General features: G+C 41.7%; 2 protein-coding genes across 8 annotated transcripts; one reads left to right on the top strand and one right to left on the bottom strand.

Annotated features, from left to right (window-relative positions):
- Positions 1–12,531: 12,531 nt before the first annotated feature.
- On the top strand, positions 12,532–27,306 carry MKS1 (MKS transition zone complex subunit 1). Of its 7 annotated transcripts, XM_072646826.1 has the most exons (19): positions 12,612–12,695; positions 13,936–14,045; positions 14,160–14,234; positions 16,595–16,665; positions 18,474–18,629; positions 19,959–20,056; positions 20,814–20,942; positions 21,235–21,339; positions 21,969–22,077; positions 22,319–22,375; positions 23,253–23,295; positions 23,808–23,870; positions 24,688–24,758; positions 25,230–25,299; positions 25,563–25,670; positions 26,132–26,265; positions 26,741–26,823; positions 26,922–27,019; positions 27,109–27,306. In XM_072646826.1, the coding sequence occupies exons 6-19, from the start codon at positions 19,971–19,973 to the stop codon at positions 27,189–27,191; spliced, it is 1,239 nt and encodes a 412-aa protein (XP_072502927.1). In that variant the 5' UTR covers positions 12,612–12,695; positions 13,936–14,045; positions 14,160–14,234; positions 16,595–16,665; positions 18,474–18,629; positions 19,959–19,970; the 3' UTR covers positions 27,192–27,306. The 7 variants fall into 7 exon arrangements, with proteins under 7 accessions (XP_072502923.1, XP_072502925.1, XP_072502924.1 ...); XM_072646822.1 differs by lacking the exon at positions 14,160–14,234 and having other exon boundaries at positions 12,532–12,695; XM_072646825.1 differs by lacking the exon at positions 14,160–14,234 and having other exon boundaries at positions 12,584–12,695; positions 18,336–18,629.
- Positions 27,307–28,216: 910 nt separating this feature from the next.
- EPX (eosinophil peroxidase) lies at positions 28,217–42,540 on the bottom strand. The gene is made up of 14 exons (XM_072646821.1): positions 42,492–42,540; positions 42,154–42,234; positions 41,852–41,945; positions 41,086–41,261; positions 40,581–40,704; positions 39,842–39,971; positions 37,565–37,771; positions 34,558–34,873; positions 33,117–33,277; positions 31,160–31,415; positions 30,644–30,814; positions 29,075–29,312; positions 28,611–28,823; positions 28,217–28,302 (listed from the first exon to the last, which is right to left on the bottom strand). Exons 2-13 carry the CDS (start codon positions 42,230–42,232, stop codon positions 28,622–28,624), a joined length of 2,154 nt encoding a protein of 717 aa, XP_072502922.1. The 5' UTR covers positions 42,233–42,234; positions 42,492–42,540; the 3' UTR covers positions 28,217–28,302; positions 28,611–28,621.
- Positions 42,541–71,523: the final 28,983 nt, after the last annotated feature.

Genomic DNA, 71,523 nt, shown 5'->3' with positions numbered 1-71,523 from the left:
ATGTAATGTGTGTGTGTGTGTTTTATCTCTACCAAAAGGCTTGGTTTTGGAGCAAATGGAAATCAGACTTGAACTATGATTTGCCATCCAGGATGCATTTGCTTCTGACCTTGGGAAGAATTCTGTGGGTAAGGAAGGCAGAAACCAAGTTTGTGAAGTAAGGTATTGAGAAAGAGGTAAGTAAGTGCTTTATATGGACAAGATTGGGAAAGGAAAAAGGAAAACATGTATTAATGAAATATTTCTTAAACACAGAGGAGAATAGAAGGAATTTTTGAAGGGAATGCAGACAAGCAAAGCAATGTTGGTACTAATGTTTAAAACTTAATATATACTTTAGAAAAACAAACTGTATAGAAAGAGATTCAGAGGTTCTTATACAACCTTCTCCTTTTGTTCTTTGCATAAAGAAATGTCCATGCTTGTTGATGTTTGTCAAGTTTATCATTTTTTTAAGTAAAAAATGAGGACAGGCATGTTTTCAGTGCCTGAGTGGGATGTGCAATGTGCCTGAGATGTGCCCAACCCACAGGATCCAACTCACCAACTTCCATCTGTTCCCAAAAGAATCTAAGAAGATTCTTTGAGCTGTGATAGCATACCTCAGAAACCATCTTGAAGTGTTGTCGGTCAATAGCATTATGGGAGGGAGAGGGTGTCTATAACTCACTCCAGTTAATCACAGAAAGCACAGACATCTCAGCTGAATCAACAAATCAAAAGTGAACTGAGGATGAATTAGTCCTTAATCAATTTCAAAAGATCACAAGAACTGCATAAAAGCTAAAGCTGCCACATAAAATCAGTCACTATCACTGGGACTGGAATTCTTTTTTTTACTTCTTTTTTCCCCTTTAAATTAATTTAATTTTAATTTTCAACACTCACTTTCATAAACTTTTGAATTTAAAATTTATTCTGCCTCCCTCCCATTCCCCTTCCCCAAGATGGAGTGTAATCTGGTACAGGCTCTACATATACATTCTTACTAAACATTTCACATTAGTCATGATGTAAAGAATTAGAATGAATGGGAGAAATCACAAGAAAGAAAAAACAAAACAACAAAAAAAGAAAGAACAAATAGTATGCTTCGATGTGCATTCAGACTCCATAGTTCTTTCTCTGGATGTGGATGACATTTTCCATCATAAGTCTTCTGGAATTGTCTTGGATCCCTGCATTGCTGAGAAGAGCTAAGTCTGTGTTATAGTTAGTCATCATACAATGTGACTGTTACTGTGTACAGTATTGTCTTATTTCTACTCATTTCACTGAGCATCTGTTCATATAAGTCTTTCCAGGTTTTTCTGACCTCTGTCTGCTCATCATTTTTTATGTCATCATCATGATGTCATGATCCTCTTTGAGCACAAAGGACAAATATCAACAGTAGAACAATAGTACTCCATTACATTCACGTATCACAACTTATTCAGCCATTCCCCAAATGATGGACATACCCTCGTTTTCTGATACTTGGCTACCACAAAAAGAGGTAAATATAAATATTTTTGTACATGTGGGTCCTTTTCCCATTTTTATGATCTCTTTGGGATACAGACCTAGAGGTGATATTGTTGGGTCAAAGGAACAGAATTCTTGAAAGGAGAATTGAGTATGGATTTTGAGTGACAGCCGTGGCTTTAGCCCAAAGCTCTACCTGTAGTGTTTTGGATCTACCTTTACAGACCAGCACGTGGAGCTGGATTAAGAAGGAGTCTAGGAAAAAAAAAAAGGAGTCTAGAATCCATGAGCCTATCAGCTACCTATCAGCTACCACAAACGATATCCATTTCCATTTTTCCATTTAACCTCTGAGGTCCAGAGCTGAAGCAATGGAGATATACAGAGATATACAGAGATAAACACAAACCTCCCCCCTCATTCTTCTTTCTTTTCCATGATATGGGAAAACATCTGGCCTATTATTGGACTATCCCCCAGATACTTCAAAGAAGTGGAGTGATTGACAGTTTCTTTGGAGTTTTACCTTATCTCAGTGAACTGTGAGATCACAGAAAGGTCTGTATTGCCTTTGTCACAGAAGGTCAGAAGAAACTAGGAAATTTCCTAGATACAAGGTAGGAACAGAGACCAGAAAGCTAGGCAAGGAGGAAACCTTCACTGTTCGTTTGTGAAGGAACATGGGAAAGTTTCCCTCCCTGGCTATTTAATTAACAAAGTGACAATATGCTTTTTGGTAAGCTTACAGAAAACAGAACTCAAGCTGAGTCTGGGTCGCACTACCAGTACAATGCCTCATATTACCTGGGATACCTGCTCAATGTGTCCTCAACTTACACCAAGCCTATCATATGTTGGGATTCATAGGGACTATTGTGAGTTAAATTCTTTTGTTTGTTCACTTGCTTTATTTTACTTTGAGCAGGTTTGCTTCAATGACGTATTGGAGTCATATGGGGGAAAGGATGCTCATTGTGGATTGTGTGTGTGCGCGTGTGTGTGTGTGTATGCTATTTTGGAGTAGAAGAGTATTTCTTTTCCAGATAAATTATTTTGCTGTTTTAATAAAAAAATTATTCCTGATTCTAATTTATAATTTTTTCTCCATTGGAATTGCTTTCTCTCACCCAGTTTCTTTTTTACATTTTTTTCATCATGAATTTTAATTTTTTTTCACCATGGAAATTTCCTCATTCATAATCTACATGCTATATTTCATAGGATGCAAAAGCCTTGAACTTACAAGTACTCTAGATTACTAATGTGCTAAACTATGCATTAACGATAAGGCTGTTACTCCTTTGCCCGTGGCGCAGACATACTGGATATTGCTTTCTTGTTCATATCCTAATTGTTTGCATATGTTGTGCAGCTATTGTTTGTGTGCATGATTTTGTGTTGCTTTGCAGCAATATTTATTTGCATATATATTTCATTGTTTTTATCTGTTACATGCTGTTACATTTGACTATTTGCTTTTTATTACTTATTTTAAAATTAAAATAATGATAGAAGAAAATAGAGGCTGAAATTTTAAGAAAGGTTCATATTGCAAAGAGAATAAAGCTATAAAGAAGTCTCTTAATCCTATCAGTAGGCCATAGGTGTAAAAATAATGTCACTGTAGGATCAATGAAAAGGGCTATAGAAGACTTGATGATATATAATGATTATTAACAAGATCTGACTGGGGTCTACCATTTAGTCGTTTTTTGTACATACATTACCAGACGTAATTCATGAAAATCATAGAGTTAGAGCTAAAAGGCACATTGTATGTCATCAAGTCCAACTCCCTCATTTTACAGGTTAGGAAACTGAGGCCTAGAGAAGTTAAATGACTAAGGTCATAAAACCAGTAAATATCAGAGATAGAATTTGAATTCAAATCTCCCAACTCCAAGATGAGCATTCTATCCACCATGCCAAGCTTCCTCCCAGATGTTGCCTACTGACAAAAGTCTTATATCACCAACCATTCCACCTTGCATACAGTAGACATTTAATAAATGTTTGTGGAATGGACAAAAAAAAAAAGAAAGTCTTATATAGTAGTTTCCAAAATAAGTACTGTAGCCAGGACCATAATTTGTTTGGTTTCATTATGCATTATTTGTTATAAGAGTTTTGTTTTTCTTCCACTGCCCCCATCCCATGGGGAATGGAAAGAATGGAGGTGGAAGAGAGAGAAAATTGAAAATTTTGTTCATTTTTAAAAGGTCATCAGGTTAGTATGGACTTCCATAAGGTTGAATATGCTTTGAGGTAACAGGTGGTTTTTGCATGTAATCAGAGGACCTGACTCCCAAAGAATATAAGGTCTTTGAGGACAAGGACTTCTGTTTTTGTCTTTGTATCTAGCTCAAAGCAGGGGTCTAATAAACATTTCTTGAATTGAAAAACAAAAAGCAAACCAAACAGTGTGTTATTAGCCAATCCAAGGTTGAGAAGAAGAGTTGCATCCTACTCTCCCAGGAATAGCTAATTGTGAGACTTGTCTCCAATCTAATACACAACTTATCCTCCAAACACTCCTCAACTATACCTCTTTCCTCTTCTGGGCAAACTCTCAACCTCCCTCCTTCCAGGCTGAGCATTGACCCTTCTGAGTAGTTATAACCTAATGGCCAGCACAGCAACCACAAAAGCATTACAAAGGTGCTATTTGTGAAAATCCCATTCCTTCACATGGCTATCTACCTCCTCTCCTCCCCTCCCAGGTCACCTTAGGAGTGAAGCAGGTAGAGGATGGGTTCTGCAGTCTGAGGGCAGTGACCTGTGAGTAAGGGCCTTGCTTTTCCTTTTTTTATTTTTGGCAGGACAGATTGAGTTACACAGGGTAAGTAGGCATGGTTGAGTCATGATTTTTGTTAATATCTCCTTACATTATCTTTCCCCCAAAACTCCAAATGTCCTTGTTACATGTAGGGTAGCACTATCCTTCTGGTCACCCAGGCTCACAATCTCATTATCTACTCCTCCACTCTCCTTCATGCTATCTATTCCAAATTCTATAGTTTCTACCTCTATAATATCTCTCAAATGTCTCCCCTTCTATCTAATCCCATAGACACCACCTCTGTTTGACACATGAAATCCTTCATCACCTGCTCCCTTCCTACCTTTCTGATCTCCTTATACATTACCTCTCTCTACCTTCACACCACATAACCCAGCCATACTGACCTTCCTGCTATTTCTCAGACAAGACCTTCCATCTTCTGGCTCTTTTGCTTTGCACTGGGCTGTCCGCCATGCTTGGAATGTTCTCCCTTCCACCTCTGCCTCCTGGCTTCTCTGGTTTCCTTTGAGATTGAGCTCAAATTCTACCTTCTGCAAGAAGCCTTTCTCAGTCCCCCACTACCGCCAGTCCCTTCCCTCTGAGGCCACTTTCCATTTACACTGTATATACCTTGTATGCATATACTTATTTATATTTTGTCTGTCTTATTAGAATGAGAGCTCCTTGAAGGCAATAATTGTGTTTTTCCCTTTCTTTGTATCATGTTTAGTGCACCACCTGGCACATAGTAGACACTTAATAAATGACTGTTGACAGACTGAGGGCATAAAGTTACCTCTGTCAAAAGTCTCAAGCTACCTCTGTAAACTCTGGGCTGTCATGGCGGATGGTATACTGCTCAGTCAGCCTCACCAGAAAGAATGGACAGGCTTAAATCTATCAGAGACTCAGGTTTTAATATCACGAGGGAGAATGATGGGGCCTGAGGAAAGGCAGCATGTACCTGTTCTTGCTAGATAAACACAAGTAGATCTGTCCGTGCTTTAGTGACTACAAAGTCCATAATTTGTGAACAGACCTGTCAGAGAGCACCAAGGGCCCCAAATTCAGGTTATCACAACAGTATATCCACTTTAGTTCTGGGATCCTAAATAGTAATGAAGTTAAACTTACTGAAAAGAAAAGTAGCTAGCAGAACAGACACCAATTGCTCAGCATAGTAGCTGACACGTAGTAGATGCTTAATAGATGTGTGTTGACTTACTGGCTGAATGAATGAATGGGATGTTGTCTGCTCCAGAGGAAGTCCCTATTCTCATGATTTGTATAGATGATGATGTTCTCCCTCAAGACAATACCTCCAAATTGCCATACCTGAAAGGTGGCTTTGACCTGGAGTCATTCCTTCTCCCATCTCAAATAGTTCTTCAACCCATCCATCAATTTGGAGGGCAAGCACACTCAGGGCCAAAGAAAAGAAGAAGACAGTGTGACCCTAAGGGGACAATAAGTGCTGGATAAGTCAGTCTCCCTGGTGAATTATTTCTGTGAAATTGGGTAAGTCAAAGTAGGGGCCCAGAGGAACTGGTTCTTCTAGCTATTAAAGAAATGTGTTGGTTCTAGGATTCAGTAGAAAAATGTAGAATATACCATTAGGACAGAAAGCCTATCAATTAAGCACTGGTAGTACTCAAAGGCACAAGTCCTTTGTGGAAGGGGAGTGGGGGACCTACCAACTATACCATGACTTCTGAAATGTGGATCCATAAAGACTCCCACTGGTCTATTATGTGCCACTAGAGAAGTATGGGGATTTCTGGGACACTCAATTCCTGTGGGGCAAAACTAAGTCCATTAAGGTAAAAAAACAATATGTAATGACCAAGGGACTGAGAATTCAAAGCTGAAGGTCAGAAATGAGTAGTCCATGGGACAGGAGATGAAGAATGATCCCAATACTAGGAGGAAGCTGAAATGTGTTCCTTGGTGGTTGGCTGGACAGACTGTGTGAGAACTCTTTACAGTAGACTCTCTGAAGGTGGGTTGAAAGAATGCTGTCTTCCTCAACCCAGGGCTTTGAAAATACATTATTGGATAACTGTAAACAGATCAGTGGCCAAGTCTACATGGACTAATTTATCAAGGATAGATGTAACCTAACTCCAAAAAGTGACCTATAAGGGCAGGGATAGCCTATTTCAAATTCTTATTTGGTGTCCAGATAGAACAGGAATCTATCTTGGTCCCTTGCCCTGGAGAGACAGCAAATCTACTGGTTAACAACCTCAGCTCTGGGTGTCTCCAGTCACCTTGAGCACCCAAAGAGACCTCTCTGCATTAACAAATAGAGGGCTATTATGTTTCTCTCTCTTTTTTTTTTAAGAACTGGTCACTTTTATTGATATCTTTTTGATCTGACTCACTTGCATTTTTGAATATATCATTCCCTTCTTTCTCTACCTTATAAGGTTTTTCCCTCGACCAATGTTATCAGCAGTGACAGTGTATATAATGTTCCATCCCAAGAGTCCTTTACCCATGTTAGGAAAAAGGGAGATGGATTTTCTCATCTCTTTTGTAGGGTCATGAATGACTAAAGAAAATTGAAAAACAATCTTAGTTACCTATTTGAATCTATTTTTTCTATAATTATTGCTTTTAAATTTTGTCGGGGAACAGAGAGAGGACCTGACTCTGAAAGACTGTAAGGTCCTTGAGGACACGGATGGCCATGTTTTGTCTCTGTGTCTAGCCCATAGCAGGGTCTTAGTAAACATTTCTTAAATTGCTGAACAAAAAATGAAGTGTAGGCTTTGCAAAAAAAAAAAAAAAAAAGCAAAGTGTGTGATCAACCAATCCAAAGATGAATTGCATCCTACCGTCCCAGGAATAGCTAATTGTACGGCTTGTTTCCAATCTAATACCCTGAAACACTCCCCAACTATGCCCCCTTCCTCTGCTGGCCAAACTCTCAACATCTCCCATTCCAGGTTGAGCGTCAGCCCCTCTGAGTAGTTATAACCTAATGGCTACCAGAGCATCTACTAAGGTACTATTTGTGAAGATCTCATCTCTTCACATATCTGCCTCCTCTCCTCCCAGATCATCTTAAGTATGAAGCAAGTACCCCTAGGAGGGTGAATTTCAGAGCTAAAGGGGTTCTCAGATAAAGTCATTTTTCATGAGATGAGGTGGCCCATCTGGACAATAATGAAGGTCACTTTGGCAGAGTGGAATCTCAGGAGTGGAATTCCATGAACAGCTTGCACTGGCCAGGAATCTTGGGAGGTCCTCTGTTTAGCTTCCCTTTCACCTCAGTCCAAAGAATCTGGAGGACTTACTGGACTTCAAGGCAGCAGACTCTGATTCAGCCAGAAATGTTCCACCTTTCTGGCAGCAAATGTACCTGAAAAAGTAATTAGTTTTTTGAAGGTCTTCTTCAGCTGTTGTTGCATCCTTGAAGTCTCTGAAGGCACTGCTAGAGGACCTTCAATATGACCAAAGGGAAAGTGTGGTGTTTGGAGGGTCCAAGAGATTGATTCAGTATATTGCCCATTTGCACACATCTAGTGTGCATCAGAGGCATTGCTTGCACCTGGTCTCCCTCAGTCTAAGGCCAGCCCTCTAATGACTTCAGCAAGCTTTTCCCCTTCTTAATTCACTTAACATGGGGTCTAATGGTGTTTAAAAAGAATATGATGGTACTTAAAAAATTGTTTTAATGTGTATTTTTTCCATTGTTACTAAAGCTGTTCATTTCCCCAAAAATATTCCTCTCTATCAAGCTGAATGGTTATTTTTCAGGAAGGAGTATGTTCTAGTCCACCGAAATACTAACACTGAATAATATTTTGCTGGCCTTTAATAAATCAGAGCTTCCAGACTTGGTAGCTCAATCACCAAGAACTAGCTTGGACACTGAAAAAAAAAAAAAGAACACAATCTCATGAATATTTCACTTCCTCTAAAGTCTTCCTGGTAACTTCCTTGTTTTTTCTTTCTTGCATGGTGAATAAATACACAACATTGCTCAGTGAGTTTCTTGTTAAATTTTCCAAGAATTTATTCCCCTGTCTTGGTTGCATGTCATTGCCTTGCTCTGGCCTTCTTGGGAAGAATACCTCATTTGTTCAAGGAGTCAAATGCACGGAGATTGAGAATTTCAAAATTGTTCCAACTGTTTTAGTGACAGGAATAAGCTGTAAGATTTAAAACCGCAGGGCAGTCTGTATCCCCTACTAATCCTTTTGAGACAAGTTAATCAGCTCTTATTTGGAGAACTAGAATGTTCTGGACAAAAAGGATCCCAGGACCAGGTAGATAAAAACCTTTCATTCAAAGAGCTGAATAGGCCTTTGGGCAAACCACCTTTGGCACCCCTACTATTTGCGCTTTGTTTGCATTAGGATATAAGAATTAGAGCTGGAAAAAAGTGTAGAGGCCCTCTAGTCCAGTCTCTGTATTTTTCATAACTGAGGAAATTAGGGTCCAGGGAAGTTAATTGATTTACCCAATGAAATATAGGTAGCAGAGCTGGAGTTTGAACCTGAGGTTCTCCGCTTCTAGATTGAGTATTCACTTCACTCTTCTACATTGTTTCCTTCCCGTTGGGTTTTGCCCAAGTTCGTCACTCATTACAAAATGTTTCAGCCATATTAGTGTTCACTGGTAACAGCAGGTAAAACGGAAAGAGAAATGCATTTGGATTTTGTAGGCCTAAATTCTAGCCCTGGAGCTACCTCTCTCAATTACAATATATCTTGGGAAGAGTACTGGATTGGAATCCGAGGGCCTGGGTTGAAATTCAGACCCCTCATTTTATGGGGATTTCCATACTGATCAGTTAACCTCTGCTTTGTTCTTTAATCACAGGTTACATTCCTGTAACTTTCCCCTATTATTATTCTCCTTTCATTACTCACCCTAATTACTTAGTACTTGTTTTGTGTGTAGCTTGTATTGACTCACCTGCTTATAGCCCCTTTCCATATCGCGGTCAAGATTTTCAAGGTAATCATGAAAAGAACTGGGAAAGAAGGAGATCAGTACCAAGTTCAAACTGATTGATAATCATTATCATTAAAATAATCATTAAATAATCTAAATATGCAATAATTATTAAAAATGACTTGGTACTGGTTAAAAAGTAGAAAGGTAGATCAGCAAAACAGATTAGGTAAGTAACATACAGAAATAAACTTACACGTAGCATAGCATTTGATAAGCCTGAAGGTTGCAGGTACTGGGGGAAGGCCTCACAAAAACTGTACAGCAACTTGGCAGAAATTTGTTTTAGATCAACATCTCATATTATATACCAAGATAAGCTCCAAATGAATACATGAACTAGATGTGAAAGATCACATCATAAACAAATTAGAAGAGCTAAGAAGAAATTACCTTTTGGATTGATGGATAGAAGAAGAGTTCATCACCAAATAAAAGACAGAATGGATCATACAAGATAAAATAGGCAATTTTGGTTGTAGAAAATTTAAAAGTTTTCGTGCAAGCAAAGTGAATGTAACAAAAATTATAAGGAAAATAGGTAACTGGGAATAGATCTTTGCAACAAGTTTCTCTGATAAAGGTCTCATATCCAAGATGTATAAGGAACACATTCAAATTTATTTGAATAAGAACCATTCTACAATAGATAAAATGATAAGAATGGAGAGTCGAAATCTATGTTATCAACAATCATATGAAAAAATGCTCTAAATCACTAATAATTACAGAAATGCAAATCAAAGCAACCTGGAAGCTCCAACTCATCTATCAGACTGACAAAAATGATAAAAATAGAAAATGATGTTGGAAAAGCTGTAGGAAAATAATATAATGCTAGCATTTACATAGTACTCACTATGTCAGGCACTCTGCTAAGTTCTTTACACTCTGCTAAACTCATTTGAGACTCACAACAACACGGTAAATAGGCGCTATTATCACTATTTTACAGATGAGGGAACTGAGACTGAGACTGACTTGCTCAGGGTCACATAGATAATAAGTATCTGAGGCAGTCTATCCCCCTGTGCCACTTAGTTGCCCCCAACAGGCACACTAAATGAGCTGTTGTTACAGCTATGAATTGCTGCAGCTTTTCTGAAAAACAATATGGAATTATTCCAGAAAGTTTTCAAACTCTGCATACCTTTTGATCCAGCTATACCACTACTAGGACTACACCCCAAAGAAATCAAAGAATGTGATAAAGGATCTGTACGTAGAAAAATATTTATAGTAACTCTTTTCGTGCTAGCCAAATATTGGAAATTAAGGGGATATCTTATTGAGGAATGGCTTAACAAATTATGGTATGTGAATGTAATAGAATAATATTATGCCACCATAATGAATTTTTCAGATGAAGTTGGGAAAACATCTATGAACTGATATAGAGGGAATTGAGTAGAAACAAAAGAACAAATTATTGTTCTCAATGATAATAGCATTGGAGAAAAAAAAGAACTTTGAAAAACTTGAGAATTCTGATCATGCATTGAGAAACCACAATTCCAAAAGAATGAAAACAAAACACAGCATTCACCTCCTGACAGAAAGGTAATGAACATAAATGCAGAAAGAGGTACACATTTTAAGACAGCTAACATGAGAATTTCTTTTGCTGAATTAAGCAGTTGCGTACAAAGGGATTCATTTTGGGGGGTTTAAAATTTTTTTTTTCTCATTTGGGAGTCAGTGGGAGCCACAGATTAATAAAAAAAAAGTTTCTTAATTGAAAAAAAAAATTTTAAAGATGAAAAACAAATAAAAAAGAAAGTGAATGCTGTGGGTGAATAATGACCAAGCTTGCTCCCTAGAATCTCCCTCCCTTCTTTTCAGAGGTTGATGGGACAATGGGTATGAAGGTACATATCTCAGGCTCTGTTGGTGGTTTGGTTATTTTTGCTGAACATTTTCCCCTTTTTTTATTGTTATGAAATGTTGACCTGAAAACTTGGTTAAAGAAAAGGCAACAGGCTAAATGCATACATTTTATGATTTAATTAATTAATTGATCAATCCCCTATTAAAGAAAATGGTAACATAATGCATTATGGAGCCAGAAAAATGTTCTGGCTACCCAGTACAGAAATCTTCTGACTTATATACATTTTGCCATGAGAAAGGAACTCTCTTAGTTGAACAAATCATAAATTCAGTAAGACAAGACAATTAATAGGGCAATGTCAGTTGAGCCTTGTGATTCCAGGCTGGGTAAACATATGCCTCAGTGACATAGGACAAGAAAGGAAATCCCACCACTAGTGAGTGGCAGGCTTCCTGTCCTAACCAGATATTCGAAATAGCTGACACAGGAAAGGGTAAACAAAGTTCAAATAGAAATTACGACCTAAGATGTCTGTATTTTCTTTACCATTAACATGCCATAACACAGTATATGTCTACAAATATTAAGATATGGAAAATGTCCCATTATTCAAGATAGTGTCTTAGGTTAAAGGTCTCCCAAAGAATGTTAAGTCAGCCTTGGCTGGCTTTTGTTGACATAGGAAGAGGCATTCTTTGAGTTTGCTTCAGAGAGAGCAAAGAGATTATTCCAAAATTTTATATTAAACATTATCAGAAATCAAGGTGACATAAAAATGAAATACAATTTTTAAAAAGAAAGTAAGCTCCTTGTGGGCAGAGTTCTTTATTTTTATTTTTCTGTATTTGTATCCACATCAAGATTAGCACAGCGCCAGTAGTGGCACCTAGTAATGTAGTGCTTAAAGCCCTTCACCCACATTATCTCATTTCATTCTCACAGCCACCCTAGGAAGCGGGTGTTTTTGTTATCTCCCTTTTTATAGATGAGAAAACGGAGGCAGCCAGAGGCTGAATGACTTGTCCAGGGTCACACAGCGGGTGAGGCAGCATTTGCACTCAGGTCTATCCCGACTCCAGGTCCGGTGACCTCGCTGCTTCATATTAGCTTAATAAATGTTTATTGATTGATCGCCTATAGCCGGTGGGTCCTAGGAAAAATCACTTGACCCCTGTCATTGTAATCCCTCGACTCCCTAAAATAACAGGGTTGGGTTGGATGCTCTAGCTGAGGGATTCTAAACTTTTTCATGTCCTGGACCCCTGGAGCAGCCTGGGGAAGCCAATGGACCCAGACGCTGCTCCCCAGAACCGTGAACTGCTCAGTTTTCCTTTGAGGTTAAACAAATCTGGGTCCCCTGAAATCTATCCGGGGCCTTTAGGGACAATCCCATTCTAGGCTCCGGATCGCACTCCCCAGCCGGCCCTCGGCACGCCCACCCAGAGCCAGGATTACGTCATCGTCCCGCCCTGCCCCGCGCCCTTCCGGCGTGCCCCGTTGCCAGGGGAACTAACTCAAGCGCGCGAGCGACGGTTGTCCCCGCGCAGGCGCAGTAAACGCGGCAGCCATGGCTGAGCCGGGCTGGAGTACCGATACCGGGGAGGCCGTGTATCGCTCCCGGGACCCCGTGCGCAACCTTCGGCTCCGGTACCGGCCTCCCCTCATCCCCGTCCCGTCCCGCTCCCCCTCTGCTTCTCCTCCGCTTGATCTCCGTCAGGGCAGGGCTCCGCGGGGTGACGTGAGGCCCCCTGCGCCGAGCCCCGGGTTCGAGCCCCGCGCTCCCCGCGGGTGCCTTTGGGCGAGTCCCTTGTCTCTCAGCCTCAGCGCCCTCTTTTGTGGCATGACTTGGTTGGGCTCCAGCCCCTGCGAGCCTGGGACGCGCCACCATCATCATCGTCAGTCCCGGCGATAATAGTGAATAGCTAAGGTCGTGTAGCGCTGAGCGCGGACCGTTTTTGTCTGATTGATCCTCCAGACAGCCGCCTGGCAGGGAGGCACTGCCAACGGGGAGCCTGAGGCAGAGGCTTTTGTTGGAAGTGACGTGCCCAGGGTCACGTGGCTAGTAAGACTGGATGGAGCCCCCAATCCGGCCCGTTATTGATCATCGTATATCGGTGAAACCAGGAGCTCGGGGCAGGGGAACCTTAGGGGAGCCCCTGGAGAGCGAGGCCCGTTTTCAGTTCTGTCTCCTGGTACGAAGGAGCACTGGATGAAGGGCTCATTGGATTGAATGTGAGAGGCCTTCCAGCTTTAAGCCCTAAGATAAAATCCATCTCCTCTTCCTCTGGGGGCGGGGGTGGGTGGGGAAGGAGTAAAGAGGCCCCCGAGGTAACGGCCAAGCCGAGTTTAGAATCCAGCTCTCGGAATCAGCGAGAGGCAGCGGAGCCTTCTGGATTCTGGAGACCTGGGTTCTAAATGGGGCCCTGCTCTATGACCTTCAACCGTCCTTCTCCTTTGGGCCGCTGTTTCCTTTGCAAAATGAGATGGGTGGTCTAAATATCAAGCCCCCTCTCCCTAAGGTTTTAGAGTTACGCGGTTCCCATCTCATATTCTTTGGGACCCACCGTATAGACATCCTTCTCTGAGACCTGAGTCATTCTCCCTCATAACCTTACCACAAGCACCCTTTCCACTCACAGACGTAATTTCTCTCAGGCCTCTCTGTTTCTACCACTGTTCTTGAATGTGCTGTTACTATTCCCCCCTCCCCCCAATCACAGACTTTGCTTTAACCCTGTTCTACCTCCTCCCTCCTCATACATTCCCACAAAGACTGGCCTGCCCTAGCTGCCCACTCCCATTTATGGTACTCTTGTACAACTCTGTGATATGGACGCCCCATCATTGTGTTGTCTATGCTAGGATTCTCTCTTTCTCTCTTTGTCAGAGTTCATCTCCAGAAAATCACTTCAGGCAGCCTCCTCCTCCGCCCGTCTTCTCCCCAACTGGCAAATGACACTATAGGCTTGGCCACCCTTAGCCCACCAACTTCTGCCAGTATGTATTCATATTATGATTTGATTGGTTGGGAATTTGGGGAGGGTACTGGGAGTAGGTGGTGTTTGAGGTCTGAGGATAACCATTCCTGTTCACCTTCCTCCTGCCTCCCAGGAAGCAGTAGTGACCTGAGTTCTTGAATTCTCTGCTCTTGCCCTGGACTTCTGGAGACTTTATACCTTTGAGGAGGTTGGCCTGCTCAGCTTCTCAAACAGGGTTTGAGGGAAAAGGAGAAGTACATTGTTTACCAAAAGAGTTCTGAATGGGTACTAGTTGTGGCCTAGGCACTTAATACATAATCTAGTTAGTCAGTCAGTAAACATTTATTAAGCATCAACTACTCTCTGCCAGTCATTGTGCTAAACACAGCAGATGCAAAAAAAACCAAGATAGCCCTATTCTCTAGGAACTCATAGTCTGATGGGAGACACTGTGCAAGCAACTTTGTACAGACAAGTTGCAAACAAGATAAGCTGGAGATAATCAACAGAGGGAAGGCTCTAGAATTCAGAGGGCTTGGGCAGGCTTCCTTTACAAAGTGGGATTTCAGTTGAGACTTGAAAGAAGCCAGGACACAGAGATGAGGAGGAAGAGAATTCTAGGCAGTGATATTGTCTAGAGTCAGGCAATGGAGTATCTTGTTAGGAACAGCAATGAGGCCTCAATCAAGGAGGCTGGATTGAAAAGTCTCTAAAGACAAAGGAGGGCAGGGTGTGAGGTGTAAGAAGATTGGAAAGGCGGCAGAGGGGCTGTTATGAAGAGATTTGAGCACAAAGGATCTAATATATCACAGTTCTAGACCTTGACTATCTGAGTACATGCCACTGTATAGGTCTAATTGATTCTGTAATGATATGTTGCCCATTTCTGAGAATCAGTTTTCTCTTCTACAAAATATCTGCCTTACAGAACAGTAAGGACCAAATGAGATAATGTATCTGTAGGTGTTGTACACAAGTAAGAAATTCTTAATGCTTTCGCATATATGTGACTTTTTTGAGTAAATTCAAGGTCCAGAAACTTTGCAAAGTGTGTTGGATTTGGAGTCAGAGAACTTGAGCTGAAATCATCTGCTGTTTACTGACCGTGTGACCTTGGACAAATCATTTATCCAAAATGAGAAAATTGGACTAGATTGCCCTAAGGTCCTGCCTAATTATGAACCTCTAGTCTTTTGAACTAGATACAGCCTTTAGCACGCTTACTCTGGAGCAGTGTTTTGGGGACTTGGGAGAATCACCCTTGTGGAAGTGGACAGCCTTCTTTTTTGTCCCTAGCTGGAACTTAAGATAGATTTTCCTACAGAAACATTGTTTAGAATGATGGTTAAATGTGGTTACATTATTGGTTAGATAGATTTTGTGTAATGAAGAGAATCTTAACTGCTACTTTTAACTTTTCTGTAGGAAAGTGAGTTCCGATTTCCAAATAACTGACATAAAGTTTATTAGCAATTGGGAGCTGCCTATGAAATTCACCCTTTTGAATCAGGTGTACATCTGAAATTTTCATTGGCTAAAGGATGGAGGAGGAACATTCAGTATTCAGTAATGAGATGCTTTCTTTCTTATTTCTCCTGTAAAAATCCCCCAGGGGAGGAGGAAGAACAGATAATGAAGTAGAAAGAACATAGAATTTGGAGGCCCAGGTCATAAGTTCTGTGCCTGGCTCTCCAGTTTACTACTGGCCTTAGTCAAGTGTCTTTCACTCTCCTGGCCTTAGTTTTTTTATCTCTTAAGTGAAGGAGTTGGACTAGATCAGGGATTTTAAACCTGAAGTCTGTGAACTTTAAAAAATGTTTTGTTAACTATTTCAATTAAAACAGTTTCCCTTGTAATCCATTGTATTTTATTTGGGGCATTTAAACATATTCTGAGAAGTGGTCCCATAGATATCACTAGATTGCCCACTGGATTGGCACAGATAAGGTTAAGAACCCAACAACTAGATGATCTCTAAAGGATTCTTCGGCTCTGAATCTGTGATTCTAAGTTTCTTCCTTTCTTGTCTCCTTTAGTGTACCCCCTCTTCCTAATCTTTCCTCATCTCCCCTCTCCACCCCAGATTATAAGAGACTTGGACATTATTGAGCATTTGTCTTTGAGGAGACTTTTCTCTTTGAAAGGGTGGGAGTAGACTGAATTGGATTGGATTGTTCTTGGAAGTAATTGTTTTGCCCTCCCTCAGCTCCCTTCCAGCCTCCTCTTTCTGTGGGTAATGTGTTTCTTCTCTAGGCATTTGAGCTCTAGGCATGATTTGGTAAGCTCAAGCGGCTAGGATTCTCTTCCAGCAAAAATGAGTTTGAGGAGGGCCAAGGTAATGCTGTTTGATACTTATCACTGCAGTTTATATCCTACTGCCAAATTGGAGCTGAAATTCAGGGAGTGAGGAGAAAGACATGGGAGACCTCTGCTCAGAAGGTCATAATTAATGTTGGCCAATTTGAAGTCTCACAGTGTTTGGCAGGTGAATGAATGAAAGCAAGGGCTTGGTTGTCTTCTGTAAAGGTAGAGGGGAGGAGGCAGCCGGCTCCTTCTGTTATCTTATAGGTGGGTACTGGAGAGATGAGGACGATGAGGAAGAGGTGGTGATCGGCTGGCAGGAGAAACTCTTTAGTCAGGTGAGTCGTTGGCTTCAGGTTCCCCCTTCCCCCTCCCTCTTCACAGATGTGACTGCTGCTGCATGCAGAGAGGTGGTCAGTAGATCCACACATAGTGAACTGCTATCTGACTTGGTAAGCCAGCTCCGAGTCCCCACATGATGTCACTGAATCTCAGGACCCTCATTGGCCTCTAGTCCAACCCATGAACAAAGGGAATACATACTATAACCTACCAACAAGTGATTGGCCAGCCTCTGCTTGAAGACCTCTGGTGGCAGTCCCTTCACTTTGGGACAGCTGTCACTGGAAGTTTTTCCTGAGATCCAGCTCAGGTGTGCTTTTTGTAACTTTCTCCCTGTTGTTCCTGGTTCTGCCCAGTGAGAACACATCTGCTCCTTTCTCCACATGACAGCACTGAGTCTCCTCTTCTTCAGCCTAAATATGCCCAATTCCTTCAACTTAGCCTCATATGACATGAGGATCCTTGTTTCTCCTCTTCCTTTTCTTTCTCATTGTCTAATTTTTGGTCATTACCCATAGGAGGGAAAAGGAAGGAGACTTGTATCCCACCCATCACTGTTACTTCTAACGAGCAGCTTCAGGGGAAGAACAATTAGAAGAGGAAGCTCAAAGGTCTTCACCTGAATGTAGTTTGAGGAGGATCTGAGATTTTAGTCATTCATGCCCTGGCCTGTGTTCTTTTTTATTTGTAACAAAAATACATCTAAGTTTTATTGGTGCCTTTTGTTTTGACTTTACACTTATCTCCCAATGAGAGGCAACATGGTGTCTCTGACCACTGATAGAGAGCTGGCTTCAGAGCTAGGAAGTCCTGGGTTCAAGTCTTGCCTCTGACACAACCTGGCTCTGTGAGCCTGGGCAAGTCATTCAACCCCTCAGTGCTCTGGGCAGCTCTCTAAGACTAGAAGTTCAAAGAAAGTGCTGACCTGTGTTATTGTAGAGAGTTCCCTCTACCAGTGAAGTCACTCCTTAGTTTCATTATTTCCAAATATAATTTACCCTCCTTGAAAAATAAGGAAAAGAAAAGCCCTTCAGCAAGACTGACCCACACCTCAGTCACGTCTGACAGATTATGCCCTGTTCCACACCTGTAGTCACCTACCTCTGCAAGGAGGGAGATTCTTTGTTTTCAACTCTTAATGGCCAAGCTTGGTCATCGCAAGTGTTTATGTAGTAATTATATAGGTTCACTTTTGGTCTTTTGTTCTTTCTGCTTACATGGTTGTAGTCATTTTGTATATTGTTCTCTTGGTTTGATTTAATTTACTCTGCATTTAAATCTTCTCATACTTTTCTGAATTCTCCTTATTCATTGCTTCATATGTCAAAATAGCATCCATTACATTCATGTAGCACAATTTGTTTAGCCATTACCTCATCCCTGAACACCTCCTGTTTTTCATCTCTTTGTTCCCCTGCAGAAGTACTGCTTTGAATATCTTGGTGTGAATGAAACCTTCCTTTCTGTCTTTGTCTTCCTTGGAGTTTCAGCTAGCATCAGGTCCTCTGCATCAAAAAATATAGATATCTTAGTAAACTTTTCAAGCATAATCCTAAAATGTTTTTGTGCCTAGACTAATTCACAATTGCTCTACTTGCAATGTATTAGTATACCTGTCCTTCAATAGCTCTTCCAACCTTATTTCTGTTCTATTCATATTCTTTAGCCTGGATAACTGAGAGTTGACTATATAAGTGTGCCAAGGACAGTAAATTCTGTAGGATCAAGTCGGGTGAGAAACAGCATGAACTTCATTTGAGGGTTTTCTCAAGGGACACCTATTCTCTATCCCCTGTGGTTGAAGTTTGAGGTGGACCTGTACCAAGATGAGTCAGCCTGTCAAACCCCACTGGATCACCAATATCGCCAAGAGATCTTAAATCTGAAGGCCTCTGGAGGCAGGAAGAATCGCCGAATCTTCACCTACACCGATTCTGATCGCTACACCAACTTGGAGGAGGTATATTCTTCATTTTGCTGTCTCCAAACTTTTCTCCCCTTCAAGCTGCCTGTGCCCTGTGTGGAGATTCTAAACCTGTAGGGATGTGATTGGTGTACTTAACTGGAACATGGCATCTCCTGCTCTGGCCTAGCAGCCAGGTTAGGATAAAGTGACCTAGTTTCCAGGGGATGTAGCTACTGCTTCTCTTCTTTATCAATGTTGATCCCATGTCTAGAGAGCTTGGGGGAACCAAGATAGGTATGTGGATTGCAAAAGGGGAGAAATATCTCCCAGGATCTCTCCATGATGGCACAAGATAAAGATTAGAATGTGAAACTTTTTCATAAAGTTAAGCCAAGATTCTGTTTGGGCAATTAAGAGAGAAATCCACAACAGCTGTGAGGCTATGTCTGGGCCACAGTCCATAGCTTATGTTCTTGCCCTGAATTTGTAGTACATATATCTGTACTTGTTAACATGTTTTGGGAATATGTGTGTTTCTGTGTGTGCACACACATATACATGTGTTCTTTGTCTCTGTTGAGACTGTAAACTCCAATACAAGGACCACATCTTTTGCTATTCCTTTTATCACTTTACATAATAATTATGTTATTCTTAATTCACAAAGCATTTTCCTCACAACCACCGGGGAAGGCAGGGAATTAGTCATACGACAGAAAAGAAAACTGAGGCTCAGTGAGATTAAGTGACTTGACCACAGCATCATAGGACTAGCAAGTGGCAAAATTAGAATTCAGTTTCAGGTCTGACTCAAATACAGTACTCTTCCCAGTCTACCATACTGTCTTGGAATGTTGGGTGTAGTGCTCTGTACTCAGTAGGTATTGAGTAAACGCTGTTGGTTGAATCAGTTACTGTCCTCAGGATAGCTATGAAACAAGGCATGGATTGTCTGGTTTGAATCCTGGGTATTTTCTTGTGGAAATTAAAATAAAATATGGTTAATGCTCAATTTATTTGTGTGTAGAAATCCTCAAAAGGTTTTTATCCTTAGATGACTTTCCCCATTCTGATGAAATAGCATGTTATTGGGTAACCTCACCCTACCTTTGGTTGGCATGTGCTCAGAGAATGCAAACTGATTACAATATTAGCATAATCCAAGCTTACTTAAATGGGCTACTCTGTTGCCTACATTATGAGGCAAAACAACGCCAAGAGGAGATCATTTGTGGATCACGTGTGCCACCTCTCCTCTTACCGTAGGTATTTGGTGACTGTTTACTAGACCTAGGTCCTGGGATTGGGAACAGAAAGCAAACATATTCCCTTGGTTGCTTAGCATAAGTAGATGGGTAACATATGGCTATTATATTTTCCTAGCACTGTCGGAAGATGACCACCTCAGACAATGAGGTGCCCTCATTCCTGGTCGAGCGGATGGCGAATGTCAGGCGTCGCCGTCAGGACCGACGAGGGCTGTAAGTACAGACAGGTGCCAGAGGGACATTGGCTAACTTGGTGAAGCTAGCCAGGGCTTTTTGCCCCTGAAGTTGTCTCCCTTATCCTACTGGGTCTAATGAAATAGGGAGGTAACCATCCTGTCGCCCTGAGCAGACCAAATCTAGACTAGTTTATTCACTCCTGGGTGCCACATTTTAGGAAGGTCTTCCTTTAGCTGTGGCACATCCAGGAACTCAGATACTTGCTAACTGTGTGACCCTGGGCAAGTCACTTAACCCTATTGGCCTCAGTTTCCTCCTCTGTAAAATGTACTAGAGAAGAAAATGGCAAACCCCTCCAGTATCTTTGCCAAGAAAACCCCAGACATGGTCATGAAAAGTCAGACATGAGAGCAGCACCAGTCAGGGAGGCAAAGGGCCTGGATGTCATTTCATAATAGAATTGGTTAAAAGAACAGGGAATGTTTAATTTAGAGAAGAAAGGACTTAGACTGGGATGTGTTAGCTGTTGTTGAAGTAACTGAAAGTGTCACATGGAAGAAAAACTAGATTTATTCGGTTTGGTCCCACAAAGGGTAGAAGTAGCAAAGAAGCAGACTTCTGCTCAATGGCAGAAAAAAGTTGAGTTGTCCCAAAGTGGAATGGATGACCTTGAGGGGTGGCAGGTTCCCTTTTCTAACTGTCTGGTGCTTCCAGTCTTTATATTGCTCCACATCGCTATCTGAAAGAGTCTTCAGGGATGGGTAGGACAGTGTTCCCATGATGTTTCCTGTAGGGAAGGTAATATACACAAGTCCCGAATTATCACCTGGGTACCAACAGAAGAATTCATTAGGAACAACCATGTCATCAACACACCGATTCAGACGATGTACATCATGGCAGACCTGGGACCCCATGGAAAGTGAGTGAGACCTCTGACCACACTGCCCAGATCCCTGCCCTCTCTTTTCTTCACCTATAATATTTGTCTATGAGAAAAGAAGGTTGTTGTCACTGTAGGGGTGAATGGGAGGATCTCTTGCCTCTCTCAGTTTTGGTTTGGAAGACTGTGCAGTGCAGCGGTAGTTATAGTCTGAGAAAGATTAGAAAGTAGCTGCCCCTCAGCTGCTCGCTGGCCTTGTGATGGCCTCCCCCCTCTGTCCGTGGTGCTGATGTAAGCCTCTTGAACATGAGTCTTAATTTCCTGGTCCTAGGCTTGGTCAGAGTGATTATGAACAAGTCCTCTGTACTCTGAAAGTGGACAGTAATGGAGTGATCACAATAAAACCAGATTTCACAGACAACAAGGGGCCTTACAGGTGAGGAAAAGGGGGAGGGCTGTTGGGGAGGGTGCAGGGGGTTGAAAGCTTTTGCCTTGATTTTATCTTTTTGATGCCAGAAGCTGAGATTTTAAGAAAGTCTGATTCCTTTCCTTTGTTCACTTTAGAGGCTCTACTTTTAATGGAAGAACCTGCCTCAGAGGCAGTGACTAAAGCAGGATTTTTAAAAAAAACTTTTCAGATTTTTACCAGCCATAATATTTCAGCAGACAAAAGAGAAAAGAGGGTTGTATGTGGAACTGAAATTCTGTGGCAGTTTTTTTGAGCGTATATTATACTTAGCATAATAATAGAAAACAAACTCTCCTGCTTGTCTGTGTCTTCTGAACTTCTTTCCTTGGAGCAATTTTATTTCAAGGAATGGATGAAATTAGGCTGAGGGTCATTCTTGTTCCCACCTCATCCTAAACTATCCTATCCTTACTGACTGTCAGCCATATTTAACCCTATGGAAGGTGTAAATTAAGCTTCTAAGTACTTTCCATCCTTCCATTCCCCACCCCCTCTTTCCAGGCAGACATCCTAGAGCAGACCTGAGAGGTCACATCTGCTTTGCCCAGACTTAATGTCTTTGGTCTGACTTTGGTTCTTGGTTGTGACCTGAGCAGAATTGTAATGGAGGGGGAGAAGCAGGAGCTGTGGAAGTACACAATTAACAACGTGTCCTCACCTGCCCAGCGGGAGGAAGAAGAGCGGGAACAGCGAGTGTTCAAGGATGTAAGGCCTCCTTTTCTCCCCACAACTGTCCAGGGTGGGCCTCAGAGACTGGGAGCTGAGATGGTGTCCAAGGATGGGGGCGGTAGCTTCTCTTCTTTGCCACTGTTGGGCTGATAATCAGAACCCTCGGTGGTCACCTACTTTTCTTTGTTATTTCTTATACCCTTACTGGTCAGAACTAAAACCTGGGGGGAAAGGGAGAAAAGGGGATAAACTTCGGCTTTTTGGTTTGTTTCTTCAGCTCTATGGCCGGCACAAGGAGTATCTCAACAGCCTTGTGGGTTCCGATTTTGAGATGGTGAGTAGCCTCAGTTCCCTGCAATGTGACTAATTGTATGAATTCAGAGCAGAATGACTGTGGCTAAACAAGTGTATGTTTGTCATACCTCCTGAACATTTTTCTTTCAAGTGCCAGGAAATGGGAAGTGATGTTAGCATCATCCATAAACAGTTCCTTGACTCTTCAACAAAAAAAACCAAAACAGTTTGAATTGGTTGCACTGGGATCCTTCCATCCTCTATCAAGAATCTCTAAAGTCTGATTGCACAGCATAGTAGAAAGAGCACTGAGTTTTGATCAGAAGATCTGGGATTAAATCCCACTGCTTTTACTTACTCCCCATGTGTACCTTTGGTCACTCTGGGCTTCAGTTTCCTTCACTGAGGCCCAGGGTGACCTTTGGACACAGGGAGGAAGTAGAAGTGTCTGTAAAATAAAATAAGTGGGTTAGAAAATTGCCAAGTTCCTTTCTGGCTCTGAATCCAAAATCTAAGTCTACAGGAACGGATGGATGGCTTTCTTCTGGGTAGAATTCTCTACTGGTTTCCTGCCCTCTGCCATCTAAGGATGCTTAGGTGCTTCATTCTCTACCGTACTTCATTGGGCTGCTGCTGTTGCTGTCCTCGACCCATTTTTATTGTCCTCCCCCATTGCTTTGATCTCTTTCACTTGCCCTTCATGCCTTTTCTTTTTCCACTTTTCAGAGATAAGAGAACAGTACATTAGTGGGAGATAGTAGTCACATACACCCCAAGGTCCTGACACCTGGGATCAGGTAGTAGCTCAAAGTCCCTTTTGCCTTAATGGTTTGTATCTGTGATCCCCGGAAGTGGAGCTCTTGTTGGACAGCATTTTTTAGGACTTCCTAATCTCTTCTCCACTCTCTTTGTCTTAGACTGTTCCTGGCTCCCTGCGGCTTTTTGTAAATGGAGAAGTAGGTAAGTGTCTTGATAGCATGTGATAGAGTACAGAGGCTGCTGGACTTGGAGCTTGAAGAGCCCCGTGTTTGACCTTAGGAGTAAGTCATTGTGCCCTTCTGTGCCCCTTCTCTAAAATGGGGACAGTAATACCTGTAGCAGTTATTGTGAGGATGCTCTGTGTGAAGTGTTTCCCAGGCCTTACACTGCATGAATCATCTGTGATCATCATAGTGATCCCTTGTGCTTAGGCAGCATGTGACATTGTAGGTGAACCATCATACCCTAAAGGAGGTCCTACATGTAGCCCACAGAAGTCAGAAGCACTTGTGATAGTGCTGCTAGTGTTCTGGAGCACTGAGATTTCCCGGGGTTGAATCAGTAGGCACCTTTCGTTAACCTGAAGGGTAGCTGGAGATCAGGGCCATGAAGGTCTCTATTGCAGACCCACTGATGACCCTGTCAGGGGAGAGGGGTACAACATGGTGAAATAATTCACAGAGGCCTGTTCCCACTGTTACCTTTCTTTTCAGTTTCAGCCCAGGGCTATGAATATGACAGTCTCTATGTGCACTTCTTTGTGGAGTTGCCTGATTGTAAGTAATGCCACAACCTCCAAAGAAGGTACTTGGTCAGTTCATGACATGTTTTTCTATGAGGAGAGACTCACGTTGCCACTTAATTCAAAGTAAAAGCAAAATATGTGCTTGCATGTACTTTCCCTCCAGTTTATCCTTAGCTGTGATGAGAGTGGAAGCTCATCGTTGAGTTCCCTGCCCCCTCCAATGGCTTGGAGCAGATACCGAGTCCAACAGAACTGTCATTTCCTCAGGCCAAGTAGGATGTCCTCTTCCCTTTTCTCACAGTGACTATTTAACACAGGTCTAAGCAGGGACTTTGCTGGAAAGAGCAGGCCTTCTCAAATTTCTTGAGGATAAGACCTCTGCATCCTTAGGCATCTAGGGGGTACAGTGAATTGGAGCCAACAAGTCCAGTATTTAGATCCAGACTCAGATGCTTACTAGCCGTGTAACTCTGAGCAAGTAATTTAATCTCTCTGTGCCTCAGTTTCCTTACCTGTAAAATGAGGATAATAATAGCACCTATCTCCCAGGTTGTTGTGAGGATAAAATAAGATAATATTTGTAAAGTGCTCTACAAAGGTATTTAAGGTACTTAAGTATAAAGACTAGCTATTATTATTATCATCATTATTAACCCCTGTACCTGGCATTGTGCCCAGAACATAGTAGGTGAACTGTGCTGGCACCCAACTGTTTCCCCTGGCTTTACCCAAGGCTTCCTCTCGGAGCTGTCATGATGTTTCCAGGTGCTCTGTCTGGCTCTGGGCCACTTGACTCCAACCTCTACTGGTGCCAGTGGGCTAACTGCTTTCTGGTTTTTGATTCCTAGACTGGTCAAGTCCGTCATTTCAGCAGCTCTCAGGAGTAACGCAGACTTGTGTCACTAAGTCAGTAGGAATGGTAAGGAGAAAGACAGGGGTGACTCTTCAGAATAGAGCTGAAAATCTGCTTTGGGGATTGCACTTGAAACCTTTCCCTTATCAGGAAAACATAGAACACAGGGATGTGTCCAGAGCTGAGTCATGAGCTCTCCCTGAGAGACCTGAGTTCATCTCTAGTACAGGGGGATCATCTCTGCCCCTAGAAAAATCAAGAGACCACTTAGCAAGTATATATTGAGCACTAGCTATGTGACAGACACTTGGGCTGGGTGCTGGGGATTCAGGTAGCACAAATGAAGCCATCAGTGGCTACAGTTTGTGTGGGATGCTTTTCTGCTCTGGTTCTGAGTTGCTGTGTCCCTGTGCCCCTGGGTGGCCTTTGAAAATGACTCTCTGAATGGCTGCAGTGGAGGAGACACTCCGAGGGAGGCTGCTTTTTCTGCTCTCTGAGACTTTCTGTAGCCTGTTGATCCTTCTCTCTCCCCTCCAGGATGAAGTGGCTTACTTCTCTTACCCTTTCACATTTGAGGCTTCCTTCTTCCATGAGAATGAATTTCTTGGTAAGTGGTCATGGGTTAGATTTAGAGCTGGAGGGGGCCCCATGCTCATCAGATGAAGAAACTGAAGCCTCGAGAAGGGAAATGACTCACCCAGTGTCATGAAAGTTGCAGATAGCTATGTCAGGATTTGAATTTGAGTCCTCTGACTAGCATCCACGCTCTTCGCAGTGTCCCACACTGCCTTACCTCCTGATCCAGGACCAGGCCTTGGTAATAACTGGTACATAACTGGCCACTACTCTCTGTTACTTATGTACCCCCAGTTGATCTCCCTCAGTGGCCTGTGCTGTACCTGGAGGTCATCTCACTGGATTTCTGGCAGAGATATCGAGTGGAAGGCTATGGGTCCATAGTACTGCCCTTAGTGCCAGGTAAATCCACCCATCCCTGTCCTTTCCTATTGTAAAAGTGCTCTAGGCACTCTTTGAGCAGATCATAGAACAAGAAGTTTTCCAAAGAGTGATTCTGTTTCTGTGGTAAAGGGGCTTTTGTTAGAGGCTAGAAGACATTTGTAAAGGCTTCGTGTTTCTCTGAAGTTCTCAGTGTTTTTTCTTCTCCATTAAGGACTACTGGGTGTAACTCTAGCTGGCTTCCTCAGCTTGTTGTGGCATTCTCAGGACTCTTTAGTGTCTCTTCTAAATCCCCCTGGTTTTAGGGCCTTGACAGAGGAGGCAGCTCTTGTTTTGAAACTCCACTAAAAGCCAGGTCATCATTGCTCCACATGTTTGATTGGTTCCTGTCATGGACTCGCTGGTGGTGAAGTATGTGTCAGACTTGTTCCCTTTGATTCAGTGTTCTGAATGGATCTTCTCACTGTCCTTTTGGCAAACAGGGTCTCACACGATAAGTGTCTCAACGTGGAGGCCAGTGGAGTCAGGGACTCTGGCAGAACTGAGGAGGTTTTTTATTGGGGGCTCCCTAGAATTGGAAGACCTGTCATATGTGCGAATACCAAGGAACTTCCAGGTGAGTTTTACCCTGGCTAGGTCCAAGGAACTGAACCCTGTGCTTCCAGCCTGTTATTCTGCAGGAAATGAAATATGGGACAAGTCTCATATTGACTTGCCTCTTGCCCTGGCCTTAGGGAAGATCTCCTTCCCTCCCATAATCAAAGTTGTCTGTGGTGCCATAGGTCCTCGCAGGCCCCCAGCTACATTCTGAAAAAGATGTAAGGGTGCTGCCAGTCTCAGAAAACGGAAAATCCCCTTCTTCCTCTTTCTTCGCTAGTGGCTGCTGCTCTAAGGCAGGAGTGTTAGGGGGAGTATTTACAGGAGGAAGCCAACCATCTGTGTTGGTCACCTTGTTCTTTGATAAAATTGGAGCTATTCCTAAACGTGGGATTCTGAGTCTGCCTTTAGCTGCACAGCGGTAAGGCTGCCTGCTGGTTAAGGTCATGTAGGGTAGTGTAGCTCATCAATGCTCTTTTACATCTGATCCTTAGGGGAGACGCCTGAGCCGCTTTGGCTTCCGCACTGAGACAACAGGCAGCGTCACCTTCCGGTTTCACTGCCTCCAGCAGTCCAAGTAAGTGGCCATGGCCTGGATGCCTCAGTGCTCACTTGCACAGGAGTTCTCCATCCCAAGTCCAGACTCCACTCACTATTCTTGGTGCTTCCCAACAGGGCCTTTTTGGAGTCTGGCTTCAGTTGGAAGAAGATGCAGAGTTTGCTGGACCGAATGGGAGGAGCCTGCCAACAAAATACCGTTTGTAATGTGCTTGGTAGGTTTCTCCTTTATGCTGGCTTCCTGCACAAGCCTCTTCTACCCTGACCAGGCAGGCTAACCCCTTTTCATCTGCTGCTTTTTCAGAGGCATTCCAGCGAGCTCGACGCCGTATGCAGGAGGCTAGGGAAAACCTCCCTCAGGACCTGGTGAGCTCCTCAATGCAGTAGCCTCCCAGCCAGCAGCAGCCACAGTCAGCCATGAGGCTTTCTAAGGCCACTTACATTGTTGAGTGCTGGGTTTTTGCTTTTAGGTTTTATACATAAAACTTGTTTTTATACCTTCTCTTGTTTTCTTGTCTAATTTCCCACCCAGGTTGCTGGCACATTCATGTTCTCTCAGAACCATGTGATTTGGTGGACTAGCTTTGCTTAAGAGATTCTAATTCCTTTCTCCTTTCATACCCACCACTTATGATAGTCTTCAAAGGGTCTCCTAGCGTGAGAGCATATAGACAAAAAGGTTCAACAGCTTTCTTTCAGTGAGAGATAGGGAAAATCTACAGTAGCAACCACCCATAATACTTTTGGCCTTGAACCACTTTCTTCTGGTTGAACCAGCCCCTAAGTCATAGAAAATAAGACATTCTGCACTTTTCCCAAGGATAAGACATTGGCCATATTAACCGAAGGCTGTGCTTAGCTGGTGTCTAGCACATAGGGAGCACTTTGTAAATTCTTTCCCCCTCTCCCTTTCTTAACTGTTTCTCTCCCCCCACACCCCAGCCCCCGTTGGAGTATATTGTGAGAATATTCCTCCCCAAACACACAAACAGTGACAGTTCTGCTTTCAGCAGTGCTTTATTGGCAGAAGCAGGATATAACACTTGGCCCACTGGCTAAGGATCTGTTTTAGTCCCAGAGGAGAAATCTTGTAGGGATCTGGATGACTATGAGATGTCTGAATCTCAGAGATCTAGAAAAAGAGACTTTTCTATTCCCAGGGTCAGGGAGCCCACTGCCAACTCCATCTCTGGCCTGGGACCCCAAGATTTCTGCAGGTCCAGTTGCCTTTAGTCTTAGTATGACTTGCTAGGCCCACGTGGTTGGGAGCCTGAGGTGAAAGCTTGGTACCAGAAGGCATCTGAGGTGGGTTGGCACGTGGTACTCGGTGAACTCATACTGCTGATCCCAAGCAGTAACCTTGACTTTGAGAGTGAAGCTGGTGAAAGTGTCAGCAAGAAGTGGGACTACAGGGAGAAAGGGATGCTCCTCCTGGATGCCTCTGACTGCCCTGTCCCCACTACTCCTTTCTGCCAAGGGAAGAGGCTTGGATAGACATCTGTGGGAACAAGCAGAAGTGATTGGAAATGTAGCCAGCCTATTAATCTGGAAATGAGATAGCCTGAGTGTCTTGAAACAAAGTCCAGGGCTAGATGGACTCTCACCCAAAGCCCTAGATCTTGGAATTGACTAATGGCAGCCCCAGGGTACAACCAAGTAAGTGGTAAGCCCCTGAGAGATTTTCTCCTATCCATCCCACATAGAGTGTGAACCTTAGTTCTTCCCTCCCCCTCCAGAAACCTGGGTACTCAGCTCATCAGGAAAGAAAAAGATTCCAAACCCTAAGAATAGAAGTACTCCTTTTACCTGCATGGTCCTCATTTGCCTCTCCAGGCTGAGAGGTTCAGCTTGGGAATTCTCCTACAATTCACAAAACCCTTTGGGTAGATATTGGCCTTGAAGATGTGTCGGGGGACAGTAGTGATACCAGTGTTGTCACAGACAATTCGAGATAAGGAAATTCTCTTCAAGGCCTGGCGCTGCTTCCAGGTGAAGACACCTCGTTTCTGCCACCAGAACCTTCAAAGAAAATGGTTATGGGAGGAAAAGGTGAGAGGGAGCAACCACGCAAGACCCTGAAGGCAAAGTGAGCAGCAGGAGTGGAGGTGGGAAATTTGTTCTTGGCCCACCCAAGGGCCAGAATCTCAGTTTGGGCTTGCCCCTGTTCTTTCCAGTTCAAAAGAAATGAGATCCATCAGTTGCTTTCATTCTTTAGTGAGAATTCGAGTATTCTCTTTCCTCTTCCTTCCCTTTAAACACAGAACACTCACCTGTCTCCATCTCTTGCTCTTCTAAACTGGTTCTCAAAAAGACAGGCCAAGAGGGGCCCTACTCTGGCCCCAGGCAACAAGGGTTCAGCAACGGCACCAACCCAGATGTCAATGTTGTCGGGAGTTCCGTAGAGACTCATGAACTTCCTTGCCAGATTGGTGTTCTTCAGCACCCGGGCAAGTTGGGACAAAGTTCGGGGTTGAGAGAGCCCACAGAAGCGTCTCCAAGCGTTGTACCCTAGGGGCAAGAAGGGAGCAGTTCTGGTCTTCCCCTTTATCTCCCACCAAACTTGACTCTGAGGGGAAGTTCTGGTCATCCAACTCTGGGCTAGAACCCAGAGCTCCCTGCCTTCCAGTGTGGACCTCACTATTCTGAAAAGCACAGCCACCTTGTGTAAGTCTGGCTGGCCTTGATAAATTGAGACCATGTTTCCATGCAATAAGCATGTGCAAATTTGAACAGCTGCTTGCATAATCACGGTATATAGTCAGGTTCACCTGACCCATAGCTGTGTGCCTAATGACCATTATGCTGCAAGGTAATTGTACATAAAAGATAATGTAAGTGGGAGGGGTCAAAGGCAAACTGAGTTTCACAACTTTAGAAACATAGAGATGCGAGGGATTCATCTGATCTAATCCCCTAGTTTTTCCTACTGAGAGTCTATAGGCTTGCCCACTATGACATATATTGGCAGAATTATACTATAAAAGCAGGCTCTCTATTGCCAAATTCATCACTTATTTCCCACTATTCAAAGGTATGGATAGCCTGACGACATGAATCTAGGAAGTCTAGCACTCAAGGGTCAAGTTCCAACAGAACCCACTTAGGGTGGAGTTGGCTAGGCCAGGCTTGGACCTAGTGTTCCCCTTGGGCACCTGCCTGGATCCATGAACCTGGGCACAAGATTAGCATGTGGGCTATAACTGAGCCTCCAAAAAACCAAGAATGAAGCCCTAGGTAGGCCAAAGGAAGGACTGGAGAAACTACAAGAATGGGAATTAGAAAAACATTTCTGAGTTCAACTGGGGGAAGAAAAGCTGGAAAAAGGAAGCAACTGAGGTGCCCTCCTACTCTGTAGCTCAAAGGGACCCAAACAGTTACATCTCCCCATTTGTCCAACAGAGGTCACCAATAAGCTGGGTGAAGGAGAGGTGCGCTCTCTCTCTCTCTCTCTCTCTCTCTCTCTCTCTCTCTCTCTCTCTCTGTCTCTCCCTCTCCATCTCTCTCCCTCTCTCTCCCCTCTCTCCCCCAGATTGGGAGCCAGGCAAAACTGATGCTGGAGCTCAGTAGGCTGCCCCAACATGATTAGTGGCCAAAGATCTGACCTACTACTCATCCCACCCGTTTTGCATTTTGGAAAGAACTATGGCTCAAACCCCTTGATGACACCTCTTTAAGCAGCCTGAGTTAGGAAGTAGTGAATTCCTGAAAGTCAGATAGAACATTGCTGGTAAAGAGAAGAGAGATCCTGGGGGAGAGCCTTTGCCTGAGCTAACCCTGATGTCAAAGGCCCTCCCAATATGGATCCCCATATGGACATAAGGATGGTCTAGTTCTCTTACCTGGGAGACCATGGTCCCGGCTGCGTTGCATGTTGAGAGCAGCCAAGTCCAGCCCAATGCGCCTGAATTGTCTGAATAGCTTGTCCCTGAGTTCGTCTACCAGTATTCCATCTTGGCGGTTCAGTTTGGCTGGAGTGGCCATGAGGCCTCGGAGAATGGGGTCAATTCCACCTAGGAGAGACCAAATACTAAAAAGAACTGATGTTTAAAAACCTTACTCTTGGGGACAATAGTGCTCAAAGGGACCTCACTGCCATTTGTAACCATGGAAATCTAAAAACCTTACCATAACCTGTCCAGCCTCACTTAACCTTCATAGTAGAGACAGCTTTCTTATGGGGTGGTGGTAGTGGTTACACAGTGGAGAGCAGTGGTACATGTGCCCACTGGTGTTGGGGGAAACCTTGACTGCATTCCCTCAGACAGAAGAAGACTGCATGATACACTGACTCTTGCTCACTGGAGGCCCATCCCCACCTGGCCCCTTGAACAGAGAACTCTGATAATCACAGTTACCTTCATTTACAACTCTCCAGCTGGCGAAAAAGACAGTGCTGAGAGGGACTCGAGAATTGGATCCCAAGGACTGATACCGATTGCCCAAGCGGAACATGAAGGGCTGGATCATAGTATGACCAAAACGGAAGGCCAAGGTGAAGACATTAGAGACACGGGGATCCACTTGAGAAGAGTAGCCGTGGTAGCGACCTAGAGTTCTTCTGGCCCTGGCCCGACCCAGAACAAGGGGGAGGAAGTCTCTATAAGTGATGATCTAGAAGAAAAAACATCCAGGGGAATGACTTCCCTTTTCCCATACCCAGAATTCATTTGTTCATTCAATCTTTCATTCAACAAGCATTTAAATGCCTACCATGTATGTCTCAGGCATTATACTAGGTGCTGGGGAGAAAAAGACATGAATGAAACTGTACTTGTCTTCAAAGATTTTATGCTATTTTGGAAGGAAACAACGTGTACACAGATAGGTAAATAACAAATATTTATGTACAAAATAAATGCAAAGAATATCCTCAGGGATTAGTGAGGGAAAGCAGTTGAACAGAACCTTGAAGGAGGTAGGGATGCCAAGTGGCAGACATGAGGAGTGAGAGCAATCCTAGGGGCAATGGGAAACCACTAGAAAACTCTTTAAACAGGGGAGTATCATGGTCACACCCATGCTTTAGGAATATTATTTTGGCAATAGTGTGGCAGATGGATTGGAGAGTGGAGAGACTTTAAGCCAAGGATGCCATTCTTGTTGCAGAGTCCAGGTGAGAGGGGATGAGTGCCTACCATCAGACTGTCCAAAGTAACAAAAAAGGAAAATGACACATGTTGGAAGGACTGAGAGAAAACAGGCACTCTGATGTATTCTTGGTCCATTAGGTGAACTGGCACAGTTATTCTGGAAAACAATTTGGAACTATGTCCCTAAGTCCCTAAACTGCATACCTTTGACTCAGTGATACCTCTACTAGATCTATTCTCCTAGAAGATGAAAGAAAGGAGAAAAGGACCCATATATTAAAAATATAGAAGTTCTTTTTATGGTGGTAAAGAAGTGGAAACTAAAGGGGTGTCCATCATTCGGGGAATGACTAAACACATGATATAGGAGTATAATAGAATACTCTTGTGCCATATGAAATGACAAAAGGAATGGTTTCATAGATAGCTGGGGAAACTTGTATGAACTGATGCAAAGTGAAGTGAGGAGAACCCAGGAGAATAATTTCTACAATAACACTGTGAAGACAGACAACTTCAAGAGATTGAAGGACACTCTTCAATGCAATGACCAACCACACTTTCAGAGGACTGTTGATGAAGAATGCTATTCATCTCCTCACAGAGAAGTGATGGCTTCAGAGTACAGAATAAGACATTTTTGGATATGACCAATGCAGGGATTTATTTTACTTAAGGATGCAAATTTGTTATTAGGATTTTTTTTCTTTTCCATGATGGAGGAGGGAGGTGACAGACTGAAAATATTAAAACGAATGACTCTGAGGTCTTGAATCTCAGTGACTGTGCAGATGGTGATGCCCTTGACAGAAATGAGGAAGGAGGAAAGAAGAGTGGAATTTAGAAGAAAACTTAAAAACAATTTGAACCATTCCTTTTCCCATTTGGACAGTACTTTCTTCTTTTCAAGGTAACCCCCACACCTATAATCATTTTTTTTTGGTCATCTTTTCTAACCCTGGGAAGGATTTATTACCTTCTATAGAGAAAAGAGTGAAATTAATGGCAGATATGAGTCTAGGACTCCAGGTCTCTTGCCTCTTTACCCAAGATTTGTGGTACTAGGCCACCACAATACAGCTTCAATTTGGTCCCAATTAGGTGGTTACATGTATCCTCCCTATCAGCTCTTTCCAGGCTACAAAACAGAGCTATTATCTCTGTTTGGAATCACCTTGGCTTCTCACCCAGGGGAAGATGGTGGTCACTCAGCAGGACTTACCTGAACCATGGCCCCAACAATCTTCCGGGCTTCCTGGTACAGTTTCTCTCCACTCCATCGAGGATTTAGTCTTTTGAGCTCTGTAGCCAGCCGGTTGTGCTCCCGTACAAAGAGGGTGTGGATTGCTGTTAGTTTGGGGGTTTCACTTGCTCGACTGTCACCTTTGAAAACCCCAAATTCAGATGACTATCAGACCCCTTCCAAGAATATCCACTGACTAATGGAGGCCCTTTCTATTAGACCTGAAACTTGCTCTGTGATCTCAGGCAAGCTCCTGGCTCTCTGCGTCTTTATTTCTCTAGCTAAATGGTGAGGTTCTTTCCACCACACCTTGGGGGTCTGAAAGAAGGAGACAGCAGATTTCTAAGGGCAAGTCTCTACCCAACGTGCTCAAGGCCTGGGTCCTAAGAGGGTAGAGAAGAGCTTGGCTCTTTCTACTCATGAAAAATCTAGGAACCTAGATTCTAGAAGAGAAATCTTTACATGTGAGAAGAACCAGAGGTTAGATCTACAAGTAGGAGAATTTGTGATAAAAATGAACCGGAATGAGTTTTGAATCCTTGAGTCTGACTGAGAAGTCCTAGTGAATCATAATTTGTCCCCCACTTGTAAGTGCTACACAGTAGTCTACTCTTCTCAGACTTCTAGACTTGTTGAGTTCATTCTGTTCTCTTTAGTGACACGGGGCAAGAAACAAAGAGAGATGGACAAAATTAAATACATATGTTTATATCAAGGGTAGGGAACCTGCATCCTGAATGCCACATGTGGCCTTCTAAATCCTTAAGGGTGGCCTTTTGACTGATTATTCTGTAAAATTTGGATTCAGTCAAAAGGCTACACTTAAGTATTTAGAAGGTCACATGTGTCCTTCAGACTATAGGTTCCCCACCCTGGTCTAAGCCCTTGTACAGATGGGGAAGGGAAAGAGTAGTGGATTAGCACATTAGTTAGTTCCTTATGTTTTTGCTATGAAATGGAACTATTTCACGAAGTTCCACATGGGGTAATAGTCATAGTTTAGCAAATGTATAGTTCTCCAGCAAATCTGTACATTATTTTCTCTTGCAGGGGACATTAGTTTCTATCCTTTTAGTCCTAATATATGTGAAAATAAGAAACATATAACATTAGGAACGTGAAGAAGAAGTCATCTCATCCAGTCCTCTATTTTATATATGATGAGAAGCTCATATAGAAAGACAAGGTGCAAGGATTTGAAGGACCCTGACTCCAGACCTAGTGCCACACTTGCTTTCATACAACATCCCACATCTCAAAGACATCAAAGATTTGAATGCTGTGGTTGAAAGCTACAGCTACAAGATAACTACACCCGTGAAGAGCATGCAGCTCTCTCACTTTCTCACAGTATTCTGAAAGCCCTGGCAACTCCTTACAGATGCTCCCAAGCCCTTCTTCCCAAGCCTGTGTGCCTGACCTGCCAGGAAGCAGCGGATCCGAGCATTGCGGTTGGTGAGCAGGCAAGGGTCTTGCTGGAGGCTATCAAAAGGCAGAAGGGCCCTCCCATTATCTTGGAACTGTGTATTGATAGCCAGCAGACCCAGTTGATTAGATGTGTTCCTGAGCCTTCCAGCAAGGGCATCCTCGCTACCATACACCATACTGGCATCCAAAAAGGAAGTGAGTGTGTTGAGCTGATTGAGGACACTGCCCTTCTTGCGACAGGCAGGAGCAGAGCGGTCAAAAGGGATGCAGTCCTTCCGATAAGTAATTCGAGGGTCATTTGGTGGGATCTGTAGAAAGTAGAAGGTGGAGAAGACTGGGTTCTGCCCTCACTCCTAGCAGAGGGTTCCATTCTCTGTTGTCTCTCTCTGTCTTAAAAACTTGATTCAAAACTTACCTCCTCTAGGATGGCTGCCCTTACTGACTCAATCTTACTCTTCTCAGAGAACATTAGAATCAGAAGGACCTAAAAGCTAAATCCAGTCCATCCCCCTCATGTTAGAGAAAACTCAGAGCTAGAGAGATGAAATGACTTAGCAGTGGGGTCCCAAGAGGCAGCAGAGCACAGTAGAAAGACTTGTTCAACTTGGAGACAGGAAAGTCCTTGGCTTCAAATCCTACATCGGATACTTACTTAGCTATGACCCTTGCAAACTTCCTTTCTGAACCTTAGGTTCTCTATATGTCAAATGGGGCTGATAATTCCTGTTGTCACTCACTCTCTTACAGGGTCTCTGTGTGTTTTTATCTCTCTGTCTCTGACTTTATCTTTCTCTCTGTGTCTCTTTCTGTCTTGGTTTGTCTGTCTGTCTGTCTCTCTCTCCTTGAGACTCTCTTTTCTCTAGATTTTTGCAACATCGCTCTTTTTTGGTTCTCCTCCTACTTGCCTTACCATCCATTCTCAGTTTCCTTTGCTGAATCTTCAACCAGGTCATTCCCTCTAATCATGAGCATCTTCCAAGTTTCCATCCTTGTCCCTCTTCTCTTCTTCCCCCTCCCCCTGTACTGTTTCACTTGTTGATCGCCTTAGCTCCCATGAATTCAATGATCATCTCTATGTAGATGATTCTCACATCTATTTCTCTAACTCTAATCTCTTTTCTGACCTCTAGTCATGCATCTCTGACTAGTGGACATCTTCAACTGGATGTCCCATAGTCATCTTAAACACGTGTCCAAAAACTGAATTCATTATCTTTTCTCCAAAACCTTGCCCTCTTCCTAACTTTCCTATTACCATCAAGGGCACCAGGGAGGAGAAAATGAGGCTGGTGACTTTGCACAACCCTCCTTCACTCAAATCAAAGTCAACTGCAAGTCATGTCATTATCTCCTTGATGTCATGGTCCTCTTTGAGGACAAAGGACAAACACAACAACAACCAAGTCACCACCCTCCTCATGGTCACCCAGACTCACAATATAGGTGCCATCTGCGAATCCTCGCTCTCACTCCCAAATCTGTCACCAAGGCCTGTCAATTTTATCTTGGAAGCTCCTCTCCGTTTCTTCTGTGCTCCTGTCACCACCACCCTGGTACAGACCCTTGTCACTTTGTATCTGGCTGGTCTCGCCACCTCAAGTCTCTCCCCACTCTAGTACATCCTCCACTCAGCTATCAAAGTGCGGGTTTGACCATATCACCTCCCTTTTCACCCCACCCCCACTCAGTAAACCCCAGTGGCTCTCCATTACCTTCAAGATCATAAAGGCTGTTTGGCTCATAAAGCCCTTTGTCATTTTTCCCTGTCCTACCTTTCCAGTCTCCTTATATCTTATCCCCACCCATACTCTGTGACTCAATGACATTGGCTTCTTTGTTAATCCTTATCCCATCTCTAGACTCTAGACATTTTCCCTGATTGTTCCCTGTGTCTGAAATGTTCTCCTTCCTCATTCTCACCTTCTGGTTTCCCTGGCTTCTTTCAAGTTTCAGCTAAAATCCCACCTTCTGCTAGAAGCCTTTCTGGGCTTATCTTAATGCTCATTTCTTCCCTTGGAGCTTATCTCCAATTTGCCTATATATGTGTGTGTGTATGTGTTATGTGTATATATGTATGTATGTATATACGTGTATGTATCCTATTTAGGGGCAAGTAGGTGGCTCAGTGGAGAGAGTACTGGTCCTGAAGACTCAACTTCCTGAGTTCAAATCTGGCCTCGTACGCTTACTAGCTGTGTGACCCTGGGCAAGTCACTTAACCCTGTTTGTCTCAGTTTCCTCATCTGTAAAATAAGCTGGAAAAGGAAATGGCAAACCATTCCGGGATCTTTGCCAAGAAACCACAAAGAGAGGTCATACAACAACAAAATATCCTCTTTGCACCTAGTTGTTTTACATTAGGCTGTGAACTCCTGGAGAGCTAAGACTATCTTTTGCTTTTCTTTGCATCTCTTGCCCTTAGTATAGTGCCTGGCATATAGTAGGTGTTTAATAAATGTTTGCTGACTTGAGCTGATCACCTCTGAAAATCTTTATTTCTTACAAAACCCTGCTTAAGCTATACCTTCTCTATGGAGGTATGTCTTTTTGTATCCCCAGTCTACTAGTAGTGTTCCCCACCCCCCACAAATTTTATTTTGTATTTTTTCTATACGTTTTACACATAATTATGTGTATATGTGTATGTATACGAATAGCTATATTTCTGTATTACGTGTAATTCTCCTTGAGGCCAGGAACACTTTCATCTTCATGACTCTCTCACTGTACTTCCAGTGCCTAGCATAAGTGCCTGTCACAGAGTTAAGTGATTATAGGTAGACTGACTAAATGAATTATAGACAGTGTTGAATTATTTCCTCCCTGTTCCACCTCTTTTTCTTGTCTCCTAAACTGGACTATAAGCTACCTCAGAGCAAGAGCTAGGTGTATTCTTCAGCACCCTTGGCTCTGCAAAGGCCTCAAACAGCACTTACCTCAGAAGAGTGTCAATAGCTAGGCCCTGCATTGTATTATCTCTTCATCTTTAAGAACTATACCTTGATAGGGAAGCACGGGAGTATCTGGGCACAGCTCTTCTCACAGTCGATCCCACTGGTGAAAGCCACCTTGGCTTGAGACTCAGGGCTGAAATCCAAGTCATGGTCAATGAACTGACCCCATTGCATGAACATGAGTGCCCTATTGCGGTCCAAAGTGATCCTTTCTTCAGGGAAGCGGACAATCTGGTTGGAGACAGCCCGGACCTGGACAGAAAAGATCAAGTTAGAACAATGGAGTTGATGATTTGTCCAGAGTCTCCCAAGATTTAAGGTAGAACTTGGCATGAAGTAAAGAAAACTGGATTCCTTGATCTTCAGTTCATACATCAGCATTCTTTTCCTTGACCCCAGAGCTATAACCGGGGTGTGACAAATATGGTGAAGGCCCATGTGTGTCTGAATTTAGAGGGCACCAATATGGTGCCAAAGCTGATAGGGATGATTAGGAACACCAACTCTTGGTGTTTGCCCACCCCTGCCCTCCAGGCTCTGAGGAAATTAGAGCTAGGCATCTCCTCTTCAGCCCCAACACCTTAGGGACCTCCATCTAATCCAGAGCCTTAAGGAGGACAAGGATGGTGTTGGTAGAGGAGAGAAAGAGGTAAGTGAAAAGCTATGTTGGTATCCCTCTATTCCCCCATTCTTAGCAAGAATAAGTAATTAAAATAGGAAGCTATTGCCCAGCAACTAGGTGGCACAGTGGATAGAGCATGGGGCCTAAGGTCAGGAAGACTCATCTTCCTGAGTTCAAATCTGGCCTCAGATAGTTACTAGCTGTGTGACCCTGGACAAATCACTTAACTCTATCTCATATTCCTCATATATAAAATGAGCTAGAGAAGGAAATGGCAAAGCACTCCAGCATCTTTGCCAAAACATCCCCAAATGGGGTCATGAAGAGTCAGATAAAACTGTAAAAAGGCTGAACAACAACAACATTGTCCTTAGTCTCCCTTCTCTTTCACAGCTGAGCTCAGAAAAACCAATCTTCTTTTCCCATTTACTTCTCAACCTTTGCATTCTGACCTTGTCTCTTGATTGAAGCTGTCCTCTCCCTAGTTTCCTAGGATCTCTGAATTTCTAACATCAATCCTCATTTTTCTTGACCTCTTGAAGATGTTACAGGTCACTCCCATCCTCATAGATACTTTCTCTTCCCTTAGCTTTTGTAATACTGTTTCTTCCTGGTCCTCCTCTTGCATGTCTGACAACTCCTTTTTAGCCTCCTCTGCTGAATCATCATCTATGGACCTCCTCCTAATCCTGACTAATTTGAGGCTCTGTCATAGTCCTTCTTTCTCTAGATCCTCTTTCGATGTAATCTCGTTAGCCTCCTGTGGGTTGACTTATCATCTCTCTGCCTGTGACTCCCAGATCATCCCATCTAACTGTAATCCCTCTCCCAAGTTCTAAACCTGCACCACCAGGATAGCTACAAGACATCACCAACTGGACACCCCATCAGCATGCAAGGTGGTACTGATTAGGTTCTCCCCAATATCACTAAATCTATAATATAAACTCCTTCAGGACAGGGACTGTTTTTCATTTTTGACTTTATATCCTTAGAGCTAGTAGATAATTAATAAATACTTGTTGAATTCAAATGAATTTGATTAGACTGCACTGTATTAGAGTGGAAATTAGCAGACCAGCCACAGGAGTGAGCCCTTTTCTACCCCTACCATGTTCCAGGAGTAGTTTTACTTGCTTGAAATTGAAAACCATTTTTTCCCCTTGGCCTCTTGCCACAGGTGCAAAAATTCCCAATTATCAGCTATGCTTGCCATTCGCGTCTTGCAAGAAGCAGCTTCCATTTTGGATTCCTTCCTGTCTCTTCCTCCCCTCTAGGGAGTGAGTTCTTGTCCTTGCTCCTGGAGACAAAGCCTTTTTAGTCATTGTCTTTTACACCATAGGCGAACAGGTCCAGGAGATCGCCAGACTGATCCACTCTAGGCTCAAACACTTCGTAGTTGTGTGACCCTGGGAGAATCACTTAAACCCTCCCAGCCTCAGTTTCCTCACCTGTAGAATGGGGATAATAATAGCATCTACCTCCAGGGTTATTGTGAGATTCCAACGAGGTAATATTTGTAAAGAAAGCACTGCAGACTTTAAAGCCCTCTATACATACTAGCTATTAGGCTCTGAAGAAGAAGAGAAAAGAGGAAATAAGTGGAGGGGAATCCATTGGCTGGGCCTGAGCCTACCAGTTGTTGAGGAAGAGTTAAGTCTTGCAGGGCTACCAAGGTTCTAGCTGCCCTCCAGCCTTACCAGTGGGAGAGTGAATCCATTCCTCTTCTTCCCAGGGGTCCAACCATAAGGGAGAGAGAGTCTGTCCTCATACTCTGCAGGAAGCCAACGGGCCAAGGCTTGGTTAGATGCTCCCAGCCAAGGTTTCCTCCTGGAAACAGTAATGCATGTATGCACGTATGCATGCTTATATGTGCATGTATTTATATGCACATGTAAGTGTGTGTATGTATGTGTATATATATGTGTGTACATTGTGGTTGGAAGAGGTGGACAGGAGTGGAATGAGAGGAAGAAAAGATTAAGGGTCAGGAAGAGATCTAGGACCTTTTTGCCAACAGTGTGAGAAAAGAGAGTCACTGAGGAAAGTTAAATATTTACTATGCGCCAGGCTATGTGCAAAACATTTTGCAATTTTTATCTCATTTGGTCCTCACAACCCTGTGAGGTAGGTGATCTTATTATCCCCATTTTACAGATGAGGAAACTGAGGCAAAAAAGTTACGTGACTGGCCCAGGGTCCCATAGCTAGGAAGTGTCTAAAAGGTCACTGTTGGATTCAAGTCTTCCTGATTGCAGGTTCCGTGTTCTGTGCATGCTACCTAGTGGCTCCATCCAATACAATGTACAAGACCGAACCTGCCTTCAAGGAGTGTCCATTCTAATGTGGATAGATAACACATAAAGGGGAGCTGGAAAATCACTTGAGGGAGCAGTCCGGGGGTTCCCGTAGACTTTCTGTCTGTTCCCCCAACCTTACCTGTTATTACATCTCCCTGTGATGGTGCGGTATTTGCTCCTTCGAGGACATTTCACTTCTTCTTCTTGGGAGGCACAACCACTGGCGTTGGACAGCAGGTCCAGCTGGGACAGAGTCAGCACATCTGTGTAGGGCAGGGAGAGGGGGCTAGATCCTTCTCTCCCCCCACCCCCAGCCAGTCTTTCCCTTAGTCCCCACCCAACACCTGTTGATCCCTCCCTCACAAGCCTCAACTTTCCAGGTTCCTGGCTCAGCATCACCTTGGAGGGGTGGGTGGGGAGAGCCAATGGAGAAGGGGAGGGGAGAGGGGGCTGGGGGGCTAGATCCTTCTTTCCCCCCCAGCTAGTCTTTCCCTTAGTCCCCCCCACCAACACCTGCTGACCCCTCCCTCATTAGCCTCAGCTTCCTAGGCTCTTGGCTCAGCATCACTTTGGGGTGGTGAGTGGGGAGAGCCTGTGAGGCTGCACGAGGGGAAGCGAGAGGCTGGGCTGAGTCAGAGCAGAACCTGTAAAGTTGAAGGGTCCTGGGTGTTGAGCCTGAATCTTCCCCTCTAGCAGATTCAAGGCCACATGCATGTAGTCGCCAGCTTGAATAGCCATCTTGGCCCCAGCTGCAGGCCGCTTAAAGTAGGTCAGAAAATCCATGGGGCTTGCATTTCCACTCTGAAGCCGCTGCTTTATGCTGACCAGAAACAGCAGAGGGGAGAGGGAGGGAGGGAATAAGCATTTATTAAGCACCTACTCTGTGCCAAGTGCTTTACAAATAATGTCTCATTTGATCCTCACAACCACTAGATCAGGAAGGTGCTTTTTTTGTCCCTATTTTGTAGTTGAGGAAACTGAGTCAGGCAGAGATTAAGTCACTTGACCAGGGTCACACAGTTAGTAAGTGTTTGAGAACAGTTTGAATTCAGGTCTATGCACTGTTCCTCTAGGCAGGGAGAAGACTAAGGAGGAAAACAACAGTTCAGGACTAGGGGAGGGGTATGGACAGACAGACAGATCAGGGCATAAACAGGCAGACATATGGACAAAGTTAGGCACTTCCTGTTCAAGTTTTCTTTCTTTTCCAAACAGAAGGGGACCTCACAAGTTCAGGTTAGAGGGCATCCTGTCTGGAGGAAGGGAGATGGACATGGTAATGGCCTCAGCTTGAGCTGTGGTCTAATTCTTGCTATCTCTACATCTATCTTTCTGCCTCCTTTCCTTCCCGGACCCTCTTTCTTTCCTCTTCCCTCCTAATTCCAATTACTGCACAAAAGTATAATTCACCTTTCACGGGTCTGTTTGTAGGCTCTGTCCACAAGTCTCTTGGCCTCTTCCATGCAGCTCATAACCACAGAGTTCTCCACCTTACCAGCAACAGCTGTCCAGATGTCCAGAGGAAAAAGGGGGAAAGGGATCAGGTCCCATGGATAACCACTGTCCTTACTCCCCACGCTGGGGTATAGATTCTAATCATGGCCTGGGACCCTGTCTCCCTTTCTTCCCCAAGACAATGTGACAGACACACTAGAAAAACTCCTCAGACATTCCTTCATCCCCCTCCCCACCCCATTCTGGTAACTAATTACCAGTGGATGCAGTGCCCTCTGAGTCCTGGGGCAGAATCAGCATTGCCAGGAGCCCCATGAGGGGCAGAAGCAGCTTCATATCTGAAAGAGATACCCCCATTCTGGGATCAGGGACCTCATGTAAGGATATCAAATTAAAAGCAAGGGACCATAGAATCTAAAGCTAAAAGGGACCTTAGAAATCATCTATTTTACAAAAATGAGCAGATGTGTAGGCTGAGAGAGCTCAAGACCACAGAGTAGAGCTGGGACTCTAACCCTAGGCTTAGAATTCCAAATCCAGCCCTCCAACCCCCCCCTCCCCCATCTCCATCCTCTATGGCTGCTTCTCCCCTTACCTGGGTATTCGTGAGTTTCTCTTTAAGAGCCAGGAGCTACTTCCAGTCTGTAAAGTTACAAAACAAGAAAAGGAAAAAGCGGTTCCCAAGAGACTAAAATTTCTATAAAAAGATTGTTATGATGAACCATTAGAACATTTCTACTAGTTATCAATAGGATTCTGAGTTTGGAACATTAAAAACAAAACAAGAATGAAAAGGCAAATGATTCACCCAAGGTCTCACAACAAATTGGTTACTGTTACATATTATTACATGTTATATTACAATGTGACATTATATTACTTTTACATGATTATATTATATTACTTATTACATGTTATTTTACATGAGGAAACTGAGGCAAATTATATTATTACATATTATATTACTGTTACATAATTACATATTATTACTTTAGTAATAATAAAGCAGCTAGGTGGTGCAGGGGATAGAGTTCTAGGCCTGGAGTCAAGAAGACCTGAGTTCAAATGTGACCTTAGACACTTACTAGCTATGTGACCCTGGGCAAGTCACTTGACCCTGTTTGTTTCAGTTTCCTCATCTGTAAAATGAGCTGGAGAAGGAAATGGTAAACCATTCAATATCTTTGCCAAGAAAACCCCAAATGGGATCATGGAGAGTTGGACACAACTGAAACAACTCAACAACAAGAATAATACAACACTTTGCAACTGTAATAGACTTTAAGGTTTATAAAGCACTTCATACACATTATCTCATTTCCTCTTCACTGTCACCTTGTGACAGTGAATGCAAATTTTATGATTCCCACTTAACAGATGAACATACTGAGGCTCATTGAGGTAAAATTATCTTACTAGCTAGGATCAAAGGGTTAGTCAAAAGAGCAGACACTCACCTCCAGGTCTCCCAACTGGGCTCTTACCAATGTGTTAAGGGTCCTGTGTGGGTCCCAGGGAGGATATCCCCTCCACCCTTGTGTCCTAGCCCCAAATTCCCTTCAGAAAACTGAGGTCCCCATAACTTACCTTCCACATGCTCCTTCTGGAGGGATCCTCTTGGCAGGGATTTTTAAGTCCTCTAGGTTGGGGGGAGGGGAACAGATTCTGGGTGTGGTCTGAGGCAGCCCCTCCTTTTGAAGTGGAGCTCTGGGCCTTCCCTTTCTTGTGGTTTCACTGGGATTGTTGTCTGGCCCCTTCCCCCTGTTCTCAGGTCCACTTAGATCATCATCATAGAGTTAGAGCTGGAAAGATTCTTAGAGCTCATCCAGGTTCCCCCTACCTCCTTTTACAGTGGTGGAAGCTGAGGCACAAAGATATTTAAGTGACTTACTCAGGATCACTCAAGTAGTTAGTAGAGCTGAATTTGGAACCCAAGTTATCTGATGTCATACCCAGTGCTTTCTCCATTACATTTCCCAGTTCCGTTGATGATGTATCCACTCCCTCCTCTGCCTCTCCCTCCCAACTCAGGCCATGAACCTCTATGCCTATTTCTCAGCTAGCTCCCTCTCAGGCTACCTGTAACAGCTGGAGGTGGTCAGCTTTTGGGGAGACAAAGCCTGGGGAGCTGGGCCATGGAATTGTGGAGAGGAGGGGAATTTGATCTTGTCCCCTCTCCTCCCTTTGAATATAGGTTTCTGCTTCATTTTACATGGTGACCTGGGTAGTATTCCTGACATCAAAGGTAAATCTAAGGAGGGACCACTAGGGCTTTGACCTAGGACCCTGATATCCGTGTGATTTTTCCTTGAGGTATAGGTAGACTCCAGTGGGTTCATCCTGAGATTAGGAACAAGTGAGCTAGATGCAGCTTCTCTAAACCAGGTTTGACCCTGGGCAGAGGGGCAGTTGAGCTCCCGGGTGACACAGGGACAAAGGACAGACTGGCAAGCAGCATACTGATCACAGTCCCCTAGAAGAAAAGGGTCCTGGACCCTCCAAGGATACGGGCTTGACTGCTCCACAGGGATAGAGGAGATAAGAGTGCCTTGGATGGGTAGTAGGCTAAGAAAGAATCCCTTGGATCACAATCTATTCCTCCACAGCCCCCTCCAACTGAATTTGCCCTTCGTGTCAGTTTATCTACCACTCCTTTTCCAAAAAACACCCCCCACATTCTACTAGCCTCTTCTGCCTCTCTCTCGAAATACCCACTTCTGCAACCCACTTTCATAAGAAACGTCCAACTGGGGAGAGCATACCCTAATCTTATCTTATCTCCAGCCCTCAGGCCATTCACTCTGGAAAAGAGGTGCTAGAATTGGGGAGGGGGTAGGGAGAAACCTGTTAGTCCCCCACATAGGAACAGGAGAATTGACTGATGAGATCTGATACTAACCCACTGTCCAGACAGCTAAGGAAACCAGACAGCCCCAAAGGGGACAAAGCCAGAAAATAGTATGGCCGGCCTATGGCCTGGCCAGGACTTCCTTTATAGAGTGCTCAAAGCTCACATTCAGCTCTTCGATAGCAAGGGAGAAGCATGCATTGGTTCTCCCTTACCTGGGAACTATCATGAGGCAAAGGAAAGAACACTCAGTGAATACTCAGATGCTCAGGGTTCTAGTCCCATCTCCAACACAGACATTTTTCTTTTTGGCATTTTCTTTATTTTCATTTCAAATTTTTATTGACCTCATTCATGTTGACCTCAGCATTATTTTCCAAATATATCTCTCCTTCTTTTCTTGCTCATTGAACCATACCTTCTAATGAAGAATAAAAAAGAAAAAGACAAAAAGATGGTTCAACAAAACTAACCAGCCTATCAACTGACAGTATGTGCTTTATTCCACACCCACAATCTCCCACCTCTGGAAAAAAAGGAACAAGATACATTTTCTCAGCCCTTCTCTGGGACCAAGTTTCTTGGTCATTATAATTCCACAGCATTCAGCTTTGTTTATGTTTTTTGTCCTACATTGTGGTAGTCGTTACACATATTGTTTTCCTGGCTTGGCAAACTTCCCTCTGCTTTGGTTCCTATAACATCCCATGCTCCTCTGCATTCTTCACAAGCCATTATTTCTTATGGCAAAATAAAACATTCCACTGCATTCAAATACCACAATTTATTTAGCTGTTCTTCATCTGCCACTGACCTTTTCTGTGGCTTTGGGCAAAGCATTTAATGTATCCAGGCCTCAGCTTTTGCATCTGTCCAGTGGAGATAATACTAGCTGTTCGTCTCACAATTGTAGGATTGTTGTGAGGCTTAGTATATGGAAACCAGTTTAAATTATGTATTTAAATTTATCTTGTAAATTTAATTTACTTTAAATTCTAAAATATGTAATACATGTTGCATGTATAGAATACATATACACATATGTGTATTTGTATTATGGGCTCTTTTGAGGGGACATAATGTATCAAGCAGTGCATGCAAAAAGGAAGAAAGTCGAAGGTACAGTCACTATACCTGTTAACTGCTTAGGTCTCTAGAGCAGAGGTGGGGAACCTGTGAACTCAAGGCCGTGTGTGGCCCTCTAGGTCCTCAGGTGTGGGCCTTTGACTTAATCTAAACTTCACAGAACAATTTCTGTAGTAAAAGGGTTTGTTCTGTAAAACTTGGACTCAGTCAAAAGGTCTAGGACCTAGAAGGCTACATGTGGCCTTGAGGCTGCAGGTTCCTCACCCCTACAAGTCTGGGCCATTCCAAGGTTCCCAAAGATATAATTGACAAGGGGAGAACTTAGAAATAAGTTCCTAAGACCCAAGAGCTGATCAGGAGTTGGGGAGTGAGTTTAAAGCCTCACGCTGAAATCATTTAAAACCTTTATGCAGAGATCAGGACAGACTGAGGGAGAGGTAAAAGGCTTGCTATGGGGAAGGTTATGGTGTTGTGGAAAGAGCATCAGATTGTTAACTCCTTGAGGGCAGGGACTGTCTTTTCCTCTTTTTTAACCCCACTGCTTAGCATAGTGCCTGGTACACAGCCAATGCTTATTAATGTTTATTGATTGATCGGGCATTAACTCTAGAGTTTGAAGGTCTGGGTTCAAATTCCTGCTTCTGATATCTACAGTCTAGATGACTGTGGGAAAGCCATTTAATTCCCTGGGCCTTAGTTTTTTTGTCTATTAAATGAATAGATGACCTTTTAGCTCCAGAAGTCTTATGGAGAAGGGAAGGGGAAGGGGTAAAAAATATATATTTATTAAATAGCTGCTACATGCCAGACACTATGCTAAGCCCTTTACAAATATTACCTCATTTGATCCTCAAAACACCTCATCTGACAAATGAGGAAAGTGAATCAGGCAGAGATTGTGATTTGCCCAGAGTCACTGTTAGCAAATGTCTGAAGCAGGACATGAATCCAGAACTTCCTGACTCCAGAACTAGAGCTTTATCCATTGAGAAACTCCTTAAAAGGTTTACTTTTCAATAGCCAATGACCCTCGTCTTTGGGCCATATCATGTTAATGCATATGTAACAAGGGTTTCACATCTATACCCCATCTGAAAAGTCATTGGCATCATGTTTCAGATCAGCCCTGCCCATAAACCTGAGGATGTCCCAAAAAATGATGGAGACTGGTCCAGTGCAGAAGTGATGTGAACACACAATTAATTCATGCACAAGTGCTTCAAGTGAACACCCAAGTGGTTCAAATTGCAAAGGGAGGAGTGGTAACCTGAGGAGTTTTTCCCTAAGTTTCACCTGACCTTGACCTCACTTCCCTACTACATTAGTAAGGATCTCAAAAAGTTCATCCAGTGAGCCAACCTGGAAGCAGCACCAGGAGCAGATTCTCGAATCCCTTCCTCCAACACACTGATCAGGACATTGAACTTGCTGAAGTCTGTTAGTAGGAATATAGATGGAGGATGCTCAGGCTATGAGTAGGAAAAGATTGGGACCATTTTTAGTTACCACATTGGAAATATTTGCCCATTTCCAATGGGAGTGGCTTACAGGGGAGCTGAGTTTATTATGTACCTGAAATAGATCTATTAACTCTGGGGTTTAGGGTGTGCATTTAGATTGGTAAATGTTATCTAATTCTTGAGGAACTGCGAGTGTATCGCCTTAGTAGCAATTATTTTAATATGTATTTTACTTTATTTCTTTTCTTTTACTTCTTTGGTCATGAGGACAGAATGTAAAATAGTCAAGCCATGTTTCTGTGACCAATCCTGTTTTTCCCTGCTAGAGGGATGAGAGTCAATTGAAATATAGTATCAAGGTAACAGGATGGAGTTTTCTTAATGGGTGGGTCTTGAATTGAGCTTAATTGGGTAAATCCACATACGTTAAAGCCCTGTACTAATCATTGCCACTCACTAAAAGGACAGAGCTGAGAGACTGAAATAGCAGTTCTCTGAGAAGTAAAAGGCTCTTGGAGATTCCCCTGAATGTCCAGTGGTGCTGGGTGGAACTCTATGTTTTCTGGATAAATGTAAGACTGCCAAAAGTTTATTTTTCATTGTTGAATAAAATGAAGCTAGTGGCTAGCAACACCCCTAGGTGGGTTAAATGTGCATTGACTCAGACTGTGAGATAAAATATCATTTACAATGTACAACTCAGGGTCAAGGAGCAAGCCATAGACAATGAAAACTATTTTCAAGGGCATGTGACCCATTTGTGCAGAAGTTTTTTGGTTTCATGTAATCAAAGTTCTAGGTCTTTATACATTTTGGCTTCCCTTATCCTAGATGCATTAATTTTGTTCATGCAGAAACTATTAGATTTCATGTCATCAAATTTATAGTCACATGACCCATTGATGCCTGAAACATATCACAATTGCAAAAGTGGCACAGAACTGATGCAAAGAAACCTAAGCAATTACTAGAAAGTCTCGAGGGACCTGCTCTTGACCTTGTATATGCATTGAAAATGTAGCACTAGAAGGTCCCAGTAGTGAAATGCTTTTGTCTGCTGGCTCCTTGGGAATGCTAAAGATAACTATATGAACTTCTGATCTACTTCCAAATAAGACAGAGAGAGAGAGAGAGAGAGAGAGAGAGAGAGAGAGAGAGAGAGAGAGAGAGAGAGAGAGCTGATGTTGTGTTAAGGTTGGAGAAGATGCTGAAGACATATATGCTTTAAGGGTCCAATGCCGGTGTGCTGGATAGACCACATTAGGTTGGCTCAAGTGCCCAGGGGACAGTAAATGACATTATACTATTAGGGCACCTACAATAGCCCTTTAGAGAAAGGCAGGGGCAAGGATGAATAGATAAATAATAGATTAAAAGATAGATGATAGGTAGGTAGATAGATGATAGATAGATGATAGATAGGTAGATGATAGATAGATAGATAGATAGATAGATAGATAGATAGATAGATAGATAGATAGATAGATAGGTAGACAGGTAGATAGATACATAGATACATAGTTACATAGATCATTTACACACTCTATTAAGCCCTCACTAAATCAGGTACTGTGCTAAGTGCTGGGCATATAAATAGAAACAAGCAATAAATTCCCTACCCTCAAGGAGCTCATATTCTAACACAAGACTAGGCACACTACAGCCCAATCCCACCTTCCACCACTGTGTGTACATGTGGAGAGCTATTTGCCTTCCCTAGAAGAAATACATAAAAGAGATCTAGAAAGGAGCGATGGGAGGGTACTACACAAGGATAAAGTGGTTGGAAAGGATAAAGACAAGATGTCTGGAGAGTTGAGATATGAATGAAATGAAACATGGCTCGACCTCCTCCTGAAATAGTTCTCTGAGCTTCTTCTGGATCTATGATGTTCTCCCCCTTCCCCCTCTCTGCAGACAGTACACAGACACTCTCTGAACCTAGAAGTTCTAGGAAAGACTGTTCCATTGTTAACTCCTCCCATAAACATTGTGGATGGGTAAAGGAGTGTAGAAAATACAGCAGAGTTCACCGCTGATGTCCAACTCATGACATCTAGCAAGGCCACTAATTAGATGAAGGAATTATGCACCCAAGATTCTGCTCCTCCTCACAGCATGGGCACACAGATGAAGACAGAAGATCCCATGGTTGTTCCTTTTCTGTCTGACATCATGTTCTTGGCAGGAACTTCCAAATACTTCTTAAAACACCCAGTTCATTTCTTGTGGAGAAAGGGGAGTGGATGCAAATTCAGGAAGCAGCTAAGAGAAACTGCAGTCCTGTATTCCACCCTCTTGTCTCTGAGCTTTGGTTCCCATTTCCAGTTGTTGGTTGTTCAGTCATGTCTGACTCTTCCTGATGGCATTTGGGGTGTTCCTGGCAAAGATACTGGTGTGCTTTGCCATTTCCTTCTACAATTGATTGAGGCAAACAGAACTGCCCCAGGGCCATAATTAATGATAGGCTACTGGAAATGGGAGGCAGCTGGTTGACTCAGTGCTGGGTCTGGAGTCAGGAAGACCTGAGTTCAAATCTATCCTCAAACACTTACTAACTGTGTAACCCAGGGCAAGTTACTTCACCCTGTTTGCCTTGGTCCTGGGGTCAAGAAGAGCTGGACACAACTGAACAACCATCATACCCCTGCTGGTGTTCTTTCATTGTCTTTGGATTTTAACTTGGTCAACTCAAGGCCCAGAACTTCATTCAGGAAGGTGGCATTATACTAGAGGATCATGAGACTTCGAACAACAGAACAGAGATGGATCATATGTCATGCCATATCCTCATATTTTTGAAGCTTACTAGTAACAGCTCACTTCAATATGTGGATGGAATAATTTAGCGGTGTTGGTAAGCCAAGGTGATCTTATATTTGAAAAGCATTAGATGAACAAAGGGAAGGCCAAGGAGAAGATTAGATTGACCGGAAGCCACTGGTCTAAAGCTGTCATTTGGCAAGTACTAGATCTGCAGAGCCTCTGTTAAGCATATATGATAACACTGCATCTCCACCAAGAGTGAATTTCTGACCCTGAGAAGACAGATGTGTTCATCACCTGACTGCGTCCAAAGAATTGTTAAGAACCGAAGTCTTTTCTAGGATTTTGTAGCTAACATTGTAAATATGAGAAGAATGACACCATCACTGCTAAACCTCTCTACAATCTCATTCATGAGCTTATGGCTGATGGAAAAAAGAGAAACAAAAGGGTCAAAAAAAAAAGTTCAAGTGGTCTGTACTGTCTGACACTATTGAACAAATTGTTGGGTTGAGAAATGTGATTAGGTCTTCAAGGACCTGATCCCCTGCTATGTTCGTATGCCAGTGTGGCCATTTGCAGGGCTTAGCAATCTCTTTGTGTTACTCACTGGTGCTAGTCTAGAGGACACAGGATTTCTTTTATACCAGGAGAATCATAGTCACCAGAAGCCTTTTACACCTGCCAAAAATGGGATTCGCTGGCAGTGAGACTCACTGTCTCATCCACAACCTGAAGTAGGCTGTCAAGGACAACCCCAAGGTCATGTATGGGGTAACTCAATTCAAAACAGGGCTGGACAATGAGTCACTAACATATCCTGACCAACACTAGGTTGGATGCTGTTTAGCCAGAGATGGGTGGCATAATCAGTCAGCATTACTAACAAAAGAACATGAATATAATTAATAATACCTAGCATTTGTAAGGTGCTTTAAGGTTTGCAAAACACTTTATAAATATTATATCTCATTTGATCCTAGAGGCAGTGAGGTAGGGCTCAGGGTCACACAACCAGTAAGTGTCTGAGGCTGGATTTGAACTGCTGAGGATGAGTCATCCTGATTCCAAGTCCAGTGCTCTATCCACTTCACCACCTAGTTGCCCTGTAGTCAGGAAGACCTGAGTTCAAATTCAGCCTCACACACTTCTAGCTATGTGACCATGGCAAGTCACTTAACCCTGTTTGTCTCAGTTTCATCACCTATAAAATAGGCCAGAAAAGGAAATGGCAAACTACTCCAGTATCTTTGCCAAGGAAACCCCAAATGGGGTCACCAAGAGTCAAACATGACTGAAAATGATTGAATAACATTTGATCCTCACAATAACCCTTTGAGATAGGTGCTATTATTATCCCCATTTTACAGATGAGGGGAAAAAAGCAGATAAGAGGTTAAATAACTTGCCCAGAGTCATGCAACTAACAAGTGCCTACGGCTAGTTTTGAACCCTGTTTTTCCTGACTTCAGGTCAAAACTCTATCCACTGAGCCACCTGGTTATCTCTGTATAAATACAAATGCCCTCCTCTACATACCCCATGTGTCTGAGCCCATGGGAATTCTCATAGAAAGCATGAAAGTGATCTGTGACATATAAGCGGCCAGGATGAGAAGACAAAATCTTTGGGACTTCTTCCAGAGAGTGCAGCATTCATGGAAGTAAATGAGATTGTGTAAAAGTGGGGTAAAGGAGCAAACCACAGAAAATTAATAAAAATAGTGATGATGAGTGGGTATAGGGGGGAGAAGCTTTTCAATTAATCAATACATCAATTTTAACCATAGGCTTTAGACTAAGTTTGAAAACTCTTTGGAACTGGATTTGCCTAGAAAATGTGGTTATAATCTGAGAAATTGGGTCATCAACATCAAGCTGGTTTGTATCCTGAATAATTTCAAATAAGGAGCAAGTGGAGCCTGCCATTAAAACCCCTGTAGAGGAATTGATAGAAGGGGAGAGACTTCGGCTTTGGCTTGGGCTTCTGTCTCTTCCCCTCATCCCCTGTTCCCCTTACTCTCACCTTCACTCTCCATTGTTTTGGTCAGAGGAGGATCTTGCAAGCTTTGACAGATATGGAGGACTTGGGGCTTCCTGTCGGTGTCCTTGCACTCCCAGATCAGCTAACAGCAAAATCTATATTGGGATCCAAGGACAGACAAGATGTAGATTAATGGCTCCCAAGGAACCCATCAAAGATATCATTCCTTAGGGGAATTTCTTGAGTAATCCTAGAAAGGGAGAAAAGAACTTCTAGAAGCCAGGAACTATCACCATTTTCCTACTTTGTAGCAGTAGATAGGTGACACAGTGGATAGATAACAGTGCCTTGAATCAGGAAGACATGAATTCAAATCTAGCCTCAAGCACTTATTAGCTATGGGACCTTGGACAAATCACTTCACCCCTGGCTCAGTTTCCCCTACAGTCAAATGGGGATCATAATAGCACTTATCTCAAAGGATTGTTGTGAGAATCAAATGAGATAATATTTATAAAATGCTTATCACAATGCCTGGCACACAGCAGGTGTTTAATAAATGCTTATTTCCTTCCTATTTTTCCCATTTGCTTTGTTAGTTCGAGCCTACTTTTTCCTTGAATTCTGTATGTACTTGTGGGAGTGTCATAAGATTTTTGGGGAGATATTTTGGTGTAATTGTTCTTATTATATCTACCATAAAGGTCCCTTCCTAAAAGCTACTTAAGGATGGCTGACTAAATTTATTCTCAACTGAGTCTTAGTAAAGGAAGCACACTAGTGGGGGCTTGAGAGCCTATAGCATTAGTAAAGATACCCTCAGATATCCCTGAGCGAACACAGTAGGCATTCTTTGGGATGTCTGACTCATTAGTGTGAATGTGAATTGGATTAGGGGTCTCAGAACACACATTATAGTCATTACAGATCAATATTCCCTGCTACAAGATCTTTGTGGCCAGGAAAAGCAGGGACTGATGATGGTTTAGTGTAAGACCTCCCCATACCAACAACCTGAAAATTTGAAAATCTCAGAGAATTATCAAAGCCCTACATATGTTGCTTATAGGGGAATTAGACTTCCCAGTGGAGAGAGTACTGACTCTCAAGTCAGAGGGCCTGGGTTCAAATCCACCTGTACTTCCATAATGTTTGTTACCAGTGTGACATTGGGAAAATCCCTTGACACCTCTTGTCCTTTGATTTTTCATCTGCAAAATAAGGGGATTGGAGTGGCTGACATCCGAGTTATCTTCTAGCTCTTTATCTATGATCTGGAATGAAACATCTATTTGCAGACATGTCCAGTGTGTTGATTTGCTTATTTTTTTTACGAGAGGGATTGTGTGTGAGGAGGAGAGTTAGTAGGTAGTGACAGAGATGAAAGAAAAGGAACAGAAAAGGAGTAGAGTGGAGAGGAGAGAAAATGAGAGGAAGGAAGTATCATTTAAAATATACAGAAGAAAAAAGCATTCAATGGGGACACGAGACAATTTGTTGCTACCCTGTTTAATTCAATATATTCTTCAAAAACAAACTGTAACTGAAGTTCATGATTTCATAGACAATCATCTTTTGTTTTTGCATGCTGAAATGTTTATATTTGTCAATGATTAAGTTTCTGATAACAAATATATATATTTTTTAAAATCTCCCCTGCCTCACAGGTATAGTTATGCATAGAATTCAGCGGGAGCATCAGAGTTGCTTATGCATTCTTTTTTTTAATTAATTTTTATTTTCCTTTCAATGAACAAAAATCTATTTTCTTTCCCTCCCACCTCTCCCCTGACAGATAAAAAGAACACCCTGTTAACAAATGCGTACAAACAAAACAAATCCCCACATTAGCTGTGTCCAAAAAAAATGTATGTCTTTGCCCCCCTGAGCCCATCACTAGTCTTTTAGGTGAAGGGAAGTATACGATATCATTGGAACTCTGGTGATTATACTTCCAATAGATTTGTGATCATATTTATGCTGATACTTAGTATGGGACTTGTCACATCACTATCACTTAATATATGCTTTTCGTCTGTTCATTTTATGTCACTTCTGATGGGTGTATCATTTTTGGTAATGTGCTTACAGCCAACTTATGCCTACTGTAGCCTTTCCACTGTCTTTTGGATCACTCATAATTTTCATCTTTTGGAAACTGGAGTGTGCCATGATTTGTAGCCATATGGCATCAATGGAAGAGTATTGGTGTTAATAAGTGGTATCTCGAGTCAGAGAGTAGCTTGGGATCATGGTTTCTCAAGTTCAATCCAATCCTCTTTTGTCCTTCTGTTCAGTGTAGGGATTGTTGATCATCTTCAGTGCCTCTCTGATATGTACATATTGATGAGCTAATATAATCATTAACTAATCTAAAGGCTCGTTAAACTGTATATATATCATAGCTTGGACTTTTTTGGGGTTTTTTTTGTGGTGGTGATTCAATCTCTTTTGAATAAGTGAATAAAAAGCAATATTAAAAGCTTGCTGAATAAATGAATAAAACATTTATTAAGCACTTACTATGTGGAAGCAGTGTGCTAGATAGTAGGAACATAAGCACAAAAGTAAGACAATCCCTGCTCTCAAGGAGCTCTAATGGAGGAGACATATAGAAGGTTTCAGCTCTAAGTCAGATGGAAAGGTGTTCTTAAGTTACAGCAAAAAACGCTTCATCTTTAATGACATTTCCATTGATTAAATCATATCTATTTCTGATGTTAACTATCTGAAAGGACTTTGGTAGTGAGAACTTTCTTTTCCTGGTCTTTAATAATCTTATCTACTGAATAGCTGGGGCCTACAGCATTTGTTTAGAAAACTTCCAGTCAGAATCTCTACAAGGTTTGTTTGCTGGGTGATGCTTGTGGGAGTCAGACTGGTAGCAGGGTTGGTGGTCTCGGGAGCAATACTCCTCCTGGATCTCTTGGGCTTACATGTCCACTGGTAGAAGTTGTTCAGCAGTTAATGTTGCTTGTGTGGATGGCTGACCCCTTCTCTACTAGGGTTGCTTCCTTCGATAATGAATCTCAATGAAAAGGCCCTCCAGTATTTTAGGGTTTGGTGAAATTAATCCAGTGTCATCAGCAAGCAGGAACTTCTAGAGGTTCATCATCTTAAGGGAATCTCTCTTCCATTTGGACTCCGTGGAAAAGATCTCCCATGAAAGCACTGAATGACTTGGAAGATGAGTTCCAAATTAGGATATGAGCTCCTTTAGGGCATAGAATGGGTTTGCCTCTTATTGAACACCTAAAAATTATCACATGCCTGGCCCATAGTATGTGCTTAAGTAATACTTATTGACTGACCTTTGATGAACATAAAACCTCTTCTGTGCCTTGAAAGATTTCAATGGTACACTGTCATAGCCTTCCAGGTGTTTAGTGTTACCTCCATAACACAGTGAGGCAGACACTACATGTAATAAGTATTCAATAAGAACATTAGTCCTTCCTGGATCTCCCTCTATTTGATAAATTGAAATGAAGAGCCAATCGCTTTGTTAACAACATATTAATTAATGCACCAGGCTGTGTTAGGCCTAGACATACAAATGTGAAGAACTGAGGACAGTGAATAGAGCCCCAGGAATGGTGAGTGGAGTCACAGGGCAATAGATTGTCATCCCTTTTGTAATGTGAATGGTAATAGTAATTCAATTACTGTTCTCTGAGTAAGAAGTTAAAAGGAGAAGAAGGATGGTGCCCAAAATGGACTCACCCAGCACTCTTGGGAGACCTGTAACATTTTACAGGATTTGGAGCTAAAAAAAAAAAAAGACCTTAGGTCTTAGGTCACATCTAATCCAACTCTCACTTTACAGATGAAGAAACTGAGGCCTGGAGAGGTTAAGTGACTTACCCAAGGTCACACAGTAGTAAAGCAAAAGCTGAAATTTGATACCATGGTTCTTGATTCCATATCTAATTCATACTTTCTTCTATACTCTTGAGTTAGTCTCCGAGCTCTAAAATTCTTTTTGTCTCTACTCTTACCTGTAGAAAACAGTACAATAGAAAAGGGACCTGGGTTCAAATCCTGACTTACTACCTATCTGGCATTTTCTACCTTGAACAATTTACTTCAACTCTTTTAGTAATAGTTTCTTCATCTATAAAATTAGGAGATTGGGCTAAAAGGCCTTTAAAGTCTCTTCTAACTCTAAATGTATGATCCCATGACCCTGAAAGGATGACTTGGCCACTTGTAATTAGAAATCTACCATTTCTCTCAGTCTTCACCATTCTTGAAAATTAGCACCTTTTTCCGCAACTCTACAACCCTAACTGGTCAAGCCAAGTAATTGGGAAACCTTAGTTTCTGCAATCCTCTTTCACAAGAATGATTTGTCATCAACGGAGTAGTCTACTAGCCACAGAGCTGATTGAATCTCTTTATCTCCCCATTGCCAACAGCCTGGGTTCTCTGGGGGTGAAGGGAGTGTGAGTTGGAATGAAGCTCTGCACCCAGAGGTGTATGCCAGTGAAGCAGAAAAGAGGACACTGACAAAGTCTTCTTTCCATGACGCCTTGTTGCAAGAGGAGTCTCTGGATCTAGATAGACAGACAGATAGATAGATAGGTAGACAGATAGACAGATATATAGATAGATAGATAGATAGATAGATAGATAGATAGATAGATAGATAGATAGGTAGACAGATAAAGAGAGCATTAATTAAATGCTTACACTGTTTTAAACTCTAGGTATACAAACATGAGCCAAAAAAGATGGGCCCCTATGCTCAATGGACTTACATTCTAATGGGAAAAATATAAAGGAGAACTGGAAAAGGAAGAGGTGAGGTGATATGAGGGAAGGCAAGGCTGTTGAGGAGAAGGTAGTAACATTGGGAGAGTTAGGAGTGGAGCTGGGATCTAAAGATGGGGAAAAGAAGGGCCACAGAAGAGAAGTTTGACTCAAGCAGAGTTGACCCTCTTGACTGCCAAGGGTGTTTGTACATGTCTGTGTTCCACAGAACTGAGGATCCATGTCCCACTTGAGAGGTAGACCATGCAGTATGATGAAAAGTGCACCAAAATTGGAGTTTTTGCTAATGCCAGCTCTGCTACTTGCTACCTATGGCCCTCAGAAATGTCTATATCTCAGTTTCCTGGGGCACCAGTTGAGGGAGTTGGACTTTCTACTTTCCAAGACCTCATCTGACGTAAAGGGTGTGGAGACCAGGACAGGAGCCCTAGGAACTAATTGCTTCCTGATTCTATCACTAATTCATCCTATTACTTTTGATAAATCCTTTAATCTTTCTGGGACCCAGTTACCTCTCCCACAAAGCAGGGACTGTCCATTTACTTTACAGACTTCTTAGATAAAATTAGATAACTAAGAAAGCTCTTAGAAGTGTTGTGATAAATGCCAAGGATTAGTATCTGGGAGGGGAAATTACAGATAAGGTCAGCTTGATCTTAACCAAGTAGATAATGTAGGGAGGAGGAATTTGAAAGGGCAGATCAGGTAGGACTAGTGCCAAGCAGGGGATCAAGGGTTCTTTTTCTTGCTGGGAATCCCCTGGTTCCCATTATAGGTGATGAAGGACAGGCCTGAGGTTTGATTTGAAATCAGGAAGAGGAGTCTTTCTCACTGAGGCCTGGAATTCTCTCCACAGCACCACCTAGCTACATTCCCCATAAACCCATGCTAACTCAGCAGATGACAATGACACATCTCCATGGATTCAATGTGGATAATCCGTTTCGGTGTGACTGTTTTAGGGGCTGCAACAGAGGAATGAGACCCAGACTATGAGACTGAGGGAGCAGCAGCAATTAGAAGAAAAATGGCAATAGTTTCTGGCAGGAACTCCAGATACTGCATGCATGTGTATACATTCACACACAAATATATACACCTGTATGTATAGACACATACATATACAGTGTCTCAAAAATCTTATAGTGAGTTTTGCTGTTAAAGCTTCAAACTGCAGTGAGATTTGGGAGGCTTATCATATGTGTACATATAAGCATGTTATATACATATGTGTGTATGCATGGGGGCAACTAGGTGGTGCAGTAAATAGAACACTGGACTTGGAATCAGGAAGATTAATCTTCATGAGTTCAAATCTGGCCTCAGATGCTTACAAGTTGTGTGACCTTGGACAAGTCACTTAACCCTGTTTGCCTCAGTTCCTCATCTGTAAAATGAGCTGGAGAAGAAAATGGCAAACCATTTTAGGATATTTGCCCAAAAAAACCCCCAAAGTGGGGTCATGAAGAGTCGGACATGACTGAAATGACTCAACACCAAAAATATGTGTATATATATACTGAGATAAAATGGCATCAGGGTCTGTATGAAACTCTAGATCTTATCCAGACTTCAGGGACGATGTTGAGAATATATAGGTAATATAATGAGAAGCAATGGCATATGACCATCATATTTTCAAAGAAAAGTTACTATGCAAAATTGCTAGAACAAAGGTAAGCCACCCAGCTTAGATCTGAATGTCATCAATTTCACCTCAGTGAGATGTCTACTTCAATCAGCTCCAAATCATCTGATGGATACAGGGAATTGACCCAATGATGAGTCAGTTTGGAATCTGTCCCCTACTCCCACCCAGTGCCCCCACTTGATCTACTGGAAGGAGGCAGAGAATATTTCCAAATAACTCTGATAGGAGATGACAGTGTGGAGGTGAGACAGTTCCCATTCCATTGAAAATGGGAGTAACAATACTTAACAGTGATTACTAATCCATTTCGTGGGACAGTTGTAAGAAATGTGTTTTGCCAATTTTTAAGTGCTATGTAAATCTGAATTATTTTCATTATGCTGTTCCCCAAGACTGGAACTCTCTCCCTCTTCATCTCCATCTCCATCTCCTTGCTTCCCCGGCTTCAAGTTCTAGCTAAAATCTTACCTTCTATAAGAAGCCTCTCCTGATCGCCTTTAATTATAGTACTTACCCCCGTTTGACTATCTCTAATTTATCCTGTCTCTAGCTAGTTTGCCCAAAACAGGGGCTACCTTTGGTCTTTCTTTGTACCCTTGGCACTTACACACAGTACCTAGCACATAGCAGCAATTAATAAATGTATAGTGACTAAGTGCCTGTGATGAGATAGGGTGCTGTACCCTGTACTGTCACTTGGATAGATAACCTATGAAAAAGAGATTCAAGCAGGGCTTCTCACCTGAAGTCCACAGGTACCCAAAAGGTCTGTGGATGTTTTTCCGGGGTCCATAAACTTGGATGGAGGGAAAACGTTACATTTTTATTTTCACTTACCTTTAACTGAAATTTAGCATTTCCTTCAAGTATGAAGGTAGACCACAAATCACAGCAAATAGCTGTCCTCTTCACCTTGGCCCAGGATCCTCTAGGCCAGGGCTTCTTAACCTGGGGTCTGTGAACTTGTTTTTTAAAAAAAATTGGTAACTTGGTTTTTTTTCTTTCTTTCTTTTTTTCTTTCTTTAGTATCAGCTAATTATTATTGTTTAAAATTATGAACTTAAGGAATAAAATAAACATTTCTATAATGTGATGAATGAAAAGTTTGACACATAATTTTGTTAATTATGGCTAGCAAATAATTAATGAAAGGATGATTATTTGGCTTTCTGTTATAAACCAAAGAGCTCTCCTAGAGGCCCCTTGATGCTTATATACACCTTGGAAGGGTGGGTGTTCCCTACAGACAGCAATCAACTCTGATTGGTTAACAATTAATGAGAGAATGAATATCATGAGAGTTGGGCTCATTCTAATGAGGGACTGGGGGACTCTAATCACTCAGTCTTGAACCAAGAGACTTATCTTTACCCAGACCACCCCTGCCTATGGCAATCTGGACAAAGGAGGTCTCCCTTCAGCCGTGTGTGACTAGAAGTCATGGGTTAGAATTCACCTTCACTAGAATCTCTTTACCTTTGGCTCAGATCTAAACTTTCCCAGTTGGGTGGAGTCTGAACAAGATTGAGGAGAATTTTAAATCCAGTTTGATTATTAGCCCTATTCTTCAGAGGCCAATTTGACCCACTAAAGAATGAGGAAATAGCAAGGGGAAAAAAGCCTGGATCTCCCTAATGTTAACAATTGGTTTTATTTACTAATCATTTTTCTTGATGACAAAGTAGAAGAGAAAAAAAAAGAGAATTGTACATGAAACTACAAATCCCTCTGTGTACAACTTACTTTTCCTTTAAAAATATATAATAAAATTATCATGTAACTTTTTTCCCCCTCTCCCCTCCAGAAATGTCTACAATTAGACACAAAATATGTATATATGTAAAACCATATTATACTTACAACTATTTATCAGTTCTTTTTCTGGATGCAAATAGTATCTTCCTTCATAGGTCCTTTGTAGTTAATTTGGGCATTTATAAAAGTCAAAATACTTAGCTGCTCAAAGTTATTCTTAAAACAGTATTGTATACAATGTTACTGTATACAATGTTCTCTTGAGTCTGATCATTTTAATCTTCATTATTTCATGCAAGTCTTTCCATGGTTTTTTTAAAATCACTGAGTTCATCATGTCTTATAGTACATTAGTACTACATCATGATCTTATATATAATATATATAACATATATAATCATGATCATATACAGTAATTTGTTTAGCCATTCCCCAATTGATGGACATCTCTGTAATTTCCAGCTCTTCACTATCACAAAGAGAGCTGCTATAAATATTTTAGAACACGTAGATTCTTTTCCTTTTTCCTTAATAATCTTGGAAAACAAGACCTAATAGTGGTATTGTTATATCAAAGGATATAAGCAGCTTAATAACTCATTAGGGTTTTAAGACCAGATTTCTCTCCAGAACAGTTGGATTAGTTCACCCTCCACCAACAGTGAATTAGTGTCCCAATTTTTCCATATCCTCTCCAACATTATCATTTTCTCTTCCTATCATTTTAGCTAATTTGATAAGTATAAAATGATATCTCAATGTTGTTTTAATTTGCATTTCTCTAATCAACAATGATTTAGAATATTTTTTATACGACTATAAATTGTTTCGCTTTCTTCATTGGAAAACTGCCTGTTCATATTGTTTGACCATTTATCAGTTGGGGAATGACTTGTATTTTTATAGATTTGACAAAGTTCTTTATATATTTGAGACATGAGACCTTTATCTGAGAAACTGTCTAAAAAAATCCCCCCCCCCCCAAGTTTCTGCTTTCCTTCTGATCTACATTGGTTTTATTTGTACAAACCTTTTAAATTTAATGTAATCAAAATCATCCATTTTATACCTCACAATGCTCTGTATCTCTTGTTTATTCATAAATTGCTTGCCTGTCTGTAAGTCTGATAAGTAATATGTTCTTCTAATTTCCTTGTAATATATCACCCTTTATATCTAGGTCATATGTCCATTTTGACCTTATCTTAGTAAATGGTGTAAGATATTGGTCTATGCCTAATTTCTGCCAGACTGCTTTTCAGTTCTCCAAACAATTTTTTACTAAACATGAATTCTTATTCCCCAAACTTAAATTTTCATATTTGTCAAGCACAAGGTTACTGTAGACATTTGATGCTGTAAATGGTATATCCACTCTGTTCCACTGATCTATCTTTTTATTTCTTAGCTAGTATCAGATACTTTTGATAATTGCTGCTTTATAATATTGTTTAAGGTGTTGTATAACTAAACATCCTTTCTTTACTTTTTTTCATTATTTCTTTTGATAATTTTTTACCTTTTGTTCTTCCAAATGAATTTTGTTATTTTTTCTGACTCTACAAAATAATTTTTTTGCAATTTAATTGGGATGACATTGCGTATATAGATTAATTTAGATAAAATTGTCATTGTTATTATATTGGCCATGCCTACCCATAAACAATAATTATGTCTCCAATTATTTAAATCTGATGTTATTTGTATAAAAGTTTTTTTTTATGTAATTTTGTTCATAGAGTTCCTGAATTTATTTTGGCAGGTATATTCCCAGGTATTTTATAGTGTCTAGGGTTATTTTAAAATGTTTTAAATATTTTAAATTGCTATCTCTTCTTGCAAGGTTTTGTTGGTGATATATAGGAATGTTGATGATTTATGTGGATTTCTATATGTGGGTTGCTAAAATTATTAATTGTTTCAATCAAACTTTTAGTTGAATCTTTATGATTTTCCAAGTATATCATCATATCACTTGCAAAAAGAGATAGTTTTCTCTCCTCATTGACCATTTTGGTTGTTTCTATTTCTTTTTTCTTCTCTAATTGCTTTTGCTAGTATTTCCAATACAGTCTTGAGCAATATTGGTGACAGTGGGCATCCTTGTTTTACATGTGATCTTATTGGAAAGTCTTCTAGCTTATGACCTTTACAAGTAATGCTTGCTGATAGTTTTACATGAATGCTTCTTATCAATTTAAAGAAAAATCCATTTATACATATAGTTTAAAGTGTTTTTAATAGAAATAAATGTCGTACTTTATTAAAATTCTTTTCTGCATCTATTAATATAATCATCTGATTTTATTACTTTTATTATTGATATAATCAATTATATTAATAGTTTTCCTTATGTTAAATCATTCCTGCATTCCTGGTATGAATCCCATTTGGTCACAATGGACAGTCTTTGTAATCTTTGTTGTAATCTCCTAGATAGAATTTTATTTTGAATTTTTGCATCCATATTCATGAATTAAGCTGGTCTACAATTTTCTTTCTCTGAATTTACCCTTTCTGGTTTAGATATCAATATCATATTTGCTTTGTAAAAGGAGTTTGGTAGGGCCCCCTCTTTGTTTATTATTACAAATAATTTATTAAATATTGCAATTAATAGTCTTTAAATGATTGATAGAATTCACTTGTAAATCCATGTGGTCCTGATGCTTTTTTCTTAGGAAGTTGATTTATGGCCTGTTCAGTTTCTTTTTCTTAAGTAGGTCTATTTAGATATTCTATTTCATCTTCTCTTAATCTAGACAGTTTATATTTTTGCAAGCATTCTTCCATTTCACTTAAATTGTTAAATTTATTGGCATATAATTGGGCAAAATGACTCCTTATAATTGCTTTGATATCATCTTTGTTAGTCTTGTATTCATCTTTTTCATTTTTAATACTAGTAATTTGATTTTCTTGTCTTTTTAAAAAAAATCGCATTAGCCAATGATTCATCTATTTTATTGGGTTTTTTCATGAAACCAGATGCTAATTTTATTTAACTCAATTGTTTTCTTACACTCAATTTTATTAATCTCATTTTTAATTTTTAGGATTTCCAATTTAGTATTTAATCAGGCATTTATTCTTTTTCTAGTTTATGGCACACCCAGTTCATTGGTCTGCTCTGTCTCCATTTTATTGATGTAAGCATTTAGAGACATAAAAATTTTTTTCTGATGACTACTTTTGCTGTATCCCATATGTTTTGATATGTTGTCTCAGTATTGTCATTCTCTTTAATGAAATTATTGTTTCTATGATTTGTCCTTCAATCCACTCATTCTTTAAGATTAGATTGTTTAGTCTCCAATTAGTTTTTATTCTATGTTTCCATAGTCTCTTATTAAATAAAATTTTTATTGCATTGTGATCTGAAAAGATGCTTTTAATATTTCTGCTTTTAACTATAAAATGTTTATGTAGCTAATATATGGTCAGTCTTTGTAAAGGTACCATGTGCCACTGAGAAAAATGTGCATTCCTTTCTATTCCCATTCAATTCTCTCCAAATATCTATCATATCTAGCTTATTTAAAATTCTGTTTGCTTCTCTGATGTCTTCCTTATTTATTTTTTGGTTAGATTTATCTAGGTCTGAGAGGGGAAGATTAAATTCTCCTACTATTATAACACTACTGGCTACTTCCACCTGTAATTCATTTAGCTTTTCTTTTAAAAATTTAGATGCTATAGTATTTGGTGCATCTAGATTTAATATTGATATTGTTTCATTTTCTATGAAATCTTTTATCATAATGTAGTTTTTTCATTTATCTCTTTTAATTAAATCTATTTTAGCTTAAATTTTATCTGACATCATGATTGGTACCCCTGCTTTTTTTTTTTTACACTAGCTGAAGCTTAATATATTCTCCTTCAGCCCCTTATTTTAACTCTGTGTATATTGCTCATTTTTAAATGTGTTTCTTATAAACCACATATTGTTGGATTCTGATTTTTAATCCATTCTGCTATTTGTTTCTGTTTTAGGGGTGAGTTCATTCTATTCATATTCAGAGTTATCATTACTATTTGTGCATTTCCCTCCACCCTATTTTTCTTCACTATTGTCCTTCTCAGTCCTTCTTTTTACCCTATCCCTCCTCATGCTCTTAGTTTACTTCTAACCACGACCTCCCTAATCCACACCTTTTTAAAGAATTCCTTCTGACCTACCTGTACAAAAATATTTATAACAGTTCTTTTTGTGGTGGTAAAGAATTGGAAATTTAGGAGATGCACATCAGTTGGAGAATGGCTGAACAAATTGTGGTATATGAATGTAATAGAGTATTATTGTGCTACAAGAAATGATGAGCAGGTGAATTTCAGAAAAACCTAGATAGACTTAACATGACCTGATGCTGAGTGAACAGAATAAGGAGAACATTGTATACAGTAACAACACTGTGCATGATCGACTTTGATAGACTTAGCTCTTCTCAGCAATAAGATGATCTAAGACAATTCCAAAAGACTTACGATGGAAAATGCTATACACATTCAGAGAAAGAATTATGGAGTCTAAATGTAGATTGAAGTATACTATTTTCTCTCTTTTTTGTGGTTTTTCCCTTTTGTTCTGAGTCTTCTTTCACAGCATGATTAATGTGGAAACATGTTTAATACAATTTTTCATGTATAGTCTATATCAGATTGTTTGCCATTTCAGGGAGGGGGGAGAGAGGGAGAAAAAAATTGGAATTTAAAATCTTGTAAAAGTGAATGTTGAAAGCCATCTTTACATGTAGTTGGAAAAATAAAATGCTATTAAGTAGAAATTTTCTTTAATTGAAGAATTTCTTCCTTATCCTCTCCCTTTATCTTCCTATTCTTTATTCTACCCACCCCTCTGAGACCCACTCTTATTCTCTCCCTCTTCCCTCTGAGATTTTAATTTACACATCCTCCTAAAAGTCCCTCCTTTATTATCTCCTAGTCCTCCTATTTCTTTATAAATTTAGAAGACTTTTATACCCTTTTCGATGTATGTGTTGTTCCCTCTTTAACTCACGTTTGATAAGATTAAGGTTTCATCACTATCAGCCCTCTACCCTTAACTGTTTCTTCTGTATCAGTTCTTCCTTTCATGAGATAATAATTAATTTTTCCCTTTTCCTACCCAATTTTGTTCTTTTAGAATCATCTCCGTCTTATTCAGCTCCACTCCAACCTTCATTAATATGACAGTCTTAAAAATAATGATAAAATTTTCACATATAAGAAGTAAACAGTTTGACCTTATTCAGTCCCTTGTAATTGGTCTTTCAGCTTGTTAAATGTCCATTTTTTTTTCACTCAAGATCATGCTCAGCTTTGCTGAGTAAGTTATTTTTTATTATAATCCCAGCTTTTTTGCTCCTTATAATATAATGTTCTAAGACCTATGGTCTTTTAGTGTAGAAACTGCTAGGTCTTGTGTAATTCTGATTGTAGCTCTGCAGTATTTAAATTGTTTTTTTTTTCTTACTGCTTATAATATTTTCTCCTTAACCTGGGAGAAACTATGATATTTCTATAAGTTTTCATCCTGGTATCTCTTCCAGGTGGTGATAAGTGGATTGGTTCTATTTCTACTTTACCCTCTTATTCTAGGATTTCAGGGCAATTTCCTTAATAAATTCTCATAATATTGTATCAAGATTCTTTTTTTGATCATAACTTTCAGATAGTCCAACAATTCTTTTATTGTCTTATCTCAATGTTCACTAGACTAGTTATTTTTTTCTGAGATGTTTCATATTCTCTTCCATTTTTTCATTCTTTTGATTTTGTTTTATTACTTCTTCATGTCTTAACATTAGCCCAGTTTTAGTATTCAAGGAGTTATTTTTTTCCTTAAATTCTTGGATCTTTTTTTCAATTGATTTACTCTTCTCATAATTTTCATGGATTCCTCTTAATTTTCCCCTAATTTTTCATAGATCTTTGTTATTTCATTTTTGAAGCCCTTTTAAAATTCTTACAAGGATTCTTTTTAGGCTTGTGACCGTTTGATGTTTCTCTTTGAGGTGGAAGTGGCTTTTTAAAAAACTTTTTTTAACTTTACTTTCTTCCTCTAAATATGAACCCAGATCTTCTCTATCCCCATCTTTCTCATTTGCATACTCATTTTAATTTTTGTTATATTTTGTTTTATTTTTAGCAGCTTATTTTTGTAAATAGTTTCTGATTCAGAGGTATGAAGAATAGTGCCAATGGTGCCCCAGGACTCAGTGTCTTCTTACTGTTATTTTTTGAGCTCTGCTCAGGGACCCAATCTTGGGCACTGCTCTCTATCCCTAAGCCATGAGTAGGGCCTATACCCATGCTGTCCCTCAAATTTACCCCCTATAGTCCTTCCCATGGCTGCAACATGGAACTGAAACCAGGGACTCTGCTCTCCTGCAAGTGCCCAAACCAGCAGGGTCCCCATCCCTCTGCTACTGAAATCATGGGCTGTGTGCTTGAAGTCCCAGGCTGTCTGGTCAGCACAACTGGGTCTGGCTTCTTGAGGCCCTGGAGGGTCCTTCAATCTTCCACTATTCAACTATCCAACACCCACACTGTCCAAGGGGTGAAAGTACCTGAGGTCAGGTTAATTCCCAACCCAACTACCCCCAGGACTTGGTGTTTGTTGATTCAGTAGAGTCTACTTGAGGTATTTGCACTTCAATCAGCCCAAACCTCTGCTGCTGGAGGTCAGGGTCTTTCCAGATGTCCTCTCAAGTTGTCTTAAGAGGACAACTCTTTACCCCACTTTTGCTTATTTTTGCCTCTCTACATTCCCTTTGAGGTTCTGCCTTGTTTGTGGAAGAGATTTGGAGAGCCTGGAATTTTCTGACCTACTCCACCATATTTTCATCCTGGTAACTCTATTTCAATATAATTGGTTTCCCTTGCAATCCTACATGTTTTATGTATTTAAAAACATAATTCTGAGCAGGGCCCCATAGGTTTTGCCTGACTGCCAAAGAGGTTCATGGCACAAAGAAGATTAAGAATCCTTTATTATAAGCCAGATCTTAAAGCTAAAATAGCTCATCCTCTTTACTTTACAGATTAAGAAACTGAGGCCCCAAAAAGGTTAAGTGATTTGTACCAAGACACACAAATAATAAACATCATAGGTGGTATTTGAACTCAGGTCCGCTGACTCCAGAATTAAAACTCTCTTCATAGTACCTAAGGGCCCTTTCAGCCCTAAATTTATAATCCTATGAACCATGCTGCATAGATCATAAGTAGCAGAGCTACAATTTTCTCTTGACTCCAAATCCAGTACTCTTTCCACAACCTCATCATAAAATTTTCTTTTGGAGTGAAACTGAGGGTGTGTAGTATTCATGTGAGTCCTCTATTATCTCTATTTGGTGGATATAGACAGAGTGCCAGGAGCCAGACTCCTACATGAATATCTTCCTGATTTTGTTGTTCAGTTGTTTCAGTCATGTCTGACTCATTGTGATCCCATTTAGGGTTTTCTTGGTAAAGACACTGGAGTGATTTGCCATTTCTTTCTCTAGCTCATTTTACAGATGAGGAAACTGAGGAAAAGAACATTAATTGAATTGCCCAGAGTCATACAGCTAGTAAGTGTCTGAGGCCAGACTTGAACTCAGGAAGATGTGTCTTCTTTACTTCAGGTCCAGAACACTATCCACTGAGACACCTAGCTGTTTTAGTCTTGCGAGGCAGCAGTTTCCTTGTTTGTTTGTGTTGATGAGACCTGACCCTGACCAGACATTACCATGAACTGACCTTGGCAGCCACCATTTTTCTAATCCCCAAAGCCGGTCTCCAGGGCACATATCTCCCTCTTTCTTACTTCTTTCTTGATATCCTTCTCCTAACCTAGGCTCTACTCTCAGTCCCTAGGAAACTAAAAAAAAACCTTCTCTTCTAGCTTGGGCCAAAAGCAACAAACAGGCTGTTAGGGCCTGAGGGTAGGGGAGGTTAAGCTTTTGAAAATCAGAGACCATTTCCTGCTTACTGGCCTAGAGGGGACTCAGACCTTTCCCTTCTCCTCCCTTCTTTGAATTCTCTGTTGACTTTCCTAAATCCTAGTATGCGAACCACCTAGGCTAAGCACTTCCCCATGGGCAGTAAGCCATATTCTTGGGGGCCTGGAAGAAGAGAGAGAATAACACTGACCTGAGTCTCCAGTTACTTTCCCAGGCCCAGTAGAAAATATGAGATGGAGGGTGGAGGTTGGGGGTCGGGGAGCCTACAGGCATATTCCCCCAAAATACTTCTTCCTAGTCTTCTCTCCCAAGCTCTAGATTTCCAGAGCCCATGCCTTAACTTCCTGATCAGCTCTTTTAGTTCTATGTCTCATTCAGTGTTTTCGTGCTGGTAATATTGAGGTTTAGGGGTACTTGAGACCCCAAAATACCAACATGCCAGATCCTGCCCAAATGAATCTGATTCAAGCCTTCTTTCAGCCAAAGAGAAACAAAGTTTATTTAAAATTTGCCATATTGATCATACTCTTAAGAAATCTGAGCATTTGTGATACTTGTATTGACAAGCAGGTCAGATAGAATCTGAGCTAGACTGAATCTGAGAATTTTCATGGAGGCAAGATGGATCTTACATACAGAAAGATTGTAGGAGGGATCCAGGGTTGACCAAGTAGTTTGGTGTAACTGGAAGAGGGGTTTGGGGAGGGTCTGGATGGGAGTGGTTTGTAGACTGGGGTAGCCAGATGTAGGACTCTGGGAACCAAGGGAATGGGATTAAGGGTGGGAAGTAGTTGAAGGCAACCTGGAAATAACAGACAATGGAGGGCTAGCTAGGTTAAGGATAACAGAGATTCTGGTATATCCATAATGGAAGGCTTATGGCCCCAGGCAAATGCCAGATCAAGTAGGAAGATTCAAGGAGAGTTCAAGGGGGCTCCCAGAGCCTGCATCCCATCAGTAAAAGTTTGGAGAATGGGCATCATGAACTCTTGAGGCTCTGTCCAGCCTGAACCTAGTGTATGCGTGTAGTAGAGCAGAGCCTGTGAGTGTGGGTTTCCTGTTCCCCGTTAGCTGTCTCAGTAGTGATGAGGTTTCAGAAGCCTGGAATCCCATACTTTTAGAAAATCTCCCTTTGTCCTTCAGGAGTCATAACATCAGAGTTTTAGATCTGGAAGGGACCTTAGAAGTCACCCAGTCTAATCCCCTCGTTCAGAGGCTGCTGAAGTTGTACAGTGGATAGAGTACAGGATCTGTAGTCAAGAAGAGCTAAGTTCAAAACCAGCCACAGCTACTAACCAACTGTAAGACCCTAGACATATCAATTAACTTCTTATCTCTTCAGTTTCTTCACTTGTAAAAGGCAGGTAATAATAGCATTTATCTCCTAGAGTTGTTGTGAGGGTAAAGTAAGATAATATTTGTAAAGTGCTTTATAAGTAAACCTCAGAGTACTCTATAAATCCTAGTATCATTATTTTATAAGAAATTATACCTCAGAGAGGAGAAAGGTCACACAGGTGGGATTTAAATCTAGGTCTTTTGACTCCTGATCCTTTGACCTTTCCATTATGACAATGATGTATTGCTCCACAGAGGGTGAGTGAAATTAGGTTAAGTGAAGACCCCTCAGGCATGAATTCCCCAAAACTTCCACCCTTCCTGCCAAAGCTAAAATAACTAAGTATCTTCCATTAGGCAAAAAAAATGCTCTAGGAGCACCACCAAAGTTCCAGTCACACGACCAGGTGTACCCCCCCCCCCCCCCCCCCCCCCCGCTTCTATTCCCCTTCACCACCCCATTATGCCACATCACCATTCTTCCCTTAAGTTCCATATTTGGTAACAAAAACCCTCATTGGTGAGCAGCAATCCTTTCCATGTTCTTTGTGTATGGGGTAGATTCCCACACTTAGACTGTATGCCTGGATTCCCAGTCAATGAAAAGAGATGCTAGTGGGCTACTGCATGAGGGGCTATATAATGTTGTACTCTGCTCTGCTGAGGTGCACTCTCTTGCTGACACTGCCCATGGTCTGGCGGAAAGTGACCATTCTCATAAGATTGTAATAAATTCATTTTTGCCTTCTACCTTGAGAAGCCTCTGAGTGTAATTTGAGTAAGGGTCACTGTATCCCACACAGAGGGGTCCACATACCAGTAACCTGAAAATCAGACAGGAAGAATACTACAAGGCTTAGTGCTTCTAGATATCCTCATATTCCAGGTTCCACCTCATTTCTTGCAACTCCTGATACAAGGAGGTTTAGCTTTAGATAAACCGGCTGCCCATTTCTCTACCTTTCTATACTTCTCTAACTTTCAAGACTCTCCTTACTCTTTTCTGATGAGCTACCTGCTTCTACCTCCAGGGTTTGCTCAAATATCACCTTTAGGAAGCTTCCCGTGCCTAGACCCTGCCAAGTAGCTGACTACTTTTCCTTTTGGGGATTTTGTCCAGTGGTAGTTATATGCTTGTGTGACAATATGTTCTGATGGATAGCCATTCCCAACAGCTTCTTACTCAGTCTCCTGAGGAGTTCTCCTGACTCTCTGACAGACTGGGGGAACAGAGAAGAGTGCCCACCCAGGTATGGAAAGGGCCAGTTGTGAGACCTATAGTGCTTCCTCAATAGGGGCTGTCTTTATAGTTCCTATCCATATATCCTATAGGATAAGGGCTGTATGATCAAGTCATGAGCCGGAGAGACAAAGCTGATGCTGAGCTTGTTGAAACTCTTTGAATTTCTGAGACCAAGATTGGTGATTTCTCATGCTCTTCCTCCCTCCCTTTGCCTCTATTTTTGGCAGAATTTTGCCAGAAAGATTTATCTGGCTGTGGGCTTGAGAAGAAAGAAAGAAAAATTTTTTTAATTCATTTTTTGCAGTGTCCAAGAGAAAGGAGAAAAAACTTAGACCAGACGTTCCTAGTGTAATAGAGATCTGGAGCATGCCCAGACCCCATTCATCTTTCTTGACTGAGACAGCCTATCCCTATGGAGGATGTTAGAAAACCTGCTTCTAAGAGACACTAATGGCATGTGAGGGAGAGATTGTGCTCTACTAACTATGTAATAGAAAAGAGGCTCTTTCACTTTGGAGATATTAAAAAAATCCAGTCAGTTTCAGTTGATGGTAGCTCCTTTCTTCCTTCAGTAATGGCTACCAGTTCTTTTGTCCTCATGGTGACATAAGACCTTGTATTGACCCCTTGATGTACTCCCTTCCCTTCACTCAATTCTCAGCATTCACAAGGTTTCTGCTCTCTGCCTTCTCTTGAAGTGAAAGAGAAACAGTGACACAAAGAGAAACAGAGAGAGATAGGAGCAGAGAGATAGATAGAGACACATACACAGTAT

Source organism: Notamacropus eugenii, chromosome 2, assembly GCF_028372415.1.
Source record: "Notamacropus eugenii isolate mMacEug1 chromosome 2, mMacEug1.pri_v2, whole genome shotgun sequence".
NCBI lineage: Eukaryota > Metazoa > Chordata > Mammalia > Diprotodontia > Macropodidae > Notamacropus > Notamacropus eugenii.
This window is presented reverse-complemented; position numbering and strand designations above follow the sequence as displayed.

Coding starts and splice junctions, on each gene's coding strand:
- MKS1 (XM_072646822.1), top strand. CDS start 12,616: ATGGCTGAGCCGGGCTGGAGTACCGATACCGGGGAGGCCGTGTATCGC. Junction 23,871..24,687: donor CTTTGTGGAGTTGCCTGATT/GTAAGTAATGCC, acceptor TTTGATTCCTAG/ACTGGTCAAGTCCGTCATTT. Junction 25,671..26,131: donor AGTACTGCCCTTAGTGCCAG/GTAAATCCACCC, acceptor TTTGGCAAACAG/GGTCTCACACGATAAGTGTC.
- EPX (XM_072646821.1), bottom strand. CDS start 42,232: ATGAAGCTGCTTCTGCCCCTCATGGGGCTCCTGGCAATGCTGATTCTG. Junction 37,772..39,841: donor ATGGATTCACTCTCCCACTG/GTAAGGCTGGAG, acceptor TTTTCTGTCCAG/GTCCGGGCTGTCTCCAACCA. Junction 33,278..34,557: donor GATCCGCTGCTTCCTGGCAG/GTCAGGCACACA, acceptor GGGTTTTCAAAG/GTGACAGTCGAGCAAGTGAA.